Source organism: Malania oleifera, chromosome 11 (assembly GCF_029873635.1).
Source record: "Malania oleifera isolate guangnan ecotype guangnan chromosome 11, ASM2987363v1, whole genome shotgun sequence".
NCBI classification, from domain to species: Eukaryota; Viridiplantae; Streptophyta; class Magnoliopsida; order Santalales; family Ximeniaceae; genus Malania; species Malania oleifera.
In genome coordinates, this window is record NC_080427.1 from 67,608,139 (window position 1) to 67,680,227 (window position 72,089).

Sequence of the window (72,089 nt, forward strand, 5' to 3'; positions counted from 1 at the left end):
ACTTCAACATGAAATTCTTGCAGTGTTTAACATATTATTCTTAAAACCATAGTTCTTGTACTATTTTTATGGTTTTTCCTGAAAACTACTATAATATACTTATCTTGAAAAAATCATAATATTTTAATATAACATAATTTTCATGGAATATTATACTCATGCCACACAAATGTAAGTAGCCTTCTAAACTCATAATTTGTTCTGAAATCATATTTTCTTATAAAAAGTGTTAAAATCATTTCCCTATTCAATAGTAGTATTCCCAAATATAGTTCTACAACATACATATTTTCCTGAAAATAAATGCTTTATAATAATAAATAATTCCATAAAAAATGTTGACTTAATTTATCCCTTTACCTAACTTACTGAGAAGCTTATAAAATTAACCAAACCTACTCCTGTGGTGTTCCTAGTTCAACACCCTGAAATTACATTTTTCCCAACAAGACTTCAGTCTTATTTTATCTAAAACATTTTTCTTAATCCAAAAATATCAAATACCTTATAAAACTTAAAATAACCAACTTACCCAGATTTTGGAATGGTGCCCAAGTTGGACTAACTAACGAACTACTCCAGCAGACTTGAAGAGATTCTTCCCAAGAGTAGTGTGGCGGCTTCCTATCGTCCAAACGAGAAGAATCGAAATCGAAAATCTATAGAGAAAGAGAGACGAGGTTCAGAGAGAGAGACAGAGAGAGAGAGTGCTTTACATGAAAAATTCACGCTAAAATCCCGAGGTTAGTGTATTTATAAAATGCGGATTTGTCGATGAGACACGTCACCTCGTCGAAGAGTCCATGAAGGGAGTTCGTTGCCGAACTCATAACTTTTTTCGATGAACTTCAGGTTTTGCTAAACCCCTCTCGGTAAGTTCTTGTCGACAAGACACGAGTCCACGTCGACAAGCCCAAGAAGGTTGCTCGTCGACAAGTGCCTTGCATTCGTCGACGAGACCCTGCTGAGTCCCTTTTGAAAAATCTTTTTCTTTCCTTTCTTTTATTACTTAATTACTATAATTCTTTGGATCTCTACATTCTCCCCTTCTTATAAAATTTTATCCTCGAAATTGCTATCTGAATTATACACCATTCCTCGAGGAAAATGGGCTACTTATTTCATTACTTACCCTCACTTGTGGCAGAGGAGTACTGTGGTTACATTTAGGGTTCTGGGAGATTACATAATATACATAAAAGAAAAAAAAATTCTCCCAAAACCAAAACACTACCTTCTAACAGAAAATTATTATATGTACTAACTAACCTACACAAAAGAAACTTAGCATACTTATCTTGCATTTTTCTGATTATTACTGGTCCCCACTAAATAAACGTGGGTACTTCTAATGTATTTCTTCTTCAAACTCTCAAGAAGTTTCTTCCACTGTGTGATTTCTCTACATGACTTTTACTAATGAAATTCTCTTACAGCGCAATTCTTGTTCCTTCCTGTCTAAGATCTGCACTAGTATCTCCTTATAATCTAGTGAATCTCTGAACTCTATCTCTGCATAACTAACCACGTGGGAGGGATCTGAGACGTATTTCCTCAGCATAGAAACATGAAATACGTCATGTATCATAGATAAAACTGGTGGTAAAGTTAGCTGGTAGGCAATTGACCCCATCCTCTTAAGTATCTCGAAAGGGCCAATAAACCTAGGGTTCGGCTTACCCTTCCTCCTAAACCTTGTAGTTCCTTTCAGTGGCACTATTTTTAGAAATATATGACCTCCCACTTCGAATTCCAACTTCCGGTGGCGATTATCTACATAGCTTTTCTGCCGACTCTGAGCTGCACTAATTCTTTCTCCAATAAACTGGACTTTATCGTATGCCTGCTGCACTATTTTTGGTCCTAAAACTTGCCCCTCACCTATCTTATCCCAGTATAGAAGAGAACGACATCTCCTACCATATAGCGCCTCGTAAGGTGTCATGTCGATGTTGGTTTGATAGCTGTTATTATATGCAAACACTACCAGCAGCATATACTGGGTCCAACTACCCCCAAAATCCAGCACACATACCTGTAGCATATCCTCTAATATTTGAATCATCTTCTCTGACTGCCCGTCCGTCTAAGGATAAAACGCCGTACTGAATGATAACTGAGACCCTAGAGCCTCCTACAGACTCCTCCAAAACCGTGATGTGAAATGTGGGACTCAGTCTGATACTATAGACACTGGCACACCATGCGATCGTACTATCTCTTGAATATATAATTCTGTAAAACTATCCATGGAGTAGTTGACTTTAATAGGAATAAAGTGAGCAGTCTTTGTCAGTCGATCTATGACCACCCAAATAGCATTCTTCCCATGTCACACCGACGGTAAACATGTCACAAAGTCCATAGAAATGTGATCCCATTTCCACTTGTAGCTGGCCCACCGACCTCTGGTGCTCAGCCTTTACCTGCTGGCACGTCAAACACAGCTGCACAAATTTGGCAATCTCTTTCTTTCATGCCCCTCCACCAAAAATACTCTCGCAGATCCCTATACATTTTAGTACTGTCTGAATGAACCATGTATAAGGATTTGTGAGCCTCCTCTAGGATCATCCTTTTGATATCCATATCTGTAGGAACGCACAGCCTAGCACGGAACCTCAGAGTTCCGTCATCAGAAATGTCGAACTCCTCCTCCTGTCCGTCTTGTACCTTCTCTATCAACTCCATCAATTGTGCGTCATTCTTCAGGGCTACTTTAATCTTTTCCTATAGGGTAGGTTGCACTACCAGATTGCAATAAATGTATGGTGATGACTTTCTACTAACTCCATGCCAAGCCTTTTCAAGTCCATCTAGATCGGATGCTGAATTTCTACTGCTGACAATGCTGCTATCATGGACTTTCGGTTCAGCGCATCAGCCACCACATTTGCTTTACCTAGATGGTAACTGATGGTGTAGTCATAATCCTTGATGAGTTCTAACCACCTGCTCTGCCGCATGTTCAACTCCTTCTACGTGAAGAAGTACTTTAAACTTTTATGGTCTGAAAATGTTTCACATTTCTCTCCGTACAGATAATGCCTCCAAATTTTTAGTGCATGAACCACTGTAGCCAATTCAAGATCATGGGTGGGATAAACATTTTCATATTCTTTCAATTTTCTAGAGGCATATGCTACTACTCTGCCATGCTACATAAATACACATCCGGGCCCCCTTGAAAATGTGTCACACTAGATCACATAACCATCACCTCCTAATGGAATGGTCAATACTGGTGTTGTGACGAGCCTCTGTATCAAATCCTAGAAGCTCTACTCGCAACTATCATCCCATTCAAACTTGACATTCTTTTTGGTTAGTCGTGTCAAAGGTCCTGATAACACTAAAAATCCTTCTACAAATCGACGGTAATAGCTCACCAGTCCCAAGAAAATCCTGATTTCCTGTACGTTCCTCGGCCTGGCCTAATTCACCACTGCCTTGTGCTGGGATCTACCGAAATTCCATCCCTTGATATAACATGCCCCAGAAATGCAACTATCTCTAACTAGAATTCACATTTTCTAAACTTAGCATACAATTTTTTTTCCCTGAGCATCTGAAGTACTAGCCTTAGGTGCGTCTCATGCTCCTCAAAACTCCTCGAGTAGACCAGTATGTCATAAATGAAAACAACAACAAACTGGTTTAAATACTGATGAAAGATTCTATTCATCAAATCCATGAATACAGTAGGAGCATTCATTAGACCAAGTGGCATAACTAGAAATTCATAATGCCCATACCTGGTCCTGAAAGCTGTCTTCGAGATGTCTTCTACTTTAACCTCCACCTGGTGATAATCTGACTTGAGGTCGATCTTAGAATAGACCCGTGTACCCTGAAACTGATCAAATAAGTCATCTATACGGGGTAGAGGATACATGTTCTTAATTATTACTTTGTTTATTTCCCTATAATCTATGCACATCTTCATAGACTCGTCCTTCTTTTTCACAAATAACACTAGAGCTCCCCAGGACGATACACTAGGTCTGATAAACCCTTTATTTAAAAAATTCTACAACTGATCCTTTAATTCTCCTTATTCTGTTGGATCCATTCGGTAAGGAGCTTTAGAGATCGATGCTATCCCTAGAAGTACGTCGATAGCAAAATCTATCTCATGGTTGGGAGGCAACCCAGGTAGTTCCCTTGGAAAAACATCTGGAAACCCCTTTACTACTGGTGTACTGACAAGTTTCAATTCATTTTCTGTCACCTTATTTACATAAGCCATAAACCCCTGAAATCCATCCAGAAGTTGTCTTCTCATTTGCATGGCTGACACTAACTGAGGCGGGGAATGCACCCGCGACCCCATAAATATGAATTCTTGCTTTCTCGGTGGTATGAATATTACCTCTTTCAGATGACAGTCAATACTAGCATGATTAGTAGCCTGCCAGTCCATACTCTATATTACCTTAAATCCATGTATATCTAGCATAATTAAGTGAGTTGGTAATACTCTTTCTTGAATTTCTACTAGATAGCCCCTGAGCACCCTATGACACCTCACCACTGCCCCTGTCGGTGTTGCTACTGACAATTCAACATCTAATAACTGTGTCTCAACACCAAACAATTTAACGTATTCTGTAGACATAAAAGAGTGGGTGGCACTTGATATGATAAAGTAGTAAGGGTACCTCTCACGACATCGTCTGTGGCCTCCGCATCTCTCAGCGTCAAAGCATATACCCTCGCTAGAGCTATATTCCTCTGCTGGTCTCCACGGGGCGCCTGATAACCTTCCTAGTAAGGTCTAAGAGCAGGAGCGGAACCAGGTGGTGTAGGACAATCTCACAGTAAATTCCCTAGTCTACCGCAACGATAGCAGATGCCTCTCCCTGCTTGACACTCTCCAAAGTGCCTCTTCCCACATGTCTAACATAAGGGGTAGGTTTGACGTATTCCGCAAACATAAAAGAGTGGGTGGCACTTGATATGATAAAGTAGTAAGGGTACCTCTCACGACATCATCTCTGGCCTTCGAATCTCTCAGAGTCAAAGCATATACCCTCGCTGGAGCTACATTCCTCTACTGGCCTCCACGGGGCGCCTGATAACCTCACAGGTAAGGTCTGAGAGCAGGAGTGGAACCAGGTGGTGTAGGACAATCTCACACTAAATTCCCTGGTCTACCACAACGATAGCAGATGCCTCTCCCTGCTTGACACTCTCCAAAGTGTCTCTTCCCACATGTCTAACATAAGGGGTAGGTCTGCACTTCCTGAACCTCACGGCCCCCAGTCTCCTGCCTCTGTCCTCTACCATAATTTCCTCTCCTCCACTGGCCTTGACTAGATCCTTGCTAAAATCCTGAAGGCGTGGACCTCTTCTTCTATCCCTACTTCTCTATACCCATTCGCTCACCGGCCTCAGCCACAGCTGCTCTGTCTACCAATTCAGAAGTCCTGCATTTTCAACACCGCTACCTGTTTATAAATTTCTCGCCTCATACCTCTTTCAAACTGCCTCGCCTTATTTGCCTCATCAGGTATGATGTACAGGGTGAAGCGAGACAACTCTATAAACCTCGCTGCATATTGCTGGACTGTTTGCTGTCCCTGCTTCAAATTCAAGAACTCCTCCATTTTGGCCTCCCTGATAGTGGCCGGAAAGTATCTATCGGAGAACAAATCTTTAAAACGGCACCAGGTCAGCTATAGGCACCTCACTCTGTTCCTCCAACAGTTTCACTACAGCCCACCATCTTTCAGTCTCTCTTATCAGTTTATAGGTGGCAAATAAGACTCTTTGCTCCTCCATGCACTGCAGTACTGCCAATACTTTTTTTCATTTCCTGCATCCAGTTTTCGACAACTGTAGGATCAGTTCCTTCTGAAAATTTTGAAGGATTCATCTTGGTGAATTTCTCTATCGTACACTTGTGGCCTGCAGATGGGCCTCCTTGCTCTCTAAAGCTCCATGTGATCTCAGCCATGACTTGCTAAGTTACGTACACTACGTAGTAGCACATTTGAATCAGCCTCACCCGCACCCGAGAGCCCTGCACCATTGCTACCGCTCGCATGAGCATTGCCACCACTAGGGTCCATCCTAAAAAGATAATAAACATGACTTAGGGATCCTATCCCTATAATTTATGTATCTAACCAAAATCTCATATTTTCTTTCTGTTTTGACATTCTTATCCTAATTTAAAATTTAATCCTACACTTCAGAAACACAACCTAGCAATAGTTTACTATGACTTTCCTGAAATCGTCACCCCAAGAAAGACACAAAAATCACCATAAAAATCCTGCCTCCAAACTATAGAACAAAACCTCAAATCATTTTCCTATACTCTGGTATTGTTTCTACTGCACTCTAGAGTCTGTAGAACCTAACAACTTAGTCTTTGATATCAAACTGTAACAACCTGCCTATTTTCCTATATATATATATATATATATATATTTTCACATAATAACATATAATAATTCTAATAACCTGCTAAACTACCAAAGCCATGATCAACCTGGACGCATGGGTACCAGGTATATACCTGTCATACATCTCTAATACCTAAGCAGCGGACAAGATAAATTGCATACATACCATCCAACACCAAACACAATACCAAAGTTTTACTAAATCTGCCATATATGTACAAACATCCCAAAAGGACTAAAAAGTCAACTTAGGATCATAACCCAAAAATAATCTGACCCTAGTTCATCTACTTACCCTTCAGATAGGGTAGTTCAGTCAATCTCTACTGCTACGGAGCTCGGTTCGCCTGCCTCTCTGGATTTCCTGAAATGTTTTGTAATGTTGGGGGTGAGACACCTCTCAGTAAAGGAGATAAACTAATATCAGTGTGTGGCAACATAAGTATTTTTTGTGATATACATATAAACAATACATAATTCATATCTGGTATAAACAGTTGTATCATATCTGAATAAAACATTATTTAACATAACATAGTTTAACATACTAAATTTCTGTACCAAATAATCGTCTTATATAACCATATCATACTGACTTATTACCCAGGATAGATAGCTAGTTGTTGTCATATCTTACCCCCCACATGACAGGGTTGTGCGGCTCGCAGGCGGGACCTAACAATGGTTGGCCGACCATGCTAAGTCAAACATAGGTGTGTAAGTACAATGGGCCTGTTCCACCTCTGCTGGACTACCAAGGGAATTACGACACTCCTATAAAGCCACATCGACTGCCATCTCCCACATTCTACATAAGATGTGTGGTAGTACTAACATAAACATAAACGTGAACATATAGCTACGGTACCGTGATTCGTGAAATTAAGCTATCTGGGTTCTGATAACATATATTACATTTCATGATATTGGAATATAGCAGTTTCATATTTCAGAGTAAAACATGACATGATAATAATTTCTTAAATCTTGACATAACATGCATAATTACGATATTTACGTTGTCATATCATAACGTAAAAATCATGACACTGGCGCCGGCATAACATAACATAACATACTTGAACATGAAATTCTTGCACTGTTTAACATATTATTCTTAAAACCATAGTTCCTGTACTGTTTTTATGGTTTTCTTGAAAACTGCTATAACATGCTTATCTTGAAAAAATCATAATATTTCAAAATAACATAATTTTCATGGAATATTATACTCATGCCACAAAAATGTAAGTAGCCTTCTAAATTCATAATTTGTTTTGAAATCATTCTTTCTAATAAAATGTGTTAAAATCATTTCCTTGTTCAACAACAATATTCCTAAATATAGTTCTATAACATACATATTTTCCTGAAAATAAATGTTGTATAATAATAAATAATTCCATGAAAAATGCTGACTTAATTTATCCCCTTACTTGACTTACTAAGAAACCTACAAAATTAACCAAACCTACTCCTGTGGTGTTCCCAGATCAACACCCCAGAAATTACATTTTTCCCAACAAGACTTCAATATTATTCTATCTACAGCATTTTCCTTAGTCCAGAAACACCAAATACCTTATAAAACTTAAAATAACCAACTTACCCAGATTTTGGGATGATACCCAAGTTGGCCTAACCAACGAACTATTCCAGCAGACTTGAAGAGAATCTTCCTAAGAGTAGTGTGGCGGCTTCCGATCGTTGAACCGGCAAGAATCGAAGCCGAATATATATATATATATATATATATATATATATATAGAGAGAGAGAGAGAGAGAGAGAGAGAGAGAGAGAGAGAGAGGGTTTTGCATGAAAATTCACACTAAAATCCCGAGGTTAGTGTATTTATAAAATGCAGATTCGTCGACGAGTCCATGAAGGTAGTTCATCGCCGAACTCGTAACCCTCATCGACGAACTTCAGGCTCTACTAAACCCCTCTCAGTAAGTTCTCGTCGATGAGACACAAGTCCACATCGACAAGCCCACGAAGGTTGCTTGTCGACGAGCATTTTGCGTTCGTTGACGAGACCTTACTGAGTCCCTTTTGAAAAATCTTTTTCTTTCCTTTATTTTATTATTTAATTAATATAATTCTTTGAGTTTCTACAAAAATAGTCCAGTATGATCAAAACAAAATACATAAATATAACTATCAACATGCAAGAGATATGATAGTCATGCATTGCACCACACAAACAAACTCACAAAGAATAAAGCAAAGATGGATTTAAACTTCTTAGAGTCGTAGATTTTTATAACAAGTAGCTCCCCCTAAGTTTGTGCACTCTATCAATTTTCTACGTGGCACACATAAAAACATAACCATATAGATCCTAAGGATTTAACAGTCACATACAAGATCATATGGCGAACACAAGGACTATGTGACAACCATGAAGATGTTTACATCAGATAAAGACAGTTCTGTAAGGGAGCAAATGCCACATTTAATTTCAATACACATCTAAGCTAAAAATATTTGGTGAGCATAACATGATAGGAATTTTATGTTTAGATACTCCCCCTTTCAATTTGAATGATAGCTTAGATGGAAAGATTCGCTTATACTAGTTAAGTATTAAATTCATTTACCGTGCCAAGTAGTATGATCAAATTATCTTAGCTCCTTTAAATATCTGATGATTATGTCAAGATGAAGTTTAAGTTTTATTCAAGTTTTCACTCATCCTTTCAAAAATATTTTAACTTGTAGTTTATCATAATCATCATTGTACTTATTTTTATTTCAGGAAAATTTTTCAAAATTTCGACAGCATGTCGTCTGTAATTTGGACATTTTCCCATAAAAACATGTACCTGAAAGGTTCAAACAAGCGGTTTATAACTCATTTTAAGCATGTGAGAACCTATAATCACTAATTCACAGAACTTAAATTTTTTTTTTTAATTTTTTTTTTAAAAAAGGAAGTATTAGTGATGGTTGTCAAATCCGTCACTAAAAATGGCCTAGTAGTGACGAACCTATAAATTCGTCACTAATACTTTGAACTTAACATTTTTTATTTTCTTAAAAAAATAGTACTGACGGTTATTTAATCGTCACTAATGTTTATCTTTTAGTGACGGATTTAATTCGTCACTAATACCCCATAAATCGTCACTAATATTTTCCCGGGTTATTTTATGAGCAAAAAATATTTTCGCGCAATATTTTCTGATTTTTAGTGATGAACATATTAGTGACGAATTCAATTTCATGACTAATATGTTCGTCACTAAAAACTAGTTTTTTTGTAGTGTAAACTAAGCATGCAACTAGGTAGCAGTCAACAATCCATGTAAATATGTCATCCATCAATGAACATACATGGTAAAGAACAAAGAATAGCATGTGGATATATATATCTGTGTGTGTGTGTGTGTGTGTGTGTGTAACATGATCATGGGCGCATTTTAATACACTAGTCAAGAATAACTAATGCTTCCCCTCAAGAAATAACTACTGATAAATTTTAATAACTGTGAATGACCCAACTATCAATTGAAATCAAAATGGATAGTGAGTGAGAGTGTAGTGTAGTTAGTGAAAGAAAAGCAAAATAGTGTACACTGTTTATAGTTATAGACCAGATAATAATAATACTAATAAAATCAGTTTGTGCAGGGTGCTCTCTCTATGTCTATGCCCCATCCCCATCATCAAAATCATCTCCACCATCGAGGTCAAAGCCCATCTGCTCCTGATCTCTAGCATCATTCAACTTATGAATATGGTCATTCAGCTCACTGAAATTAATAGCAATAACCCTCTCTAGCTCCCTATACCTGTGCTATGAAGAGATCAAAAACTCTCTGAACTCATCACGAAGAGCAGTGTACTGTGCATTAGATGACGAAGCCATATCCCTCAGCTCCCTGATATCTGTATGTATAGTCTAGGTCATCCGAGACTAGGAATCTCTATATTGAGCAAATGAATCAGTAAACCCTGTAATGGCTGCCATCAATTCAGCATTCGACGGCTGTGCAGGCTGTGGTGGCATCTCCTGTGGGACCTCTTCCTGATCTGGTTGTCTCCTACCACTCGTGGGCAACCACATGTTATCAACCAGCTCATACCCTATCAACCTCAGGGTAACCGAGGAGAACATATCTGATTTCCTCATTATTTTCAGCATAGCAAGGTTTGTTCGAGTAACTTCCATTCTCTTGAATAGTTTGTTCAAAATCCCCCATAAGGCATGACGACCCTACGCCCAATTGTCTTAGCTAGCATCCATCTCATCATAAAACTTGGCAGGTCAAGTTTCTTTTTACAAAACAAACACCACATGATAAAGCAATCTAAAAATGATACATGCACTCGAGACCCTGCCTTAGGCAGAATATTATATGTAATTAGATGGTGGATTACCTTGGCTTCTAAGGTGAAGGACCTATAGTTTGGAGGATGATTGGGGTTTGCAAGCAGGCCAGTCATAACTAAGTTTGCAAACGTCCCAATAGAAAACTCCTGTTCATTTATCCATGAGGTCATAGAATCAGGGCACTCAAAATCTCGTCACCCAATGTCAAAAACGTCAGACAAAAATTCTACATCAAATATGATGTCTATCTCCAGAACTCAGGAGTAACATCCATTTTCATCATTTCCCAAATTCGCATAAAATAGTCTAACAAAGGTGGGATAATGCCTGCCGGGCTAATATGTCATGAGTGACTCCCACCCCTGATATCTAAACATATCCATAACATTCTCGAAATGTTGCTGTATAAAAGGAAGATCAAGGACCTTACTGAGTATGACCTCTTTGGGGCAGAATTCCCTCATGTATCTGATTCTGGCCTGATCTGAGATAAACCAGCTGTCCCGTGTGAATGTAATAACCCCAAAAATGGTTATACAAGATTAGTGGGGTGGTTTTAAAAAAAAAAAATTAATTAATTAATTAATTAAATTAAATTAATAAAAAAATAATAATTAAAATGTATTTTTATTTTTATTTTTATTAATAAAATATATTATTATTATTATTATTATTATTTGTTAACCCTATGAGTCCAATCCAGTTTTGATAATGACAAATCACTTGGTATTTGATTTGTGTATTGAGTTTGTGAACAAGAACTATATTAAGCATGAACGAAAAGATAACGAGTCATGGAATCCTTAAAGTAAAACATACATATCTTGGCAAGATCCATGGAACTCAAAGAGTCAAGAATCAAGATGCAACCGACAAAGTTCAAGAACGTCTTAGGAATGGGTATTTAGAACTCATGTACTTACATTTTCATATGATTTAATTTGAAGCTCAACATAACCTAAAATGACTTTAGGATTCATGCATTTCATGTATATCATTAGGGGGCTTTCATGGACTTTGAAATACTTTTAAAATCATGGAAAATATGTTTTATAAAAGACCCAAGAAAGAGAGCAAAGCAAAATTTTAAATTAGAGAAGAAAAATTGAAAAAAAAAAGGGTACTTCGCTAGCCTGAACTCAACTTCAGTCGCCTGAAGAATTTCTTCAGTAGCCTGAAGATTAAGTTCAGTAGCTTGAAGAATTAATGGGAAAAATAGAATCTGGCCGAGGTACTTTAGTTGCCTGAACTAGAACTTTAGTTGCCTAAAGTCACTTTAGGAGCCTGAACTTCAACTTTAGTAGCCTGAAGTCGCGGGAAAGTTTAAAAATCGGATTTTTATTAATAGAACTCGCGAGCTTTTTCTTTGATCCAATGATTGAGATTAATTCTAAGGGTAAGACACTATAAATACTAAATATCTAAACCCTAGAACCAAACTAAGACACACAAGAAAAGAAGAACACATCTTATTGAAAGAATATTGAAAAACTTGCTCTTATTGATATACGATTGCCTACACTTCAACTTCTACTCATCGAGCTTGGGCAAATCAACTCAGAATCTCAAAGGGATCTCTCTTATACATCTTGATTGTCAACTTGGTATTGAGGTTTGATCATTCAAGTTAATATTTTCAAGAGTTTCTCATCCCATCACTTGTTATTAAATATCGTTAGAAAAGTTTGATCTTGAATGTGCACATACATATAAAAATTGCGTTTGACAAGATCATTACTTGAGAAAGTTTTTTTAGCTATTGGTTGTTGGTTTTTGATTCAAGAGTATATATATATATATTGTTCATAGAGCTTATTATTGAAAAATCTATTTTGATTAAGCATTAAGAGGTTGATCTTGAGTGTGCATATATATATATATATATATATATTAAATCACTTTGATAAGATTACCACTTGAAAAGAGCTTTAGCTATTGATTAAATATTTTAGGTCCAAGTGAGTTTTTTTTTTCCATTCAAATACTCGATACTTTTAATATTAAAAATCCACTTGATTAGATATCCTTGGAATTCTTAAATACATATATTGTTGAAGGATATTTTCTGAAATAGAACCCATTGGTTTTTGATCTTTGGAATACATATCTATATATATTTGCATATTGCAAAGGTTATGTTGTGATTGAAAATTTGAAAGAAAGCTTAGTGATTTTGATTGATTTAATATTCAAGACAAAGTTTTTATTAATAAGTTCACATCAAATATATTTGTGCATTTTTGCAACGTGAACTAAGAACCCTAAAATTCTCCAAAGCGTTTTAAATATATCATTACTTGGGAGTTTTGGTTAAAGAGAGAAATTGTTTACTGAAGCATTTCATTCATAAAATGATGTTATCGTTTCATTCATATTGAGCTTCAAGTCTTATCATATGATTATGTACTAGGACTTTGAATTGTACTCACTAACTTTGTTAGAAGCAACATTGAGTGTTTTGCAAATTAAATTGTATTCAAGGTTCGGTTTGTGAACCAGGGTTGAGGAGAGAGTTGTATATCTTGTAAGCAGCGGATTAGGAGGGAGTTGTACCTCTTGTAAGCAGCATATTAGGAGGGAGTTGTTCCTCTTGTAGGCAGCGGAGTGTAAGGGAAGCTCTGTCCCAATTTAAGGAGCAAGGATTATAATGGAATCCTTGAGTGGGTTGCTCAAGGCGAGGACGTAGGTCGGGTTGGCTGAACATCGTAAATCGTGGTTGCATTCTCTCTTCCCTTATCCTTTTTATTTTCCGCATCATATTTCAATTTCCAGCTTGTTTGTGTTTGTTGAATAACTTCACACGCACTTAATTGGGTAAAAAGGAATTCATTGATTTAGTAATTCAAATCAACATCAAATTCCAGCCATTAATTAGTTAAACATAGAAATAGGGATTGATTGGTAAATAAGTTTCAATTTTTTTTAAAAAAAATACCCAATTCACCCCCCATTTTGGGATTACACCTTAATCAACATTATTATTATTATTATTATTATTATTATTATTATTTGTTCATTCACCTGAAGCTTCAAAAGTTGGTACAGAGAAGAAGCCGCGTAGGTGCACCCCCCTGGATTCCTCCATTGCTCTTCATCTCTCTCTCCCTCTCTCCTCATTTTTCCCAACGAATACTCCCATAATTGGAAATCGGAAGATACCGCTGGACTCCGTTTCCATCGCCGTCATTTCTACAGGAGCGGATTGGTGGTAAAAGCGGCGTAGGCATATCTCTTGAAGTAAACTAAATTTATTCCTTTACCTCAATTTCTTGTAAATTTTAAGCCCAATTGACGATCGGAAACCGCCACGAAAATCTAGGGATAATTCTTTACAAGTCTAGTAGAGCGAATTTCTCGTGGGGTCATCATAGGTATAACCCCAAATTTGGGATAAGGGGGTTATTAAGGGCCTAATTGTTATTTAAATAGTGTTGATTTAGAAATGTTAGAATATTGAGCATCTGAGGTTGAAGTAGGATTTTCGAAATTTAGGATCCGAGTGAGCGCCGCGGGTGTAATTTTTGGGACCCGTAGGCATAGTTCAAAAAATTAAGTGAGGGTGTTAAATATTAGTTTAAATGTTAATTTGGGATATATATATATATATATATATATATATATGGAGCCTAGAGAAGGTTATATGGGTATTATTTTGGGGAAATGAGTTAATTAATCTAAGGAAAAATGCGAATTGCAGTATTTGAGTTTTGGGTACCAAGGGCATAAGATCTGGGTTTTAACGAGACTCTCAGTAAGTCAGGTAAGGGGAATAAATTATAATAGTATTTTTAGAACTATTATTTGAATTAATATGTGAAAATAAGCCTATGGTATTTTGTCTGGAAATTATTATGATATAAATATCAGATAAATTGTGTAGCATTTGAGTAATATTAAATTGTGATATATTGGAATATGAAATAATGATTATAGAAATATTGTCTATAATAAATGGGAAAATATGAGAATATGATTTGTATTATTGAAAAGTGTGGAAATTTACGAAATGGCTTATATATATATATATATATATATATATATATATATATATATTAATTTGAGATTGAAATGTGTATATTGAGATGGGGAATTCTGAAATTGTGAATATTGGAAATGTGAAAGTTGTATTGAGAATTCTGCAAGGTAAATACTGAAATGTGAAAATAGGAAATATGAATATTGTAATGTAATGCTGCAATATGAATAGTTGAAACATGAATATTGAAATAGGTATACTGAAATGTAAATATGACATTGTGAATATTGAGTTAAAATGTAATTATTGAATTGGGTATATTGACTGTGAATATTGGGAAAACGTGAACGTTGCGAATTGCAACTGCTGCAAAGGGATCATTGAAATATGATTGACGAAATGTCAATACCACATAATGATTGCAGGTATATTGTAGTGAACCCCGATGGATGGTTGTGGAAACTCTAATGATGGGTTGTGATATTGAGCACGATACCATTGCTAGTGGTGTAGTGCAACCACACAAACTCTTGGAGCGTGGGGCGTGACAGTCGACTAAGCTATTTAGTAGAGTTGTTGTGCCCCCTGAATTAGGATCAAGGCTATAGGCCGGCCAGTCGTACTATAGACGCGAGATATGTGATAAGATATTTTGATCTAACCAGATCGGCCAACCATGGTTAGATCCAGCCTTCGGACCGCACAACCTTGACCGTGGGAGGAAGCATGGCGTGAAAAGAAAGATCCTCTGGGTAGCCATGAGTTACAGATGCGATGTTGGTACTAGATACTAAGGATACTCATGAGCCGGATAGTGAAATGGAAACGGAAAGTGAAAGAATGATAAAATGGGCTACGGTGAGAAATGAAAGAAATAATGGAAATTGAAAAATAGAGAATGACAAAATTGAGAAATGGAGCAGTGTAAGTTAATAATATAAATAATTTAGGCGAAGTGAAACTTTTCGCCTGAGGGCTTACTGAGTAAGGTGAGTGCCCTAATAGGTATTAGATGTGGTCATACCAAGCTGCATAACGTGTTAGGGCAGAGGGAAGCAACTTGTATGGGCGGGTAGTCTTCCCTATTCTTAGGAACTTCGCAGGTAAATATGTGTTGGAAATAATTGAATTTAAGAAATGATTTTAAAGCTTATAAAAGCTTATGTTGTATGTCTATATAATTATGAGAATATGTTTATCAATGTATTTTTCTCAGATGGAATGTTGATTTGAAAAATAAAGTGTGTTATAAATGAACTCTTATGGCCACACACTATAATAATTTATTCCTTCTTACTGAGATGTGTCTCACCCAAATTATCTAAATTTTTTAGGGAACAGAGATAGGCCAGGCAATAGAGCTCCGAGACCATAAGGAGCTAAGACCCTGACACACAAGGTGATTTTTTGGACTAGGGGAGGTGTAATTCCCCTAAAGTTGAGTTGTTTTTGGGTATGTGATGGTAATGTGTGTGTGTGTGTGTGTGTATATGTTGATACTCTGGGTATTGTATTCTGGTTATTAAGTATGTACCATAGTCCGTTGTTAGGTTGTACAAATAAAATGACTTTTTACCCGATACCCAATGCGTGTTGGGTCATATGAATGGTAATAAGGTTGTTGACGTGGCCGATTTATGAATGTTGTTGATGACGAGTGAATATTTATTTATTTATTATTTTTATAAAAAAAAATTGTACAAAAATTGGGACGTTAAAGTTAAAATCGGGGTGTCACAGTTTGGTATCAGAGCTTAGGTTGCTAGGTTCTATAGACTTTAGTAGACAGCGGAATACAATGCTAGAGCATAGGAGTGGATTTTAAGGGAAATAGGAGATGGGTAGATTGAAATGTGAGTTAGCGATTGTTAGAGGATGCTGTGACAATTTAGGATTCTATCTTGCGGCCTAGAGACAGGAGTATTGGGGTTGTTTCTGTGTTTTTTCTAGGGGGGACGTTTTCAGAAAAACCATAGATACTATCGATGGGTCTTGTTTCTGAGTGGTAGGACTGAATCTTAAATAGGGATTAAGGATGTGAAGATATATGGTCGTAGAAGAGTAATTTATGAATTATAGCAATGTATTGGTTGTGTGATAGTAATTGTATGCTAAAATTAGTTGCTCCCTTTGCAGGATGGATCCGGGGAACAGTAACACGAGTGTGGGAGGTGATGGAGTAGAACCTTCCAGTATGGGTGGTGGAGACCCTAACGCAGTGTTGCGTAGCATCACTCAGCAGGTGATGGCTGAGATGGCTAGGAGCTCGGGGGAGCGGAGTTGCATGATCGAGTAGTTCACGTGTATGCGACCCTTGTCTTTTGCTGGAGGAGCGGACCCACTAATAGCAGAGAACTGGGTTCAGGGCATAGAGGACATACTGGCAGTTCTCTCATGTACAGATGAACAAAGGGTGTTATTTTCCACATTTAAATTGACTGGGGAAGCAAAGCGCTAGTGGAAGTCAGTGAGATTACTGGAGGAGCAAAGGCCTGACCCTGTAGCGATGACGTGGAGTCACTTTAGGGAGATTTTCTTCGAGTGGTACTTTCTCGCTACGGTCAGGAGTGTAAAGGCATCAAAGTTTTTGTATCTGACACAATGGCCTTTAACGGTGCAGCAGTACGCAGCGAGATTCATTGAGCTGTCCTGATTCGCCTCGTATCTGGTGCCAAATGAGGAGAGGAAGGTAAGAAGTTTGAGGAGGGCCTACGGCAAAACCTATATAAGCAGGTGGTAGGTTTTCAAGCTCAGGCCTTCTCAAAGTTAGTGGACAGGGCTGCAATAATTAAAAGCGGCCTAGAGAGAGGCGCAGCAGCACAGAGCCAGAGGAAGAGGCCCATGCCCTTTGATTTTTAGGCAGGGTCCAGTCAAGGGCCATGGAGGAGATATGATAGTAGAGGGGGACAATGATAGAGAGGAGGAGATCGAGTAGTACAGGACAGACAGATGCCCCCTCCTTGTCCCAGATGTTTAAGGAGGCATCCAGGAGAGTGTCGAGCGAAGGAGGTTATCTGCTATCAGTTCCACCAGCCTGGGCATATTGCGAGGAATTGTCAGGCATCGCCAGCGGTAGCGGCTGCTCCTTGACTATATAGAAGAGGTTATTAGGCACCTCGAAATAGACAGCAGAGGAATACTACTCCAACGCGAGTTTATGCACTGACGCCAGGAGATGCTGAGGTGGCAGGAGATATGGTGACAGGTTCTATTTCAATATTGTCATTTAAAGCTACTATCTTGTTTGTTTTAGGGGCGACTCATTCTTTTATTGCTCAGGAATATGTTAAATTGAATAGGTTTGAACCTCAGTAGTTAGATATTAGTTTTTTTGTTGCTACGCTGACTGGGGCTGTAGAGATATGCAGAAAGGTGCTCTGAGACTGTCCAGTGGGAATTCAGGGGAGGTCCTTGTCAACTAATCTGGTGGTTTTAGATATGCAGGGGTTTGAGGTAATTTTGGGAATGGACTGGCTAGCTGCCCACTCTGCCAGCATTGATTGCCATCAGAAAGAGCTAGTGTTCAGACCTCCAGAGGGACATGAGTACAAATTCTTGGGATCACGTGTGTGCACCCCACCTCAGTTACTATATACTATTTAGGCTTATAGATTGCTATCAGAAGGCGCTTCGGGATATTTAGCCTATGTGAAGGCAATATCAGAAGGGGAGCTGAGGGTGGAAGATATCCTAGTGGTGATGGATTTTCCTGATGTATTCGTTGAGGATTTACCAAGACTACCTTTTGATCGTGAGGTAGACTTTGTTATTGATATGGTTCTAGGGACAACACCGATTTCAAAGGCACCGTATAGAATGGCACTGGCAGAGCTGAAAGAATTGAAAGAACACTTGCAGGAACTGTTAGATAAGGGATTTATTCGGCCTAGTGTGTCACCCTGGGGAGCACTGATTTTTTTTGTGAAGAAGAAGGATGGGTCGATGAGGTTGCGCATTGACTATAGGAAAATAAATAAAGTAACTATCAAGAATAAATACCCACTCTCATGTATCGATGATTTGTTTGACCAGTTACATGGGACACAGATCTTTTCAAAGATAGATTTACGCTCTAGGTACCATCAGGTGAAGGTTAGGGCAGAAGATGTTCCGCATACGGCATTTAGAACATGGTATGGACACTATGAATTTCTAGTTATGCCGTTTGGTTTGATGAATGGTCTTGCAATGTTTATGGATTTGATGAACAGGGTCTTTCACTAGTATTTGGATCAGTTTGTGGTAGTATTTATTGATGATATACTAGTGTATTCGAAGAGCCCAGAGGAGCATGAGGAGCATCTGAGTATAGTGCTTCCGATGTTGCGAGAGAAGAAGCTATATGCGAAGCTCAAGAAGTGCAAGTTCTGGTTGGAACAAGTTACCTTCCTTGGACACGTTATATCCAGGGGTGGTATTTCTATTGATCTGAGTAAGATTGAGGCGGTAGTAGACTGAGTAAAACCAAATAATGTACACGAGATCAGGAGTTTCTTAGGATTGGTTGGGTACTACTGCAGGTTTGTTGAGGGCTTCTCTAAATTGTCAGGCCCATTGACCAGATTGACCAGGAAGGGAGTGAAGTTTGAGTGGTCTGATGAATGTGAATAGAGCTTCCAGGAATTGAAGCAGTCACTCATCCCTGCGCCTATGTTGATGATTCCTTCAAGAGAAGAGGGGTTCGTAATTTATAGTGATGTGTCCTATAAAGGGCTTAGATGCGTGTTGATGCAGCGAGGGAGAGTGATAGCCTATGCCTCATGATAGTTGAAAGAATAACACGTGGCGAGGGAGAGTGATAGCCTATGCCTCACGACAGTTGAAAGAATATGAGAAGAACTACCTTACCCATGATCTAAAATTGGCAGCGGTTGTTTACGTGCTGAAGATTTGGAGGCACTATCTATATGGGGGTAGGTGTGAGATATTTACTAATCATAAGAGTTTAAATTATTTCTTCACGCAGAAGGAATTAAATACGAGGTAGAGAAGATGGCTGGAGCTAATAAAGGATTACGACTGCACTATCAGTTACCACCCAGGAAAAGCTAATGTGGTCGCTGATGCTTTGAGCCGAAAATCAGTGGATTTATTTGTGTCTACAGTAGAGATTCAGCATCCGATCCAGATGGATCTAGAGAGGCTCGGTGTGGAGCTGGTAGAGGGCGATCACCAGGCATTTATAGCTAACTTAGTTTTGGAGCCAACTCTATAAGAGAGAAGCAGGAATGATGCAGAACTAGTAGAGCTTATGGGGAAGGTACAAGATGGTCAAGAAACAGAGTTTAGTATCTCAGATGATGGAGCCTTGAGGTTCTATACTAGGTTATGTGTTCCTACCAACCCTGCAATCAAGAAGGTTATTCTAGAGGAAGCACATCGGTCCTTGTATACTATACATCCAGGTAGCACTAAAATATACGGGGATCTTCGATAGTCCTTCTGATGGAGCAACATGAAAAGGGAGATAGCTCAGTATGTGGATTATTGTTTGACGTGCCAGCAAGTGAAAGCTGAGCATTAGTGACCAGCGGGATCATGACAACCACTCCACATCCCTGAGTGGAAGTGGGAGCATATAGCGATAGATTTCGTCACAGGATTATCGTCGGCGTTGCATGGACAGGATGCTATCTGGGTAGTGGTGGATCAACTGACAAAGACTACCCACTTTTTGCCAATCAAAGTTAGCTACTCCATGGACAGATTGGCTAAGTTATATATCCAGGAGATAGCTAGGCTCCATGGCATCTCAGTTTCCATAGTTTCAGAAAAAGACCCACGGTTCACATCTCATTTTGGGAAGAGTCTGCAAGGGGCCATGGGTTCTCAATTGTCGTTCAGCATAACTTTTCATCCTTAGACAGATGGGTAGATGGAGAGGACAATAGAGATTCTAGAGGATATGCTGCGAGCATGTATGCTGGACTTTGGAGGTCGTTGGATACAGTATTCGCCACTGGTCGAGTTTGCATATAACAACAGCTACCAAGCCAGCATTGGAATGACACCGTATGAGGCATTGTATGGCAGGAGGTGCCGATCCCCATTATATTGGGATAAGATTAGGGAGAGACGGATATTGGGACCAGAGCTGATACAACAGACTCAGGATAAAGTCAGATTCATCAGGGACTAGATCAGAACAGCACAGAGTTGGCAGAAGAGTTATGCAGATACTTGCCGGCAAGAACTAGAGTTTGACGAATGAGATCACGTATTCCTGAAGGTGGCACCGATGAAGGGAGTTATGAGGTTTGGGAGGAAGGGTAAGTTGAGCCCTAGGTATATTGTGCCGTTCGAGATTCTTGAAAGAGTGGGTCCAGTTGCCTATCGATTGACATTACCACCAGCCCTGTCTAGAATCCATGACATATTCCATGTTTCTATGCTGAGGAAATACGTCCCAGACCCCTCCCATGTGATCAATTATGAAACACTGGAGTTGGGTAATACTTTAGCTTATGAGAAAGTGCCAGTCCAGATTCTTGACTGGAAGGAATACGAGCTATGCACGAAGAAGATTTCAATGGTAAAAGTTTTGTGGCGCAATCATGCCATTGAGGAGGCTTCCTGGGAACAAGAGGATCAGATGCACTAAAGATATCCACACTTATTTAGTGGAGTTTAGAGTTGGGCCAATCAGAATAAAAGGAATAATATTGTGTATTTTTATTTGTATAGTGTAACATAGGATAGATAAAGTTTTTAGGTTTGGACCGTCTATGGTTTTGGGAGAATTTTGAATAGTTGTAATCTCCCAAAACCCTCTTTGTAACCACGGTGTTCCTCCGCCATAAGTGAGGGTAATTAATAAAATTGGAAGTGTTTTTTCTAAGGATAGGAAGCAGATGAATAGCAAATTTCAAGGACAAAATTCTTATAAGGATGAGAGAATCTAATAACCCCAAAAATAGTTATACAAGATTAGTGGGGTGGTTTCAAAAAATTAATTAATTAATTAAATTAAATTTATATAAATAATAATAATTAAAATTTTTTTTTATTAATAAAATATATTATTATTATTATTATTATTATTATTATTATTATACCTGAAGCTTCAAAAGAAGCTTCAGGAGTTGGTACAGAGAAGAAGCCGCGCAGGTGCCCCCCTAGATTCCACTGTTGCTCTTCGTCTCTCTCTCCCTCTCTCCTCATTTTTCCCGACGAATACTCACCTGATTGGAAATCGAAAGATACCGTTGGACTTCATTTTCCGTCGCCGTCATTTCTACAAGAATGGATTGGTGGTAGGAGCGCCGTAGGCATATCTCCTGGGGTAAGCTAAATTTCCACTTTTACTTCAATTTCTTGTAAATTTTAAGCCTAATTGACGATTGGACACCACCACGAGAATCTATGGATAATTCGCTACAAGTCTAGTGGAACAAATTTTTCGTGGGATTGTCGTAGGCATGACCCCAAATTTGGGATAAGAGGGTTATTAAGGGGCTAATTGTTATTTAAATAGTGTTGATTTAGAAATGCTAGAATATTGAGCATCTGAGGTTGAAGTAGGACTCTCCATATTTCTTTTCAAACTCAACCTAGATTTCCTGTGCACTCTTACATGCCACAATATCAACAAAAATATTAGAATCTAATGCAAGATATAACATGGTTATGGCATATGAATTCGCATGCATTAATCTAATGCCATTTTCATCCAAGTGTATACTAATTCCATTAACAATCACCCTGCAGGCCATCCAATATTGATTTTATAAATACACTCATTCTAATTTTTTAGGTGGTGTAATCGACACCACAAAACAATGGAGGACTAGTAGGTGTTTGTTCCTCTCCGAATGAGGATACACCAATGTGAGTCATCTCGATCTTTAGTAAAAACGTTTAAGTCAATGCCACGAGACTCTGATACCAATTGTTGGAATTGGTGTATTCGAATTGGGTATTTTAAATTTTCTTCCTAGGTCAATTCAAATTCCAACAGCAGTATTACACAAGCCTAGGGTCTTTCTATACAATCATAAACTTAATCAAGAATTAAACCCAAACATTTAAGTGCTGAAATTTAAATTGCAGAGATTAAAAGCAGGCACAAGAAATGATATCGGGGTTCGGCCAATACTGCTTACATCCCCTCCTCAAGCTCAAAAGTAAGAAGATTCCACTAAGGCTCACTTAACCGGTGGATCAACACCTAATACAACACCTTAACTGGATGGTGCACCTAACTTTCCTAACCGGGTCAAAGCCAATCCGGGACTTTTTATAGGGAAAGTCTCCATCTTCAAGCCCACACCTGAAATACAACAAATAATTAAATTTGTGTACAAACAAATATGCTTCTTACACTAAGCAGATATGTACCACTATTCTTAATCAATTTATGCACTCACATATGATAGGATATTAAGCTCACGTGAGATTTTGTTAACCAATGTGTTAACTCTCAACAATATGTATGTCAATGTGTGTACGTGAGAGTAAGACTTTTGATTTCAAGATAATGTGCTTGTAATGGGCATAATTAAAAGGTTTCTATAACCCTTAAACAAATATCACAATAATAATTTTCAAATGTAAAGTACAATAGATAATAGAGTTAAACTTGCTAAAAAATGTTTTTGTCAATGCACAAAGCAAACTTATAAATCTTGCAATGAGAATGCAAGATCTTAAGCCAAGTAAATTTTTTTCCCAATACAATATTTATGAGTGAAATATTATGAGAAAAACTTTAAGCAACTCTCTAAAATTCAATACACAATCAAATAAAATGAGGGAGAGTTAAAGCTTGTAAGGTGAATATGAAACACTAATCTCTCTTAAAATGAAAGGCTAGATGAGTATGTAGAAGAGATTTTGGCATTGAGTATGAAAAATATGAAAGTAGGAATGATTTTACTCAAAAGAGTTTTCAGAGAATTTTGGTTAATCTAAACACTAATCTCGTCTTAATTTTGCAAATGAGGAGGTATTTATATAGTTGGGAAAAATTATAGTCGTTGAGGACACGCTGAGTATTTTGGAAAAGGATTAGGTGAGTATAATTAAAAATAACCCAATTTAACCTCGGTAAAAATTGAGCAATCCGAGAGGTTCGGTCAACCAATTTTAAGGTTCGGTCGACCAGGGTGTTTTTGAACTGAGGAGTTGGTTGACCAAACTTGAGGCAATTGTTGAACCTCCAAGGTTTGGTCAACCAGGCTAAGTTCGATTGACCAAAATTGGATGTTCGGTCAATCGGGCCATTTTTCAACTTCAAGTTCGGTTGACCAGGGCGTTGGGATTTTCCCACGTGTCACTTCGGTCGACCAAGGCGTTGGTGTTCATTTTAAGCTTGGTCGACAAATAGTTAAACCTTTGACCCTAGGGAGGTTCGGTCGACCGAAGATCTATGTGTTTTCTGGTTCGGTCAACCAAACACATAGAGATTGTGCATTTTAGTCCTAATTTCATTTGAAGTCACTCCTATTCACATGATTATTACTTCTAAGATATATGGGGGATTTTTCATGCAATATATTTGGACCTAAGGTCAGTCTAAGGTCTTTGAGCTTATCAACCCTATCATGCATGCAATGCATTAATTATTACAGACCATTGATATTTAAATATTACAGACCCAAATAAAACTTAATTAAATTACAACAAATAAATGTTCAGGGTCTTTATCTTCTTCAAGTCCATGTGCGTGCGCCAAATGATACTTCCAATTTATCCTACACACAAACTCATCAACCATTAAATATCAAAGTATTTGTCATAATCAAAATGGGACATGACCTATAAGGTCAACAGAATACACTAGACGATATGATTTTTAAGTCTCTTCTGGCTTCCATTTTTCCTTTCCCTTATGTGTGTGCTGAATTATAATCATGTTCACATACTATATACACACATAAGATACAAGTGCTTTGTCGGCATCAAAACAGGGATTAGACTCAAAAAGTCAATAATCTCCCCCTTTTTGATGATGAAAAACACACGGGAGCAAAATGAGTTTAGACTAAAAAGGCTCCCCCCCCCCCCTAAGAATATGCATAATTTAAAATATAGACATTTTAGATCTGGAATATCAAGAAAGAAGACATTTCAAATTAATTATGCATTTCGTTTTAGCATTGCAGCATAGATACTTGATGCTTGTTGTTCAGATATTTAACCCCTTTTAAAAATATTTTACCCTATTAAAACTTAGAATGGAGTATAAAAATATTTGAAATTTTGCTAAAAAATCCTCTCCCCCTGTAACATCCCTCAATTTCTTAATATAAAATATCACATAATAAATGAAATGGTCAACCCGAACCCGTGGGTAGCGGGGACATCTATCAAACACAGTGGAAAACCTAGCAGCAGTAAACATAAATCTCAACATCCAATCATAAAACATAATACCAGAGCTTTCTATTAACATCAGTATACTGTTTATATGTACAATCTCTAAAAAGTCAAAAACATTACTAGGACCATACAACAAAAATCTCTTAATCCTAGTTCGATGCTTACCCTTCTAGTAGGGAAGCACCAATCACTCAACGGCTGCCCTGACCAGCTGGTCTCTCTGGGTTTCCTGAAAAGTTAATTAATGTTGGGGGTGAGACACTTCTCAATAATGGAAAATAAACTAAATACAGCTGTGTGGCAACATGAACATTTAAAGTGCTTATACATATACAGTACATTTCATAACTCTAAAAATAATCATAATATTATACTGGATGATCATGTACTTTCATATTTGTTAATGAATCATAACATACATAAGCATCTGTTATATCTATAATAACATACATAAAAACATCTGTTGTAACTATAATACTGAAAATATACCCAGGATGAATAGCTAGCTAATGTCATGTATTACCCCCCATGACGGGTTGTGCAGCCCGAAAGCGGGACCCGACAATGGCTGGCCGACCACTACCGAATCAAATATGTCTGTAAGTACGATAAGCCCGCCACACCCTGGTCCAGACTGCCAGGTGGACGTCCACACTTTATTGAAAGCCACATCGACTATCCATCTCCCATCCCCTCGTGGGACGGTTAGCACTAATCTGAAGTAGATATCTGATCTACACATATAGCTCCGGTACCGAGCCCTGAACTAAACTAAACTAACATCCTGGCTGTAATAACATATGATACATGAACATACATAATATCATCACGGCCTCGTGCCGAAAACATAGATACGGCCTCGTGCCGAAATAATACGTATGGCCTCGTGCCAACATCATAGTAAATACGGCCTCACGCCGATAACATAGTAAATACGGCCTCACGCCGATAACATAAATACATGGCCTTGCGCCAAAATCGTAAATACGGCCTTGTGCCGATAATATAAATATGGCCTCGCGCCAGATACGTTTCAGGTATTTACATTCTGAAAATAACTCATTTATCATATATTCGTCAAACTCAGTATAGCATAACTCGTCTTTCAAAATACTTGAAAATATGCTTTGATCGTAAAATCCTTCATATCATGATTCACTTCACATAAAAATAATGTTCATGCCACATATATGTCGTTTAAAGTCATGTTTCATATTCTAAAATCATCCTTTCTGGCATCTTATACATACATATACATTTTAATCATCATAACAGTATTTTCCAAATATACATTTCATCTATCATATACAACTATAACATTTGCTTTTCTGAAAATAAACTTACTCATAATTAATAATAAATTGTGTGGAAAATTACTGCTTTAGTTTATTCCTTTACCTGGCTACTGAGAAACCCCCTAAAATCCTAGCCTGACCCCCGTAAAATTTCCTACTCAATACCCTGAAACTCAAAACTCCCAGTATTAATCATCAATATTTTCATGCGTACATCAATTTCTATAACTACCTCAAAGTCTAATTTGGCTTAAAAAGCCTTACATCAACTCTGGGATGATTTCCAATTTCGTTTTCCCAACGATCCGCTCCGACAAACTCGCAGAGAACTTTGCCAGGAGCGTCGTGGTAGCCTCAAATCTTCGATCCGACGACTGGCGGAGCCAAAATCGAAGAGAGAGAGTGAGAGGACTGAAGAGGAGAGAGAGAGAGAGAGTGGAAAGGAAGCTTGCATATGAAATAAAAATCGGATTTTTCATATTTATAGGCAGTGAAATTTTTCAACGAGCCCGACCTTCGTCGACAAGTTCTTCACAAATTTCGTCGACGAAATCCACTCCTTGTGGACGAAATTCAGTCAGCTCTGAAACCCCTCTTAGAGTTTTCTCGTCGACGAAGCCCTGTGTTCATCGACGAAATCCTTTAAGACTTCGTCGACGAAACCCTGTGTTCATCGACGAAGCTTGGCAGCTTCCTTTTTTTTTTTTTATTTTGTTTCCATTCCCTTTTCTTTTCCTTCCAAAAATGCAATGTCGTCGACGAAGTCTACGACCTCCTTCTGTTTCTATTTCTATTTCTCTCTCTCTTATTACTCAAATTTCCATTTTAAATTTGGGTCGTTACACCCCCTTTTGGCATCAACAAAAGGGTTAAGTTAAGTGTAAAAAATTGAGCAATTAAAAAAAAAACTTAAAAAAGAACTCCCCCTATTTGATATAAAACTTGGCCATATAAAGGAAATCTTATTGTTGTTTTGAAATTTTTTGCAATTAAGCAAGCAACAATAGTGGAACTGCCCAAATGGGATTAATACTATATGATGAGCATGATAAACATGGTCAGACTAGAGATATCTACAAACCATTGCAATTTAAACATTTCATGAGACCTGTAAAAAAAAAATTGAGTTCAAAACATACGACATATGATAGCAAGTGTAGATTTGAGCATAAGATCGGTTTAACTAGTTCACATGCATTTCATATATATATATATATGATCAATGAACCAGGTATGCAATGCCCTTTTCAATAAAATCATAAAAAAAAAAAAACATTTAAAAATATTTAAACAAAAGATGAGAATTTTATATAAGAACATTTCTTGCCATAAGACATTTCATTTTGATAAAAATATTTCTCCCTTTAATATTTTCAAAAAGTATTGGGGACGGTGCTTGTTGAAAAAGAAACCTTAATACAAGGCTCAAGCAAGTAATATTTTTCTGGTGAGCATTTAAGCACACATCAAAATATAACGAGAGAAAAATCAACTATACAGATAAAAAAATATATCAAAAGATTAAAACAAGATCATATGGCAAGAGCAACACAAAAAATATACTGTGAGCAAGAAGAATTTATGTTTTAAACGAACATGGCACAGTAAACTCCTCATAAGAAATCTAAGATTAGATGTAGGGTGAGCATAAGAAATGGAATTTCACAACATCTCCCCCTTTAGATTTGAATACCAGCTTAGATAAAATAAAGTGCTTATACTAATCAAAGATTAATTTTCTTAAATATGCAAATTTGTATGGGCAATCATTTAAGAATCTTTGGAATAATTATACTGTGTATTGACTATTCATTTCTAACATAACTAGCATAATCATCCTATGGAATACAAATGCATCAGAAAATACATATTAAGGCATACTATAGTGCACATATACCTGAGAACAATCCATATCTATTCATAGAGTTTTAAGAGTCGTATATGATGTCCCAGGTTTTCAGAAGAGTCTCAATATTTAAAAAGCGAAATATGATGCATATGTGTCCTTTGTGCTCTTTCTCTAAGGATGGAGCTCAGCTCCCTTATATATGATCTCATGCATGCATTATTAATCAAGGATAAAGATCAATCTTCTTTTATCATTCACTTGTCCTTTCAAAAAAAAAAAAAAAATTAGCATGCACTTTGTCATAATCTTTTTAGCACATAGTTTATGAACTTTGATTATTTTGGGAAAATTTTTACAAAATTTAAATAGAATGCCATCTGTAAATGGAACATTTCCCAAATTTGCATATCATTAAACCATGCACCAAATAATCTTGTAGTTTCTACAACAAGCAATTCGCAAATCACTGCATCAGCCATGCAAGTGGCATTTAGTTTAATCAGCATGCACTCCTATTATCAACTACTAGCATGCATTTCACAATATTGCGTCAGCCATGCAGTTGGCGTTCCAGTTCAAGTATGCAATCCAGTAGCTCAAATAACTGTTCATACGAAATATAAACCATCCATCAAAGAAATTTAATTATTCAGCATATTATGGATAGTAATCTACAATGTTGTTCTCATAAAGGCATATGAGTAGAAAATATGATCATAAGAACTTTTAAAAGAGTCATGAAATTATAAAGAAAAAATGCCCCCCCCCCCCCCTTAGTTTTGCACTCTACTCATTATCATCTTATGCATTTATCTTCTTTTCATTTTTAAAGTTCTTTGCCAAGTACTCTAGATTTTCAATGATTTAAACTTGGCTTTGAATGCCTAGGCTTAGAGGACCAAAAAGTCACAAGCAATATTTCTCTAGGGTCATAAGCTTATTATGTCTCTTTTCTTATGAATCTTAACCCATGAAAGCTTAAGTTTGAATGACTTTTAATTGGTTGTGCATAGGTTTCTTTGAACTTTGAACTTTTCTTCTAGATTGAAACCTACAACGATCATCTTAGGCATTCAGCACATTCAAAAACACTTCTAAGGATATGAAGCTTTAAATGAAATGACTTAAAGTTTGAGAGCTTGTGAAGGGAATTTGAATATAAAGTTTGAGAGCTTGTGAAGGGAATTTGAATAAATACTCTTAAAGATTAAATTTCTATTAAGTTCAGAAGAGTATTCAAGAGAAGCTAGACATTATTCAAAATGTTTTCATGCTAGCTAATTTGTCCTAACATTTAGGCACATAGCATTTAGGATTATATGAATATCTGAACACTACTCTTTGGTTATTTCTGACTTTCCATTATTGGAAGGTATCCTTTAAAAATGATCACTATTTTGAGTAAGGATACGAACCAATGGATAGATGAATTTACCGGATGTGATCGTGGTTTGGTAAAGAGTTCCTATGGAGGAGATAGCTTATGCACGAATCAAAATTAGAGGATTTTTACATTTTAAGCACAAAGAGAATATTTTAATTTTACTAAGTGAAAAGCTTGAATCTCTTAGTGAATGCCTCAATTTGACTTTGAAAGGCTGTCTTTTAATAAACACTTAATAGATTTGGAATTTATGAAGATTAGTGCTTATGACTAGAGAGATGACTAAATTTTGATTTCTTTTTGAAAATGAGTTCTAGGGATACATAATATACAGCAAAGTGGATTCCCTAAAACTCAATTCTTGTGCAATGGACAAAAGATGCTTAACTTTGAGATATTAATATTTAAGCATGAATTAAACATTGAGGAATATTTACCAATAAAAGTACAGTTGTCCATTTTGAAGTGGATTTATTCATGCATGCTTCTGAGATATTATTCAAGATATGATGATTTATGTTTTCCATTTCAGAAATATAAGGTTCCAAGAATTTTAGCTAGTTGCGCCCTTAACCTTTACTTTGAACAAATTTGAGGAATGATATGAGATATGTGGAGACAAACATCTTACTCAAGCAAAGATAATATCATTCCTTTTTAGTTCAAATATTAGCATGCTATAGCCAATAATCTCATATTTTAACCAATCATTATGATGTATATGCATTAAGTTCATATTAGATAAATTACTTGAATTTTCGTATTTGCTTGAATCTCTAAGATTCTTAGTATACAGAATAGTGTATAGTGAATGCATATACTAAGTTTTAACTTTTTAGGAACAAACCACTTCCTAAGCCTTTAAGTTATCACTATCCCTAAACCTAAGAACTGAGAATCTTTGCTTTGATTCCAATTGGAATCCATTCTTCCTTTGATTTTAAGGGAGCCTGCTTTCCTAATTACCCATGTTAATTTCTTATTCTTGCCTCTAGCACCTGTTATATTGAATGTGCCTTTTCATTTTACAATATAAGCACATTTTGTTTATTCGTGAAAGACTGTACTTACTAATCCTATGTTTGCTTGATGAGGCATGACACTGGGATTTATGAGATGATCTTGAACCCTTTTTGAAAGAATTATTTCTTTTAGCTCCTAAGGGTTTATTGGTGTTATCCTTTTTACTTGTGGATTTCAAAATCATTACAAGATAATCTTCAATTTTTCTCTCTAAGCAAATGATTTTCAAGACCTTCACAATTTTCTTCTTTTCCAAGGTAGCATGATATTCTTTTAGAATTTTTAATTGTATAGTCAACCTTTTATTTTCATTTTTTAGGGTTGTTTTCTGCTTAGACACCCTAACTAGAAACTTATGCATTTTAAATAAAGCTTTATCTAGTTTGTAGACATGCTTTCACCATTAAGTTCAACACATGATTCGTCACAAGAATTGTCACAATATTTATCATCAGAATCATTACATGCATCATCATCAACAGAAGTATTACTAAATTTATCAAATGATTCCTCACATAATATATCACAAAGTTCATCACATGAATCATCCAAAAAAGGAGATTTTGATACGAATACCTCTTCATTGATCGAATCAATTTGTTCACAATTTGCCACCGCTTTATCTTTTGAGATTGGAGCTTCCTGAGTGGTGGTCTCCTTCTTTTCGGTTCCTCCGTATCTCTTTTCTAGCTCTTCCCAAATTTCCCTCGCACATTTACATGCCATGATTTCAAGAAAAATATTAGAATCTAAAGCATGATATAACATATCCATGACATTTGAATTTGCATGCATTAAACTAATATCATTTTCATTCATTTGCATACAAGTTCTTTTAACTTTGTCAAGCCCTCTAGTCCATTGATTTTATAAATATGATCATCCTTTGTTTCCAACTGGTGTAATTTGCATCACAGAATACTAGAGGTTTGATACATGATTTTCCCTCACCGAATGGGGATACACCAAATTGAGCCATTGCGATTTTTGACACAAGCGGTTAAGATTTTTTGCAAAGAGGCTTTGATACTAATTGATAGGAATGGTGTATTCCCAAGAGCGGGGTGAATTAGGTATTAAAAAAAAATCTTAGGTCAAGTATGTCCTATTTTAACTCCACAATCAGTATATCGCAACCTAGGGTCGTTCTATGCAATCTCAATTCCAACAAATATTCCAATATGAAAATAATTTAAACCATATACGATGATCACAATAAATCAAATTAAAACACACAAGTGCTAGAAATTGAAGCACGGAAATAAACAAGCATAGTGAAAGAGAAATAAGACAAAATATTTGTTATTAAGGTTCCAATCCTGCCTATGTCCCCACCTTGGGCAAACCACTCAAGGATTCCACTACCTTGCTCACTTAATCGGGTGGAGCAATGTCGTTTACAAACTCTCCTTACAGAGCAGAGTCTCCTAAACTCACTTACCAGGTTGAGCCAAACAGGTTCTCCTTACAGGGTGGAGTCTCTCTAACTCACTTACTAGGCAAAGCCAAACGGGTTCTCCTTATAGAGTGGAGTCTCCCTAGCTCACTTACTAGGCGAAGCCAAACCAATACAAAAATATAAAATAAAGTTTGCATACAAATAAGTGCTTCTGAAATAAGTAAAGATATACAAATTGAAGCTTTACATGCACCCTCTAATGATATGAAATTAAGCTCAGTAGAGTATGGGTATTTTTCTCAATATTGCTTTTGAAATCTTTGAACAAGATATATATGATAAATACTTCAGAGATTCAATCCCAATAAATATTTCTCAAAAAATATTTTTCAATAAAAATGTAGGAGAACCTAGGGATTTGTTTTCAAATGATATTTGCAAAATAAGATGTGTCTATGAAAGCACAAATGCAAAGAGGCTTTTCAAGTACAATAAATATGAATGTAAATATGTGCTCAAGACCTTTTGAATAACTCTCAAAATTTCTCCAAAAATAATTTGTGAGATGAAAGAGAGAGGAGAAATTTGATGTATAACACAAAATCTTTCAAGCAATGTATATGAGTTAATATATGCTCAAGATTTTGTAAAAGTAATCTCAAAACAATTTTCTCCCAAGAAGATTTTTCAAAATGAAAGAGTGGGAGATTTGAAAGTGCAAGCACAATAAATATTTCAAGAACAATAAAAGAATTCTCCAACAATGATCTTCAAAAAGGAGTGTAGGAGAAACTAGATGATCTCTCTCAAATGTTTTATAAAAATAAAAAGACTAGGAGAGAGTATGAAATTTTCCCCAAAAAGATTTTTGCAATAAGATGAATGTGGGAAAACTTTAAAATGAATGCCCAAAAATATTTGAGAGGATTTTCAATATAATCATTAGTTAAAAAAATGAGTTATGAAGGGGTATTTATAGACTTCTTTTGAAATATGACCATTAGGGAGACGTTGGTCATTTTTAAAATTGTTTAACTAAATTTTAATGACCATTTTGTGCTTAAATTTAGTCAAACTTGAGAGGTTCGGTCAATTGGGGAAGGTCTCAGTCGGCTAGCACTTTGGCGATTTTCAAATCCTCGAGAAACAGCATGTCGAGTCAAAGTCCAGTCGGCCGTACTTTAAGGGTCGATCGACTGGGGCATTTTAAAGGCTAAATGGCTGGTCGACTAGGCTTTTGTTTTTGGCCAAAATAATGTGGTCCGATTAGCTGGGGTTTTCATAGGTAATATGGACCGATTGGCTAGGGATTTGTAAAGATGGCCAAAAGATAGGTCGGTCGGCTAGGCCTTAAAGCCTTAAGATGGCTGGTTGGCTGGAGCCTTTGAATCTCGACCTATGAACAGGGTCGGTTTGGTGGGCTATTAAGCCTGCATGGGTTTGGTCGAATGGACCCTTTAAAATCTTGAGTTTAAACCCTTTTTTTTTTTATCTTAAAAACAATTTTAAAACCTTTGTATGATTTTGGCAATTTTTGAGAGGTTTTTTTATGAAAGGTTGGGTGCCCTAAGGTCTGTCTATGGTCATGTTTGAGCTTAGCATCATATCATGCAAATCATGCTTTATTATAAACCAATATATCTAAATGCATTACAAATAGAAAATATATGTTTTCATTCCTTTGCTCTTCTGTCTTCCATGGAATACGCTAGACGATATGATCTTTAAGTCTCTCCTAGCTTCCATTTTTCCTTTCCCTTATGTGTGTGCTGAATTATAAACTTGTTCACATACTAAATACATACATAAGATACAAGTACTTTGTCAGCATCAAAATAGGGATCAGATTCAAAAAGTCAACAAAGGTTGTTGCTACAATACGATTGTGTTTGGCCGATGAAGTGCTTTATCACGTCATGAAGGAAGATTCTCTTGCGACTGTTTGGCAAAAGCTTGAAAGTTGGTACATGTCCAAATCCCTTACTAACAAGCTTTTTCTTAAGCAACGTATTTATTGGCTTAAGATGGTGGATGGTTCAAACTTGAACTAACACATCAACACATTTAATCAAATCATAAGTGATTTAATGTGGGTTGATGTGAAATTCAAAGAGGATGATAGGGCGTTAATTCCTTACTAGTGACTCACACGTATGAGAACTTGATTACCACTCTTACATGTGGGAAAGAGACCCTAAATTTGGAATAGGTGACAAGTGCGCTGTTGAGGTTTCATCAAGGGATGAAAGTTTGCGATGAAAATTCACACAGAGAAAGACTTATGGTGAAAGGTAACCATGATCGTGGGAGATGAAAATTCAGAAATGGATCGAGTCAAAAATTCCAAACTCAATCCAAGAAGAAAAAGGATATCTAACATTATAAGTGTGGTAAAAAAGGGCACATTAAACTGAAGTGTCCGGATTAGAAGAAAGGAAACATTGAAAAGCATGAAGGGACTTTAAAATCAACAAATGTAGTTTAAGAAAAAAATTTATTTTGCAGTGATGGTGATGCACTTTCAGCTTCTTTGGGGCCGGATCGCCTCACGAATTTATGGATCCTAAACTCGGTATGTTCTTACCATATGACTCCAAATAAGGAGTGGTTCCGCGCTTACAAGTTGGTAAATTCAAGTTCAATTCTTATGGGTAATGATGTCTCTTGTAAAATCATTGACATAGGAAGTGTTAGAATTAAAATGTTTGATGGTGCTGTAAGAACCTTGAGTAATGTAAGACACATATCGGACCTACGAAAGAGTCTTATTTCACGTGGCACTTTGGATTGTAATGAATTCAATTACAAGTCCAAAAGTGGGATTATGAAGGTGTGCAAAGGTAATTTGATAGTGATGAAAGGGCAAAAGTTAGATGAAAATATTTATACACTGCAGGAACTACTGTTGTAGGTGGAGCTGCAGTCGTATATTCTGAATTTGATGAAACCATTTTGTGGCATATGCGAGTTAGGTATATGGGTGAACATGGTATGAAAGAACTTCACAAGAGGAAACTCTTGAAAGGTATGAACACATGTAAGTTGGACTTTTGCAAGTTTTGTGTTCTTGGGAAACAAAATAGGGCACAATTCAAATCAACTATTCACAAGATGGAAAGTATTCATGATTATATACATATGATGTTTGGGGGTCTGTTAGAGTAGCATCAAGAGGAGGACATGTTTATTTTGTGAGTTTTTTTTACGACTACTCACGAAAAGTTGGGTATACTTCATGTGACACAAGTTTGATACGTTTCCTAAGTTTAAGTTGTGGAAAACTAAATTGGAAAACCAAACTAGGAGGAAAATAAAATGCCTTAGGTCAGACAATGGGACCGAGTACGCTGATTCTAGGTTTATAAAGCTTTGTAAGCAGCAAGGCATTAAAATACATTTCACTGTTCTTCGGACACCTCAGAAAAGTGGTATGGCTGAAAGGATGAATCGAACTATAACTGAAAGAGCTCGGTGTCTCAAGTTTAATGCAGGGCTACCGAAGAACTTCTGGGCTGAGGCAGTTAGTATGACTTGTTTCTTGGTAAATTGATCACCAAGGACATCACTAGAGGGGAAAGTGGCAGAGGATGTTTAGATAGGAAATGCGGTAGAATATTCCATATTGAAGGTATTTGGTTGTCCAGCCTATGTTCACATGTCTAGTATAGAGAGATTGAAGCTTGACGCAAAGTCTAGACGTTGCATATTTTTGGGATATCAAAAGGGTGTGAAGGGAATCAAGCTGTGGGATCCAATGGCAAACAACGTGGTGATCACTAGGGATGTAGTTTTTGATGAGAAAGCTATAGTGAAGCATACTTAAGTTGATGAAGAAGAGAAATAGGAGCCAAAAAATTAGAGCAGAGACAAACATGTTGGGCAGGTAGAGTTAGTAACTCAGGGCAATGATAATGATCTTGGTCCCCTGGTTGCAAGGGGTTCTAACTCAGGAAACCAGCAAATCGACAATATTCCTATACAGAGATCCAAATGCACTATTAGACCACTGCTAAGGTATGAGTTTTAAGAATTAGTATCTTATGCTTTCATTACCAATTGCAATGATCCAACTACTTTTTAAGAGGCAGTGCACGGTTAGGAGAAAAGTAGGTGAATGGGTGCTATGATTGAGGAGATTGAATTGGTGCATAAGAATCAAACTTGGGAGTTGGTAAAGCTTCCAAATGGGAAGAGGGCGATAGGTTACAAATGGGTATATGGGAAAAAGGAAGCAATTTCAGAAAAGGAATGAGAAAAATTCAAGATACGGTTAGTGGCAAAGGGGTACTCACAGAAAAAGGGAATAGATTATGATGAAATCTTTTCACCTGTGGTTCGACACACTTCCATCAGGATAGTGTTGGGGTTAGTAGCTCATTATGATTTGCATTTATAACCAATGGATGTGAAGACGAAATTTCTCCATGGTGACTTGGAGAAATAGATTTATATGGTACAGCCGGAGGGATTCAGTGAACTAGGGCAAGAACACTTAGTTTGCAAGTTGAAGAAGTCTCTTTATGGGCTGAAACAATCTCCAAGGCAATGGTACAAAAGACTTGATTCCTATATGATTAGGATAGGCTAAAGAAGATGTGAGTATGACTGCTGCATGCATGTAAAGAAGCTTGGTGATGGTTCTTATTTTCTTATTGTTGTATGTTGATGACATGTTAATAGCCGTGAAGAATTTAATTGAGGTAAATCAGTTAAAGGATCTATTGCATAAAGAGTTTGACATAAAGGATCTTAGTCCAACCAAGAAGATACTTGGGATGGAGATTCGCCGGGACAAAACTGCAGGGAGGTTTTGGTTATCTCAAAGCGGTTAACAGAGAAGGTGTTGGAAAGGATCAACATGGCTAATGCTAAACTAGTATGTACACCTCTAGCGAGTCACTTTAATTTGTCTACTACTAAATGTCCAAGTACAAATGATGATATCCAAGATATGTCAAAGGTTCCCTATGCTAGCGTCTTGGGGAGTTTAATGTATGCCATGGTGTGTACAAGACTAGACTTGGCATATGCAGTGAGTGTGGTGAGTAAGTTTCTCTCTAATCTAGGTAGGCAACACTAAGAAGTCGTCAAATGGATTTTCAAATACTTATGAGATACTTTTAGTTATGCATTATGTTCGTCAAGCAACAGGATAGTCCATCAGTTGTGAGGTTTGTTGATGCTGATTACGCAGGGGTTATGGATGACAGAGGGTCTACAACGGGTTATGTATACAACCTTGTCGGAGGACCTATATGTTGGAGGTCCATGGTACAATCCTTGGTGGCATTGTCTACAACTGAATATGAATATATGGCAGTTGCCGAAGCTACAAAGGAAGCCTTATGGCTTACCAGTTTGGTCAAAGAGTTGGGTATATAATAAGGTGAAGTTGTGTTGCATTGTGATAGTCAGAAAATCATCTACTTGGCGAATAATTAAGTGTACGATGCTAGAGCCAAGCATATTAATTAAGGTTCCACAGGTTCTAGGAATTGATTACTTCAGGTGAACTTGTACTGGAGAAGGTTCACATATATGAAAACGCAGCGGGCATTTTGACAAAACCAGTTACAACTGAAAAGTTCAAGCATTGCTTGGACTTACTACATGTTTACAAGTGTTAGAAGGGAGATAGACCCAACCTAACATTCCAAGGTCAAGGTGGAGCATCGGGCTCTGTTTTTCAATTTCTTCTAAGAGGCAGAATTTCACTAAGGTAGAGATTGTTGTGTTTGGTGGCGTATTTCTTGAGTAGGTGACATACAAAAGGAGAGAAACATAGTTAGAATATCAGCAATCAGGGGGAAACCGCCGACGATTTCTCTATATCATCGACAGTTTGGCTGAATCCCCAATTTCCTACTCTTAGTATCTTTCCGTCGAACTAACCATTGACGGTTATTTGAATGTTGTTGAGAAGATTCTACTCTCAGTATCTCAAACCGTCAACAGTTTGCTAAAACCGTCAACAGTTTCATTCTGGGCAACGAGACTGAATTCAAAATTTGAATACAAACGTTAAGTTGGTTGGAATTTAGGGGGAAACCTCCTAAGGGAACTTTATTTATACATTGACTTGAGTGTATTTTTAGGAGAAGATCATTGTAAGAAGTATTGTATTGTGTTCTTTGACACTTTTATAGTGAAACTTTGCCAATTGCTCCCATGGATATAGGCATTGCCGAACCACGCAATTCTTTGCGTTGTTGTTCTTACTTTCATATATACTGCATGTGTGTGTTCCATATTTGTTCTTCATTGGTTGTTACGTTTAATTTTCGTTGTGCAAATCCGAGTTCATTCACAACAAAAACACTTATGAAGATGCAAAGGAGGTATGGACATAGCAAAACATTCATAGCATGATATGTCATTCCATAAACATAACATATAAAAGAAAACACATGTAAGCACACTTAACAAAAAAAAAACACACAAACATACATAAGAGACGACACGACCCTCAAGTGTCCTCAAATGAATCATCAAAGTTATAGACACCAACTTTAAAGTTGTTGACTTGGACAATCCAAAGTAAGTAAAATAACCATTCTAAGGATCTCTTACTTGCCCATTTTATTTAAAATGGAGCTGTCACTCTATTTTGAATTATTTAAAGGTAAAGTTTTTCAAAAGATTTGGTTCAGGAGTACCATTGTGAATAGAAAGGTAGTTTTTAACACTCCTCATTTAGAGACTTAAAAGACCTAACACCCTAAAGCACCCATTTGAAGAATGGTTGTAGCATTTATCTTATTTGAGTGCGCGTGTTTCACCTTAAATTAAAAATATTTACGAAAAAAGTTGAGAAATAGAAAAAAAAATATGTTTACAGAATTAGGCAATCAACTGCTTTCATAGGCTGGTCAATTGCTTCTTGCTAGTTTTGCTTTTTCAATTTGTTGTAATTTTTGAAAATCCTTTCCTTTACCCAATTGGAAAAGGCTTTCATGGAATTCATATAGAGGCATAAGCCCCATAGGAATTGAAAACACTCGAAATCTTATTGAAAAATCATTTATTCTTAATTAAAATATTGAATTATCAATGAAAACTTTGTAGTAAAGATTGAAATCAGGTTAAAACATTTAAGAATTCATTCTTTTTCACCCTCAAGTTAATTTATAAGTGTTTACTTTGAATAAAATTAGTTTTTCATTGTTTAAACTTGAATAGGTTGTGGATTTTTGGTGAGAGGAGCACAAACCTATAATGAAATCAATGTTTAAAAACTTAGAGAATATCCAAAAGTTGCATCATGGATGTATGACTCTAAGAAAGTTTGAAAACTTTGACAAAAACTCAATTGGAATTTTTTTTTTTGTAGAAAAAATTTTGGTTATTTTTAATGGAAAAAGCTTAAAAACCTTTATCTAAATAGCAAACAAACTTGATTAATTACACTTGAATGATTGTAGGGACTCAAAAACACCAAGAATCCCTATGAAAAAGTATGAAAAAAGATGCACTCTCAGGATTTGACCGTCGAGCAATTGCAGAGGGGCGGTTGACTGCCTGGTAGCCCAATGACTACTTCTTGAAAAGATGGAGGCTGGTCGACCACCTGAATGACCTGATTAACCACTTGCAAAGCAAAATTGCAAGCTAATGCATTTTTTTTTTCTTTTTATTTTCATTATATTTTTCCTTGTGAAATTGAAACAAAGACATCCTAACACCACTAACATGCAATTGACAACATGAAATGAAGCTAGAAACATAACAAATCTAATTACAAATACGCGAAACCTTTATGCATCATACATTCAACAATCTACGAAAATGAATGAAAATTAAGAAAGAGAAGGGCTAGACAGTGATCTTAAAGAAGAATTTTACTTTGTAGATCAAGTGGAGGAGCCCTCTCTCTCTCTCTCTCTCTCTCTCTCTTGCTCCTAAATCACTCTCCAAATGCTCTAAGAAAATTGGTAGGAAATGAATTTCTCTCTTTCTTCTTCAAGTAAATCCCCAATATAAACCACCTTATCATACCTTACAAAATCTCTCCTTGTCCCCACTTGGACGTGCCTATTTCTCTCCCCTATATGATCCTTTTTATAGACCTTTAATGGAAGAGATGAGAACTCCTAAATTTGAATTTTCAAAATTCAAATTCAAAAATAACTACCATTGATTACCAACCATTAAATGTCAAATCATTATTTGACATGTTGCCTTAATGAGACACATGACATGCCCAAATTCCTTAACTAATCGCAAGAAGACAATTCAAAATTTGAATTTTGTTGGGGCTATTCAGATGCCTGAATGAGCCGATTGACTACTTATTAGGGCACCAGATAAATTTGGTGGAAAGGGGGGCAGTTGACTGCCAAAAGTGGTTGGTCCATTGCCTCAACTGATTTTCTTCCTTTTTGCATTTTTGCCTAAACTTTTTTATATGTTCAACTTGATCATTATCTTGTAGGATAAAAATTGACTCTAGGCATACACAAATACTTTAATTGAAATTATGAAATATATTAAATTTTAATACTTAATTACAATGTCTAAATTATTTCTTGCTTCCTAAAATCTTAATATTGTTATTTTTTATTTATTTAATGATCAATCAATTAGTTTTTAAAATAGTAAACAAATTTAAAATTTATTATTTAAAGGGTACATCTAGATTTATCATTTCATTTTTAAAATTTATCAATTTGAGAATATATTATTATTTATTTAAATGATATTAGACACTTTATAATAATTCTAGAAGACATCAAATGAATTTACCTATTCTATTTTGGGGTATACATTTTATTTAGCATTCATAACACCATTGCATTTATTTTATTTTTATGAATTAAATGAATTTTTTAGATCCAAATTTTTATATATTCAAAATAAAATTTTTAATTGCAGATTTATCTAATGTTGTTGTATTTATTTATTTATTTATTTTTAAAATACATGTCTTACTTTTAAAAGATAATAATAATTTTATCTACAAAATTATATACAACATTATTTGTACTATTATATATATTGCCTTTTTTTTTTTTTTTTTTTGTGGCTAAATTTATATTTTTTTTAGGTTTAACATTTCTAAAGCATATTTTCCATTCGGGATTCGGCCATTCCTAAATCCCATTTCCCATTTTCCTCTTCCCTCTTCCCTTCCCAAGTTCGCAGTTCGCAAGTTGCAACTTCGCCGGCAGCTGGCACTCCCTGACTGCCAGTCCCAGTTCCCTTCAGCTTTACCTTCCCTTCCCACTTCGCAGTTCGCACACAATCGGCGACGGCGAGTTCGATCCTCCTGTTCCAGATCGGCAGATTTAGTCTTCCCCTTCGGACTTCGGCTTCCACCTTCCCAACTTCGCAGCTCGCACTCTCGCAGACTCGCAGTACTCCTTCGGACCTTCCGTCCTTCAGGTTTTTCGTCTTTCCGTTGTGTTCAAAACTCAAAAGTCTTTGCTGTTTGATGTTTATTGAAATTTTACAATACCCTAAGATGAGCACAATGTGTTTGATTAAATGTATGAGAGAATATTTCCTCCAAATTATTATATTCATGTTGATCAGTCTGCCTCTTTAAAATGGGTGTCTTTGTGTTCTTTGTTCATATTTGTTTGAACGTTCATTGAATTTGAGTTTTGTTCCTTTTTAATTTTTTTTTAATATTTTTGTTTTCTTACTTTTGTTGTAGCCAAAGCCCAGTGCCCCGTTCTCTTCTTCTTCTTCGGTTCTTCCCTGCTCTTACCAATAACCCGGATGAAATTTTTCCTTATTTTCATGTTCGCAAGCTTTGCCTACTATCAGTACACCATGCATTACCTGGCTACCTGTTCCCGATTTTGACATTTTTTCTCATAATTAATTTTATTTTTATTCGGTTAAATTTGATTAACCAATTTCCCCGACAATTCAGTTTGGGTATGGTTCAGTTAAATAGATCAATTCAGTCGGTTCGGTATTCAGTTAATTCGATTAATTGGCCGAAACGATTGCATACCCATGGGTTAGATGAGTGAGTTTTATTTTAATTTTAAAAATGCATATTTTTTAATTTTTTATGTTAAAACAGTAAAAAGTTAAGGGCCAAAGGCCCAAAGTGTAAAGTACTAAATATAGTTTTTTTTTTTAATTGAAAAAAAAAACATGAACCCTAATCCTCCATTCTTCCCACTTCCAGTCTCACAGAGCAGCTCTCTTCTCCAGTGCATCCTCGGCAGACGCCAACTCGGTCCTGCGCTTCCTCACGCGGCCAGCAGCGCCTCCTTCACTGCACATCGTCCCCTTGCGGCAGCCTGCCACGGCCAGTGAAGGCTTCTTTTGCAGCAGCCTCCCACACCAGAAGGTACAGAACTGTTATTGTAAACTCTCTCTCTCTCTCTCTTATGTGCTTATTACCATAAAAATTTCAATATGGATGATGGATCAGTAACATTAATCCTCGATAACAGCATTTGTTGCTTTTGTTCTGATTGTTTTATGACTCTGTCTTGGCACTTGGCAGTCTTGTAATTGTCTTTCCCCTTCCCAATTCTGTAATTTTAATGAGTATGGCATGACTATGAACTGTTAAATATTTCATGGAATCTCTTGGTTTTGTTTTGCTGTGGTTTTTAATTATGAATCGAAAAAATAACCAGAGCTCTATGAATTTGTAATAATCTGTTTCATATTATATAATTAATGTGAATTGAATTTGGAGCATATTACTCATCTCCAAAAGCTTCCTCTTCAAACAAAAGCACTAAATAAATTCCTTTACATTGCTTTGTTCACAGGCATTAACACTTGATGCGCAAATTTTAGTTTAAGTTATTTAACTGTCTTTTAAGTGTACATTTTAACTGGGTATATTAGTTACATTGGTTGGTTCAAATTAATATTTGATTGAAATTATACACAGGTAATTGGTTTTATGCTACATTGCTTGGTTTAAATTAATATTTGATTGAAATTATACACAGGGTAAATGGTTTTACGCTTTAATTATATATATGTATATGTATATGTATAATTGTATATGTATATGTAAATATGACTATCGTTTTACACAATTCATAGAAGTAATATCAATTACATGCACAGATCCTACACTAGACTTGAAATTTGAAACTTGAAACAAAGCGGAATGCAGGACCTTGTTTCGCCCCTTATCCCCTCACTCCCCAACCAAACTCCACGAGACTGAATCTACCCTATGATCCTATCTCTCTTCTCTTATGATTTTTGTTACTTTCTTTAGAAAAAATGATTTTCTTCCCACTTTGGTCAAGGCGCCCACATTTGATACTCATCTGAAAGTCCCACTAGCCAATTACGTTATGACCATTGAACAAACTTGGTTGACGAACATGGTTTATGCGTTGCTAATGTAGTGGCTTGTCGAGTGTTTGACAAACTCACACCATCCATTTCAAATGGGATTTGTCTTGTGGACAGAAGAGCAATCCAACCACCCGCAGGTTTTCCTTTTCCTCTTCCAAAACCTTGACCCACCTAACCAACCCAGTGATTTTACCGGGTTGGCCACCAGTTTTGTTTTCAAAACCATGCCCTAAATGGCTAAGTCCTCTTCGCTCCTCTATTCTCCACGCACAGCCAGGCACATCCCTCTGGTTTCAAAACCATGCCCTAAATGGCTAAACCCTCTCCTTTCTTCTTCTTCTTCTTCTTCTTCTAGATGCTATGGATATGACTTGAACATATATATATGCTTTGTCATTGTCCAGATGTTTATGTTCTGTTATATATATATTTGAAAATCTTTGGTTTGTGTTGGCAACTCTGCACTTGCTCTCTATTGTCTGTTCTCTCCCCTTCTTCCTCCCTGTTTTTGCATATGTCTGGGTCTTGGCAATGCCAAAAACTTCCTCTCTTCCTCCCTGTATGTAAGTTTATGTTGCTATGCATGTCTTAATAGTTGTGTAAATACACTGATGTGCTGCAAGTTCAGAAATATGAATTAAAAAAGCATGCATAAGTTTGGATCACCATTTAATAATATTTGTCGGAATGTTCTCTAGAATTACCATCTAAAATAATTGAGGCTGGATGGATGGCTTGGACTTTTTAATACTTAGATCACTTGGTAGGACTGGTAAATTTTTTCTTTATTAGTCTTCTGCTTGAGGCTAGGGAGCACTGAAACTGACATGAGACACAGATATGACATGATAATGACACGACGATACAAAAATTTAAAAAAAATGAGGATACAACTCCGCAGGGATAGGTTAAATAATTAATTAATAAATATACATATTTAGGCCTGTTTTTCCTTTTAGATGACAAATCTTGTGGTAATTTTGATTTAAAATGAAACATAAGCACAATTATGCAAAATTATCAATTACATATTTTACAAACTACACTTATAGAATCATCAACTATATCCATATTATAGAGTATGGGTCAAACAACAAAAACAAAAAAAACTCAAGGGCATGCGTGATGGCGTGCAATGGCATGGCTCATCAAGAAATTTTTTTTTAAAAAAAAAGAAAAAAAAAGAAAAAGATTAATGAAGAGTGGTAAAATGGTGATGGCTGTAGAAAAGAGGGCGGAAATTCTAGGGGACTAGGAGGTTTGGGAGTGCTCTACAAGGCTGGCGCAGTTGCACTAGAGCTCCAACATCCAACCATCCCATGTCAAAAAATCTATTGAATTTCAGTTTCTCAATCCATGCTCAAAAATATTTTTTCCGGGGGATTTTGTTAAGGGAATTGAAGGGGGGCAACCAAACTCTGCGTTTTGGTGCAAGAAGTGTCCTCTAGATTCCCTTGCCATGTTAGGAAGTGTCGTGAAATGTCTCAGATGTGTCCAAGAATAAAATAAATTAATTAGTTTCCAAAATGTGTCGGATATGCGTTAAGAGTGTAGGGCAAGTGTTGGCTTCTGACACATGTCGAATATGGAACTTCAAGCTTTCAGAAGTGTCTGTGTTTCGTAGGCTTGAAGTCAATAATTGGAATGACTGAAGCTATAGTTTTATTGGACTTGTATCTTTGGTAGACTGGTAGATTGATTGTTGGTCCTTTGCTTGCAAGTCATAGGAATGAAATGACTGAAACAGATTGATTTTTATTGGTCCCAACTTTCAGAATATGATTTTGTAAGAATTTTTTGTGTGAACAAATTCCCAAAGCCTCTGATATCTTTAAAATTTAAGTGACAATAGTTGACATTAGAAATTAAGCAAATCTTCAGCATAAAAACTCAAGTTCAACATGTTCAAAGGCATGTTTAGACACATTGACTAGCTTATCAGTTTGAAAATATACATTTTTCTAGCATCTTATCCTTGTTGTTTGGGTCTTGATCCTATCATTTCAATTCATTAGTTGATCCTATATTGTTCTTTGGCAAATTGTTATAGTGAAGGGGAGTCTAGGCGCAATGATGAAGTTGTCGTCGTGTGACTTGGAGGTCATGGGTTCGAGACACGGAAATAACCTCTTGCAAAAATGTAAGGAGTCATGCTATGTGTCATGGACTTGTGAGACACGAGCCCACATGGCAGGGGCTCATTGGGTACAACATTGTGGGCCCAGTACTCCATTGAGGCCTCGCCACATGCTTGTGACACTGAGCACTTTCCCAATGTAAGGTAAGGCTGCATACCATAGGCTCATAGTGATCTACCCCTTCCCTGGACCTCGCATGGGTAGGAGCTTTGTGAATCGGAGTGTTTTCTTTTTAGCAGAAGACACTCGCCTCCCCTGAGGTTTGACAAAAAGGCAACAAAAAGGCAAAGTCCTCCCTTGAACTTTCAAAAATGCCATAGACCTCCCTTAAGGTTCAAAAATGTCAGAGACCTTCCGTGAGTTTTGCGAAAAAGACAAACCTCCCCTTGAACAAATTGTCTTTTTCCAAAATACAAGGGAGGTTTGTGTCTTTTTGACAAACCTCAGGGGAGACCTTGGGAATTCTTGAAACCGCAAGAGTCGTCCCTGGAATTTTTTAGACTTCAAGGGACGTCATTGTCTTTTTGCTAAACTTCAGGGGAGGTTAATGTATTTTGCCTTTTTTTTTTTAAAGCAATTGTTCTGGTATTCCTGCATAATTGATATCATAGGTTAACTAATTGTAGCTTCTATAGAGGGCTTATCCTTAGAGACTATCAAAGGGAATTTATACTGATATACACCCTTTCTAATTGTAGTTTTTTCTTTTTTTAACTAAATGTTTTGCATTTCAGATTGATAATATTTTTATATTTCAAGTAACATCAATGGCGTTAAAAATTTGTTTTTGTTTTGAGAATTCTGTGTGTGTGTGTGTGTGTGTGTATGTATTGTCCAATTAATTTATTTGCGTGTGTCTACACACACACACACACACACACACACACACATATTCCCACTGTGAGGCCAATGCATCTTTCTCATGTGTTTGTTCTTCACGAAGAGTGCATTGAGATGAGTCCAAGTGGTCTCAAAACCACCATGCGCCCAAAAAACCTTAATAGAGAAACTTTCCAAGTGAATGAGATGATGGACATTCAAATAATATTTGAAGAATAACAACCTTCATAAAGTAATTGAAAATTTTGTTAAAATTTTAGTAACAACTAACAACCCATGAAATATTCCACAAGTAGTATTTCATATTCCAAATTCTCATATTAGTATACAAAGAATTTGCCCTTGGGCTGGGCTATAAGTTGTAGAAAGCCTGACATATCTCTCATATTCAGCTCATATCTGGAGTCCAAGCTCAACTCAGTCCAAAAGAGAATCGGAGGTTGACCAGAGTGCCTTCCGGTTCAATCTCGACAATTCAATGACCCTGCAACTGTAACACAGCTATTGGAAGTGGCCTAGGGTTTGGAAGATCAATCGGTGGAGAGCAAAGAACACGGAGAACCAACACCATCATACATGGCCATCGCCCTATCAAGAAACGCAGGCCTCCGCTTCATGTTTGTCCATCACTGTCGCTGTCTTTGTTCTTCCACTCTCAACCAGTGGAGGGCCACCATTGCTGCCAATCCATCATTTGGCCTCTTTCATGCCCTTTCTCAACCTTTCAATCGTCGATCCGTTCGTGTTCTCCATCTTCATCTCTGAAATGTGAATCCCAAATTGCAATAGCAGTACCTGATTTCCACCTCTCTTGTTCTGTCTGATGTTGTGCAGGTGATTCCTCTGGGTGGTGAATTCAGATTTTTAGCTATATATCACAAATATTTCAATCATAGATATTTCAGCAGTAGTAACACTAATGATGCTGCTGCTATAAATCCTGAAATGACTGCATCAAAAAGTTCTGCAGAAGAGAATTCTGGGGAAGGTGAAAATTCCCAGCAATCGCAGCAGAGTGGTGATGCTGGCAAGCCTGTTCGTGGCGGGGTAATGCTACTCCCCTTTCTAATTTATGTACTTTAGAACTCTATGTGGTTATCTTTTATAACCATTATGTGTATTTTGATAAATGTAGGTATTGTCTGCCACATTTCTTGTTGCATGTTAAGCTAATAAGCTTCATGAAATTTAAGGTTGCAAGAATAATTAGTTTAATGTGGATTGAATTAAGAGGTTTGGTTTTGCAGCCTGTTTCGTGGTTGAGCTTTCTTCTGCTGGCTGCAACGGGAGCAGGGCTGATATATTACTATGACAAGGAAAAGAAACAACATATTGAAGGTAGATTACTTTGGCGAGTAGGATAAAGTTAGTTTGTGGCTAAATTGGTTTCGCATAACATTGTTGTTTAACACAGTCATTTCAATTAGCTTTATGAAATTATGCTCATCTGCTAAGTTGAAGAGACTCTTCTTCAACTTGTTTTTTCAAGGTAACCAGAAATTGAGGCGCAATACATCCATGTGACTTCAGAAAAGCTGTAATGGTATATATAGTGGTGGTCATGGGCTAATACACACTGGTCTCAGATTTCCTCACATGACAACCTAAAAAATTAAATGAGCCCATCTTGGTCTGGTTGTTGGTAGTTATTATGCTTTCATTGTTTTGAATAAAATTTATATTCCATTCAGCTTTTGGACAATACTTGTTATGGTTTATCCCTATCAAAATTTAGAGGGCCTTTTGTTTAATCTGAATAGTCTCTGAAATCTGAATATTACTATTTCGCTTAATGGGCTTAAAATTATGAGGCTGGTGGGAAGAGCTTGAAGTAACATCTGGCCACCTCATCTTTGGTCAGAGACTTTCTTCACATGCTGACCATTTCAGAGAGTTTATTTTTATTTTTTATGGGCAGTTGCGGTTGTATTTGAGGCTTGGATCCATTGTTTGATTGCTGGGAAAATGTTGTAAATGATGGGGATTTTCTATGAAAATTTCTCCTCTCTCTCTCTCTGTAGTTGCATTCTGTGTTTGATTACTGAGAAAATGAAAAGGAAAAAGAATATAAAGAATTGGTTTGTAATTTGTTAGACAGGATTAAAATGGAAAAAATGCACATTCTGATGTTTAAACACTTCAGCTATCAAGCAAATATAAATGATTTATTGTTCAGATTTAGATATTGGTTTAGAACTGATTATTAGTGTAGAAGTTGATTTGATGTTCAAGATTGGATGCCTAACTTTATCAGAAGGTGCCTTATACTGAACATAAAATTGGATACTGAAATTCCTTAAAGAGACTATGGCTCAGAGTAACTTGTAATTGACATTAATTGAAGCAGATATTGTAGTGTTGGGAGGCTTGAAGCCCAAAGCAGCTCTTATCTTTTGGCAGTAACAGACTTAAAGATTGCAGCTTGGGCTAGTTTATTGGAACTGACGTTATGGCAAACCATTCATGATAGAACAATTCTACTTGTGTTTTTTTATCTGTTGGATCTAATTTAAATGTTTATTATTCTTTTTGTTTGTGCCTAATTTTATGGTTTTTCTTGCATTTCACTTTCAGAAAGTATGTTCTGTAAAGAGACGAAAGAAGTTAGACCAGCTCATAATTCTTCACAGATTATTTTTGCGTTTGAGTGTTAAACAAGTCATGGGCAACCTGTCTAATGGATTGCCACTTCATTCAGAATCTTTTTATTGAATCTTCTCGTCCATTTTTCTTGTGGTCTTGTCCTGATTGAAAGTTCTAATTTGCAGAAATAAATAATGCCTCAAATGCTGTCAAACAAGGGCCATCTGTGGGAAAAGCTGCCATTGGGGGCCCATTTAACCTTATAAATCATGATGGGAAAAACGTAAGTGATGAAGACTTCTTGGGGAGATGGACATTGATATATTTTGGCTTCACCCACTGCCCTGATATCTGTCCGGATGAGCTACAAAAACTAGCTGCTGCAGTCGATAAGATAAGTAAGTTGCTAATGTTTTGGTGACTTGACTTTACGGATTTAAATCTGTAGGTGGAAAAAAATGCAGTCTGATGGAGCGGACTCTGATTGTAAATGAGGCCTTGGGTGCTTTATCTACTTTGGTGGTCATAGAGATTATGAAACTAATGCAGTCAAATATCTTTGTATACTTAGAGTGATATCAATTATAAATGGGCAAGATTAAATTCCTTGTCTGTTGCTAATAACATGTCCAATTTATGGGTTGGTGTCTTATTGCATAACACAATGGTTAAAGGTCCAGACATTATGCAAGGAAGGATTAATTTCATTGTAGCATCTGTATTGAAATCTGTATTTTCAGAGTGGAGGTTAACTGGAGGGCTTAATGTGCTTTTAAGTTATTGGCCAGTTATCAAAATAATTTATCTTGGTAGAACTGCCTTTCTAACCTTCTGAATGATGTGAGTTTGTTAGAATTAGAAGCAATTTGTTTCTGGTTCTTGATGGGTTAATGGAAGTGGAGGTATGTTGTTTATGTTGCTGCATTAGATTATGGTCCAGATTGCGCATTATGTGTTTGATGACAGTCTACTAACCAAAAATTTGTCCTGTGCTATCACTGAGTGCCTGAAATTTAATATTTAAACATTCCATTTTGTGAGCTATTATTAGATGGATAATTTACCAGTTATGAAGTTTCTTAATCACCACATTTGCAGAGGAAAGAGCAGGGATTGAAATTGTACCTGTGTTCATTTCTGTTGATCCTGAGAGAGATACTGTCGAGCAAGTGCACGAATACGTCAAAGGTGCTTCTTCAACTTGTGCCAGAGTGCTAAATATATTATTTAAAGTTGGTTGCATTTGGTGTTTATGTTGGTTTTGTTATTCTTTTATTTCCCCCCCCTTTTTTTGCTGTTCAGAGTTCCACCCAAATTTAGTCGGGTTAACTGGTAGTCCGGATGAAATACGGAAAGTTGCTCGTGCATATAGAGTTTATTACATGAAGACAACAGAGGAAGGATCAGACTATCTTGTTGACCACTCTATAATCATGTGTGTATTACGGAGCATGCCTATTTATTCTCATCTGTATTACTGTCTACTGAACTCTGTTAGCGTTGCTATGTTCATGCCCATTTTAATAAGTGAAGAATGCCCACGTGTGCTGATTTTTTAATTACTATCTTTTGCTTTTTTGCCAAGTTCTTTTTTTTTTTAATAATAATTTTCTTTTGGAAAATGAAGCGACATGCATCGGAGGTGTGAAAACATAAAAGAGTCTTTTTTGTCTCTGTAATCGTGGGGTTTTTTTTTTGTCTGTTTCCAGGCATGATATATCCTGCGTTGTCATGTTGGATTTGTGCTGTTCTTCATTTAATTTTTAGTGAATGAAGTTAAAGATAAGTAACACCTCTTTCAATGTTTGTTCAATTCTTTTTCAGGTACTTGATGGGACCCAATATGGACTTTGTGAAGTTCTTTGGGAAGAATAATGATGTTGATGCTCTTGCCAACGGCATAATTGGAGAAGTAAAGAAATATAGAAAGTAAATTTGTTATTCCATTCTTGCTTTCATACAATGCCTGCTGTATCTGGAAGTCTGAAGCGTGTCTTCTCATCGAGTCGCTCGGTAGTTTTGATCTTTAACTGTCATCGTTCCTTCTTACTTAAAAGGGAACTGCTGATTTTATGACTAGATTGATGTCTGAAGGGTCTATTTTTTTTCAATCGATGTTGGGAAATTTTTGTTTCCATGTATTGTAATTGACTCTTACGATACCGTTGAATCAGACGAGCTCCTTGCTGCAATACCAATAACCATCCGTGGCATAACTATTGTTGGACAAAGTATGCTTTGTGCTTGCGTTGTAATTCTTTTTCTACCTATGTTTTCTTATCCTCTATGGCCTAGGACTTGCAGTTTAGTTTTGCAGCCAATTTTACTGAAATAAGAAGCCAACTTATCATTGAATTCGAGATGCATGTGACCTGGAATTTATTATCTTAAACAATGAATTTGTTTGATTTAAGGATTCTGTTTGGTAAAAAAATAATAATAATAATAAGGAAATTCAGTTTCCATCGTTCTTATATATCAAATATTATTAAAAATAAAAAATATTTAATATGATTAAAAATTAAGAAAAATCAAATATATATAGTTAATTTTTTGTTCATTTTGATATGTATGTATTTTTTTTAAAAAAAATTTTTTATAACCAATGTGAATAACTAAATTGTTTCGGTTTTTTTTTTTTTAATGTTCCATTTGGAACTTGAAAAATTTTAGGGAAATGAAATGAAAATATGAAGAAATTTATTTTTTCATGTTTGGTTATTGAAGAAAGTGAGAAAGTGAGCAAAAATACATCAAATTAATGGAAAAATGCTTTATTTTACAAATAATTAATATTTTAATTTTATTAATTTCTAATCATATTAAAACAAATTTTTTATTTTTAGTAATATTTGATATAGACAAATAATATAATACAAAATAAAATTTTGCGTCATTTTCCTTTTTTTGACCAACATACGAAATCCAAATAGACCCTCAATGTTTTTCAATCTACAAATGGAGCCTTAAGAATTTTTAAAATTGAAAAGTTAAGAAGAGGACAAAAATAGACGTTTAAAATGGGCAAGGTAATTGTTGTAGGTTATTGGAACCGACACATTGGAGTGTTGACTTCGGTTGTGGATCTCTCATATAAATTTTCTAGCTTGTGGATCTTTCACATGAATTTTCTTGCATAATATGATGAATACTCTTTACATGATGCTTCGCTAAATGGCATGTCTCCTTTATGACTGTTAACTATTCTCACTAGCATGTGTATACCTATGCAGTAGAATTCTAAAACAAGTAAGGACAAAATGCATGTAATGAAAGGTTAGCATGCCCCTAAGGATTATGTCTACGGCTCTATGTGTCCTAATATCTCGTTCATCTCCAAAGACTGGGTAAGGCTCTATCTTAGGGGTATAGGATAAAGTTCTTTAGTGCATGGTTAGGCTCTATTCAACACACAACATCTAAAGGCTCCCATATTACCTTTGAGGATAACAAACCAAGTGAGTGAATTTTCATGAGACCTATACCGAGGACAAAGCCCTATAAAGGTCCAACTACTTCTTTTCAAATAAATACCGCAGTAGATCATGGCAAATAAAGTATAACTACACCTTGATTCTAGGAGTCCCCAATTACGGAGATAAATACTGCAGCAAATCATGACAAATCAAGTGTAACTGCACCTTAATTCCAGGAGTCCCAATGGTTATAAAATTAATTGCTTTCCATGTATATCCCATTTCCTTGTTGTTGGCTTTTTGAGTCAAATCCCTATTTTGATTCTGACCAACTACAGCATCTTATGAACGTGCTTAGTGAATGAACAGGTAAAAACTCATATAGCACATGTGATGATGAAGTGTGGAAGCCAAGACATAACTTAAAGATCACATTAACTTGGGTACTCCTTGGACATACCGCGAGCAAGGAACGAAGACTTTACCATATTTTTAATTGTAATAGTACTCAAATTTTGATTTGTAATAATTGCATATCATGCATGGTGTGGGTAAATGCTCAAATAGAGACCACAGATTGACCCTAGGGAATCAAAGCTTTCATGAAAAATCTTGTTGGTGAATTATAAGGACAAAACAAGCCAAAAACACAAGTTTATTTCATGCTCAATCGACCGACAAGACCTTTGGTCAGAAAATAATTTTTTTTATATAGCTTAGTTGACCAACCATTTTTTCAACTTAACATTCCTCAGCCAACGGACCACCTTGAAATTTGAGTTCACTTTTTGGCCAGTTGACCGGCACTTTGCTCGGTCGACCCAAGTTCATAATTTGGCCTTATATAAGTGCTCAGCTGATTGAGCTACCAACAATTGGAAATTGCCCTTACTCAACCGACCGAGCACCATTGCTTAGTCGACTGAGGCTCTCGGGTTGACTTATTTTTCAGCACTAATCATCATTAATTTTGCAATTAAACATTTCTAAAAATGATGAACGTATCTCTAGTGGTCACATTTTGTGGGAGCTCTATATATAGCCCATCTTAAAGCACAATTAGCAACTTTTGATTAGCTTGATTTTCTCTCAAAATTTATTGTGCGATTGTTGCGTATATTCACACAAGCATTCACTTATACTCTTTCATCTATTCCTTTGCAAAATGATCTTAGAAAGAGTACATATATTCATTCTCTTCATTTTGCACATTTATTGCAACTAGAAGATTGAGTGAATACATTCTTGTGAGCATTTTATATTCCCTTCAAAGCTGATACTCTCTCATACTCCTTATATTTTTGAAAATTGTTTTTAGAGAGTTAGCTTGAGTTTTTCTCTGATTATTTTCCTTGATAAATATTACTTGGGAAAAATCTCTACAGCTTGTGAATCTTTGTATCTTCGTTGCAAGATTCAAAAGCTTGCTTTTGTGCTTATTACAAATATTTTGTTAAAAAGCTAAACTTCATTATCTCCTTATTGTATTGCTAAAAAATATCTTGTGAAGATAAGATTATATGAAGTATAGATCTTTAAAATACACTTATATATTTGATTCAAAGATCACTTTAGACATCATCTCTCATATCATTTGATAAATACATTTTTGAGAGATAAAGTCTGTTTACTCTACTGAGCATAAACTCACACCATACAAGAGTGCATTTGAGCTTAACTTTTTACATCATCTGCTTATTGTAGAAGAAAATTTATTTGTACAAAAAACATTTGATATTGTTGTATTCCAGGCGTGGCCTAAAGAGGGTGTACTCTGCCTTGTGAAGGAGTAGTTGTATAGGTTGGGCTCAGCCTTGTGAATGTGAGCTAAGGTTTCCCTTACCTAGTAAGGAGAGGGTGTTGTAAACGGTGACGCTCCACCCGTAAGTGAGCATTAGTGGAATCCTCCGACTGGTTTGCTAGAGGTGAGGATGTAGGCATAGTTGTCGAACCTCGATAACATATCCTATGTCTCTTTAACTCTTTACTATTTAGTTTTCCTGCACATGTATGCTTCTATTTGATATATTGTGAATGTTGTGCATGATTTAAATTATTATTGTATATCGTTATTGGATTGGTAATTGTTTTAGAGAGACCTTAGGTTGAGTTCTACTGATTGCAGATCTTAATATAAAGACAAATTGACCTAGGAAGTTCTTAAATTTCCAATTCATCCCCCTCTTAGGAATACACCAATTACATCAATTGGTATAAGAGTTTTGTTGCACTTGAATTAACCGTTTTTGTAAAAGATCATGATGGCTCGGGTTGGTGTACCTATGCTTTGTGGTGAAAATTTTACTGTTTAGAAATTAAGAATAAGCATTTTTATAAATTCTATTGATTGGAGGGCTTGGAAAGTGATTGAGCAAGGAAACTATATCCCAATGAAAACTGATCAAAGTGTAGAGTCTCATAAGAGCTTAAATGAAATAAATGAGCATGACTTAAATTTATTGCAAATAAATTCTAGTGCCATGAATATGCTTTATTGTGCTTTAAATTATAACATATTTGAAGAAATCATGGCATGTCGAAGTACTAAGGCTATATGGGAAGAACTTGAGAAAAGGTATAGAGAGACCAAGAAGGAAGAAGAGATCATCACTCCAGAGGATTTATGCTCAAAAGATTATGAAGTTGAAAATTCATGCTTTATAACTTTAACCAACGAGGAGGTAACAATGCTGTGAAGCTTTATCTTCTCTCCTATCTGGGGCTCCTGAAATGTTCATATAATTTGGGGTGAAACACCTCTCAGTAAGGGAAATAAACTAATACCAGTGTGTGGCAACATGAGTATTTCCATGTTATACATAAAATCATACATAAACATATTCAGTGAAACTGTCTGTATCATATCTGGAAAAACATATATAATCATAGTATAGAAGAACATACTGGATTTCCATAAGTATAATTCATCTTATATAATAATAATAATACAAAAACATCCCTGGAAGGTTAGCTAGTTGGTGTCATGTCTTACCCCCACATGACTGGGTTGTGTGGCTCGAAGGCGGGACTTGACAATGGCTGGCCGACCACTGCCAAGTCAGAAGCAAAAGTCTGTAAGTACGATGGGTCTGCTAGACTTGGTCCGTACACCAGGGGCGCCGACACTACCATAAACCACATCGATTATCCATCCTCACGCTGCCTCATATGATAGCGATAACACTAACATCATAATGATCATGATCACATAGCTGCGGTGTAAAGACCTAAACTCGAGTGAGTTCCTACATATAAATTTTTCAGCGGATGCAAATAAATCTAAATTATTTTTATTACCAGAACATTAATTAGCTTTATTACAAATATATATATCTCAACTATTAAAATGCAAATTTCTAAAATTCTAAAATATACAAATATATTCTAAATTGTACTATGCTAATTTTTTTATTCTACTCAGCTCTTTCTATTCCTGCCCATGCACTTGTTATGCCAAATTTCTAGCACACTATTCAAAATGATCTGAAATGTAAAATAATGATTGGGATGAGACGACACTCAGTAAGTAAATAAGATTATTCTTAGTGTGTGGCCAAAATGAGCTTTCATAATTTTGTAAAATAATATTTAATACTATAACTTCAAAAATGCTTTTAAAATAAAAAAAAATTAAAAAATTTCTACATAAAAACTTTTTTCATCAACTACAACAGTAAAAATTTATAATCATATAGTATAACTGTTAAATTAAACTTTTAACTTTAAAAACTGTAATTATAATTTTTAATAATATACATATATATACTTTTCCTTATACGTTTTCTTTAGATCATCATTTAGGCACAATAATGGTCATGTTTATATAAACTTATATTTTACCTTCAAATCATCAATAACTTTGTACACGTAATTAAATATGTATATACATATACTATAAAAATCACTCTTAGGCCTGTTAATCATAAGTCATGTTTACCCCCATGACTGGATTGTGCAGTCCGAAGACTGGACTTAGCTAACTGGCCGGTCAAACTAAATCAATGTACATCATCATTAAGTGAAATTTTTCCTATTAAACTCTGATTCGACCCAGGTGTACACTCAGGAGAAATCCACTACCATATAAAATCACTCTGTAAATAGTGTCAAGGCACTTTGATCCGTTTAAACTTTAAGTTGCGGTACCGAACATTTGTAACTTTGAACTTTGCTATAAGGGGTTTTAAAACATCTTATTATAATTTATGCAATTTAAAATAATCTTGTGAAAATCTCATTTTTACTCATATTTTCATAAAACATGCAACGTAAAAATAAACTCACGCCACACAATTTTTGTGTTAAAAAAAAATATTTTTTGAATAGAAAGAAATGCTGAAAATTACCCAAGTGGATTAGAATATTTTTTAACCCAAAAATAAATGCAAGTATATTAAAAATAAAACTGGTATAATTAGATATGCGTCAAAAATAAATTTAGGGGAATTTTATGAAAGTAACTAACATAATCGAAATTTACTTACAAAAAAAAAATTTAGGTATAAATTTTAAATAAAAATCTAACATAATCAAATTTACTTACCTCTTCTTTTACCTTATGCAACGAACACAATGACTATCTCTAAGAAATGAGATCGAAAAGAGTGGGTGAGTGAAAATTTACTCAAAAATTCTCTCTCCACCGCTAATTTTTTCACTCACTAATCCTTCTCTTCCTTTGAAATTTTTTATGAAAAATGAAGGTTGAGAGCTTCCTATTTATAGGAAAATTTTGAGGAAGAAAATAGAATTTGTAAAAGTGTGAGGGGTGAAATTATAATTTTTTTTTTTTTAAATTAAAGAATGGGCATGGGATGAGTTAGGTATGGGATAGGGATGGGAGTCATGTGAGAGTGCTTGCCACCACTCTCTTTTAATTAATTTTTAATTAATTAATTTTTTATACTTTTTAAAAATCATTGTTACTATTGTCATTATTATTATTTTTAAAGTATGTTTTAGTATATTTTTTAAAAAAAGAATTAAGTTCGAATTTCGAAACTCATGTGGGCCCCACATGGTCTTGTGGGTCTCACACAATCTCGAGACCCAAGTGGGTCTTACGTAACTCCAATAGTTCTCACACGGTTTTACGAGCCCTACATAGTTTTGGGATTCTTGTGGACTCCACACGACTTCGGAACTCATGTGGGCCCCACACAATCTTGTGGGTCCCACATAGGATACCTATATTATTATTATTATTATTATTATTATTATTATTATTATTATTATTATTATTATTATTATTATTATTATTTATTTTTACAAATTATGTCTGTCAAAATACTATTTTATGTATATGTACTTATTTACGTGTACAAATAGTGTCTATCATATTTATCCTATGAAATTCCATTTTAATCAGGTCGACCTCCAGAGAGCGATTGAGCCGCAATGGTCTTTGAGCACTTGCTAAGACAAGGTATTTTTTAGGCATCAAACATGAAATCAAGGACCCTACAGAAAAACACTTGTGTATTGATATTAACTTAATGACCATTATTATTATTATTATTATTATTATTATTATTATTATTATTATTATACTTTAATCATATATATGTATTTTTGGGTCATCACATACGGTACCGTGCTCATGTAAGTCTAAACCAAGCCAACCATGTTCTGATAACATATAATATATTTCAAATTGTGATACATTACTATTCCATAATAATAATTGTAAAATCAATATTATCATATCACATTTGAGAGCATAATATGGAAATCTTTGGCCCTTACGCCGGCATTTCATATTTTATTAATCACGACCCATACGCCATATCACATATCAAATAAAAGGCTCAGCTTGTACGTCGGCATATCATATAAAAGGCTCGGCCCGTACGTCGGCATATCATGTGAGAACATCCTCGGTCCGTACGCCGGTATATCATATAAAAACTTTCGGCCCGTACACCGGTATATCATAGTAAAATTTTGTATCATTTAACATTTTCTCAGAAAACAATAATTCATAATAAATTCTACTCATGCCACAAAAAATGGATATTACACATATTTAAAACATATTATCATTTACAATAGTATTTCCCCAAACATAAAGCTAATATATATTTATTTTCCTGAATTAAATGCTGTAAGATTATACATATATTTTCATAAAACAACGAGCTTACTTTATCTCCTTACCTGACTTTTGAAAAGCCCCTATGACAACCAGTCCTGCACCCGCAGGGTTTCCCGTTCAACACCCTGAAAACAACATCTCTCAGAACAAAATTTCAGTATTTTCTTGACTACTACAATTTCTACAACTGTAGGAATGTCAAATACTGAATAGAAAACCTTACTCCGAATCTGGGATGGAATTCAAGTTAGCCCTACCAACGATCCACTCCAACAAATTTGAAGAGAACTCTTACAGGAGTGTCGTGGTGGCCTCAGATCGTCGAATCGCTGAGAATCCGACCTAGAAACTTAGAGAGAACGGGTGGGGACGAAAATGTAGTGAGAGAAAGTGAAATTTGCAAGTGAAATTTGCAAGTTTTTGCGTTGAAATCGAGTTTAGGGTTATTTATATACTGATCTTCGTCGACAAGCCACGTCACCTCATCGACGAGGTCACGAAGTATGTTCGTCAACGAACGTTTGTTTCTTGTCGACAAAATTCAGAGATGGGCAAATAGTCTTTCGGTATCTTCTCGTCAACGAGACACGTTCCCGTCGACGAGCCCCCCATGTGTACTCATCAACAAACTCCCTGTGTTCATCGATGAGGCCTTGTTTAAGTATTTCAAATACAATTTCCTTTTCTCCTTCTTCCATTATTTAAATACCATAATTTCCTAAGTCATTACAATTGGTAGGCCTGATGAGGTTGTTCTACTGATATACTACGGGTAGGTCATGGGAATTGGTATTGGTGGTTAGTGGTGCCTGTGTGGGCCACAATATATATATTTTTGTGAAGATGTTAGTCTTGTATGGACCGTGTATTTTTCTGAAGATGTTAGTCTTGTGTGGGCCGTGTATTTTTGTAAAGATGTTAGTCCTATGTAGACCAGTCTTGTGTGGATCGTGCAATCTATGTGATGTTAGTCTTGTGTGGATCAGTCCTGTGTGGACCATGTATTATGTGAGAGTGTGAGTCATGTGTGGACCGTGTGTTTTATATGAATAAGAGTCCTATGTGGACAGTATTCTCCTATGTGGATAGTTTGTGTGAAATGTGATAATATAAGATAAATGGTACGCTAATTTAATTATATTTAATTATATATATATATATATATATATGTACGATAAGGTAAAACTTTCTGTCAAGATCTTGTTGAAAAAGGCAAGTGCACTGGTATTTTCAGTTTGATACCAGAGCAGAGGGAAACTACTTGTATGGGCGGGTAGCCTTTCCTATTCTTGAAGACTTTGCCTATATACATAACCCGAGAGCTTACTGAGTAAGATGAGTGCCCTAATATTAGTATTAGAGTAGAGAGAACCTACTTGCATGGGCGGGTAATCTTCCCTATTCTTGGATATTATCATTAAAAATAATTATGAATGTTAGTATGAAATTAGAGGTCAATGTTGATGTTAATGATGCATTTTCTCAGCTACTGTTGACAGTGAAATACAAATGAATATATGTTCTGTATTATTTAAATTCTCTGCCACACACTACTGTGATTTATTCTTCCTTACTGAAATGTGTCTCACCCTAATAGATGATTATATTTTCAGGTCCATCAGAAGATCGAGCTTAGCGCTCCAGTAGGGTAGCGTTATGGTAATTTTGGGGAGTTTGTAAAAGCAACTTATGTATAATTTATGTTTTTGAAATACTGATATGTAATATAAACAAATGGTGGTAATGGTTTATGGGGTATATATATAGATAGGCTCTGGTATTTAATTTAAGGTTGTTTATCTTATTTCCGTTGCATGATTGTTGTGTTTGGTATCAGAAATAGGTGATTGATACACATAACCTTCAGGCCCCACTTGTCGGGTTCAGGGCGTTACACAACAACTTATATTTCTCACTTATTTAGGTTCAAGTGCTAGCATATCATCTTGCGCTTGATAGGGTCTAAACTTTAAGTAAAGGAACTGTTTTTCACAAATACTTTTTTAGAGAAAGACTTGTAAATGATGGTTCTGTCAAATAGGATTTGATATTCATCAATTAGAGGAAGTCATGTTAGTATTTGGACACTTGCAAGTAAAAGCTATATATATATATATATATATATATATATATATATTATCATGGATCATTTTAGTGGGTTCTATGATTAATATAACATCTTGTGATCTCGTGGGTTACAAATCTTACATGAAGGGATTGTCCTATTTATCTATTTTTTTAATAGTGGCTCAAGCTTTATCCTATAAGAATGACTTGTAAACAACCATTTATCCACCTAATTGTGTAATCCACTAACTGTTGTAAATATTGTATTAACACTTAAAAGCATATAAATATGAGGGATATTTTAGTGTTGAAAAGGAAGGTGCATTTCTAAGAGGGGGGTGAATTGAATTTTTAAAAGTTTCTTTTAAATATATTTACAAATTCCCAACCTTTTGTAAACTTAACAAACAAACAAGAATGATTTTGATTTTTAATGCTTTAATTAATTCAAGCACAATCCACACTTAATATAAATACTTTCAACAATGACAATCCAATTAACCAATCAATCAAATACAAGATATTTAATCAACACAAAAGTTGCAGCAACACTTCCTTGAATATATCAGTGTTTGCAAAACTCAGCGTAGAGTTTAATTATAACCCTGTATTTATGGATCTTATGCGCTTCCTTTTAACCAAAGTTTCTGCAAACGATTGATCAACGTACTCCCTTTGAAGTTTCCGCAAAAGATCAATCAATGTACTTCCTTAAATTAAAAGTTTTTTTCAATCTCAATTGTCTTAGCTACCTACACTTAGATACACAATCATACAATTTATAAATGCAGAAAAATTAAAGAGTAAAGGTTGAGTGTGAGACCGAGTTTTTATAAGGTTTGACTTATACCTAGCCTACATCCTCGCCTTAGGCAGGACCACCTAAGGATTCTACTATAACATTCCTTTACAGGCGAAACAAACCGTTACACACTCCTTTGACGGGCAGGAGTAGCCTTTACAATCTCTCTTTCAATAGACTAGAGTACACCTTTCCAAACAATACACCGCGCTTGGTACGATGATTCAATGACCCTAAATCGTCGAAAAAAACAAGGAAACAAGAAAAGATTCTTGTGTACAAGAGATGCTCTCAGATAGAGCTGGTTTGTACAAATATAGCTCAGCTAATACTTCAAATTAAATATCAAAGAGAAACTGAATTGAAGCTTAAAGAAGTATTTCACCGAGTTTCTTCTTTTGATTTGTATCAAATCTCAGAAGATTAGCTTTCACATCATTGATCGGAGACTCGATTTATCTTTGGAAATTCTCAGCAAAAGTATGAGCGCAAGAGAGCTTTGAGAGAGAGTGAGCAAAGTAGCTTTGAAAACTGATTTTCAATTTCTTGGTATTGATTTGATTTGAGAAATCATATATTTATAAGCTCAAAAAGTGTTAAATTCATGTTGTCCAAGTTACTTGGAGTGTTTCCCATGTTTATACGAAATTTGTGGCACAAGCAACTCGAATTTGAATTTTGAAAAGCTGTTTAAAAACTAACTGTTCGAGGGTCAGTCGCCTAAGTCTTTTGAATGCTGCAAAATTTTTAGTTTAAAATAGGGTCAGGTGCCTGAGGATTTAGGGGTTAGGTGCCTGAGCATTCAGGGGTCAGTCGCGTGAACTTTTATTGCCTGTTCAAAAATAGTTCAGAAAAATCTTTAGTCGCCTGAGGTCTAAAGTTCAGTCGCCTGAACAGTTAAACAAATAGTTTTTGAGATTTTTTTCCAAAATCCTTAGATATCTTGCTTTTATACATTTCAAAAGTATTTTCTGAGGTTTTCAAAGTAAGGTCTCTAAATCCATATCAACCCCTAATGAGTTTCAAAGTATTTGAAAATGATATTTATAATGAAGTACTTACATAAGACATCCTAAGACATAAAAACATTCTAAACTTTAAGTTTTCATATATATATATTTGCTTTGAATCCTTTTAGACTTAAGTTTCAATATTCTGTAAGCTTTCACATGTTTTGAATATCTTGATCCTCTTGAGGTTTCTTTTGATCACTTTGTTGATGGAGTATACTTTATGGTACTTGTGATCTTGAAGTTTCATTTCTTTGATCATTTTGAGCTTTGTCATACAAGATTTCCTGAAATGTCATTACTTAAACAATAACTTGTTAAATTAACTTTTATTTGTTATCATCAAAATAAGATTCGAAAGTCATGTTAGGCCAACAAGTGTAGATCATGTAGTGGGTTTTGACATTTTAAATGCAGCATTTGGAATTGGTGGACTCAAAATCTTACATGGAGAAATAATTTCTTACAAGTCTTTCTCTGGGTCAAAGGGGTGATGACTCTAATAGTATCACTCCGTTGGTTAAGGCCATTGATTCTGGATGAACAAATTCTTTCTTTGAAGAGCAAAATATACTTTACAAAAAGGCGTAGACACACGAATGGCAAAATTCAACTGATCACTTGGAGCGATCGAACCAAAAAGCTATTTATAATTGATTTCATCTCGCATCCAACAGTCAACCACAAGATAATCACAAGCAATTGATTCTCATTGACTAACTTTGTACTATAAATGCGCAAAAAACAGCTGATTCCAGGAATCGGGGACACCGGGGAGGCACCAATGAATGCAATCTGCATGGTGCAGAGGGTCAGCTTTCTGCTCATCGGTTAGTAATTTGCCTTGCGTTTCAGTGTAAATGGAGGCGTGGCCGTCGATTCTGTACTCAGACATCTGCGTTATGTTGATGACAGTAGCTGGGACTTTCATTTTCTGCACTATGCTGGCCACCACGCCCATCATCTTCTTGTCTGACCCAGTCCCCCAGTGCTTCCTCTTCGTCACTGGCTTTGTTTCGTTGTAGCATTTTAACCCGTCCTTCCTATTCCAGTCTTCACTTCTGTTGACAGCGCAGAAAGTCCAAAGTAAGCTCAATGTGTGCGTGTGTCTGTGTGCGTGCGTGCGTGCGTGAGAGAGAGAGAGAGAGAGAGAGAGAGAGAGAGAGAGAGAGAGAGAGAGAGAGAGAGAGAGAACTGGGTCACCTGGTGTGTGTAGGGGACATAGTGGTGAAGAAGACGCGAGTCTTGTTGGGATCGACAGTTGAGTCGACCCAGTTGGCCCATGTTTTTAAGGCAATCCTGTAAGCGACATGGGTGTCCAGCTCTTCAAATCCTTCTTCCCCGTTTAGGAACGAACCCCATCTGTGTCTTGCTCAAATTAGTTAAAAGACATTCATTTGATGAGATTGTAAGATAAACCGAAGTACGTACGTACATTCTTTAGTTCATTCATTCATATCAGATGCATTGGAGAGAACGATGGAACAATTACTCACAGTGTTTTGATCTTCGTACTGCTCATCCACCAAACGTAGGTGTTGAACACGAGGATATCTTTTCCAATCCAGTTCTTCGCGTGTTTGGAAACAGAGTCCACTTTGATTATTCTCTTCTTTGGGTCTCCTATGATTTTGAGGTCCGAATTGGACTCCACAAGAAATGGAGCCCAGTAGAACTCAATTGTAGCATTGTACTCCTGAAAGATTGATCAATTAATAATCTAATTAGTCCAGAACTGTAGAATGGGAGAAAGGGTGATGTACGTTCAATGTGATAGCTTTAATAAAAAAAATGGAGAAATGAGATATAATTTGGAGAAATGAGATATAATTGCTCTGATAAATTAACTCCATGGAAGAATGTTTATGGTGTATAGACGAAGTGAGACTGTGGTGGAAGGACGAAAGGAGAGAGGTTAATGTTTTTTTTGCCCAAAATTAAAATATAAGATAATACTTTTATAACTATTTTAAAAACTAAAAATAGAAAAAACTTGTTTCATACAATTAAATGGACCCCAAAAAATTCTGTATCTATTTATTTATTTGATTCAAAATAGACCCACCAACTTCCAAATAGAAGACAAAAATAAGCTCACCAACTTAAAAATTAAAAAAAAAAAAAAGGCTCATGTTCTACAATTTTTTTATATGCATACATTCACACGCATAACATACCATAGCATATGCCCTATCTTTATTAATATACAAGAGGAAAAATACATGCAATGGAGCTTTCCTAAACTAGAACATATACATGAAACTTCTATGATATACAGGGCACATGTTGAGTTTTATAAGAAATCATTTTTCACACAAGTGATTAACCTAAGCACACCAATATTAAAGTAGTAAAATACCTTGGCCTTGAAAACTGAATGAGAGCCGCCCCTTCGCATGGACTTTCGGTTTTCTGGTATAATGGATTCAACCATACACACAAATGACTGCCATTGACTCCTTTGTAAGGAATCGCCCACAAACATTAGCTTTTTTCCTTGAAGCTTCTGAAGCGCAATTCTAGGATTAAACCTGCACGAATAAATATGACGAAGCCAAATTTAATTTAATTAAACATGGATGATCAAGAAAAATTCCATCACATAGAAAAGAGCAAAGGAATTAGATAAGATGTATAATACTACACTAATCCTTCCCTATTACGAGGATACATCCCACGTCTATCCGGGAGGATGTGGGGTACAACCCAACGCATTGATAATACAATTGGGATAGAACTCCCAAAAATCCCAATAAAACACTTTCAAAAATGGTTACACAACATAAAATGATTGTGCGGGCCCGCGGAGATAAGCATGCATGTTAAGAAGAAGAGAAATTAAGAATGTCAAACCTTGGCAACATACAGTCATCTGGCTGCCATTCCCAGTGACGATAGTCAGAATCTAGTCGTCCATTCTTAACGCAAGTAAATTGCCTATCAAGGTATGGGCAGGTCCTGTCTGAATACAGGGGTTTGATTGAGGTGTTAAACACCCATTTTCCATGCACCACACTGCACTCATTTGGATCAAACTCAAACCTATCATCCACTTCTATGCTCCCCATGAAATTGCTATTTTCTGCGTGCAATTCAATTATCATCTGTTAAACCATTAAAACAGCATATAATATATTTATATGGATATATATTATATGAAAATTCAATAGGAAATTAATTAACTAATTAGGGGTTTATGTAGTTATTGAAACTAGTTTTTCTTTTCCATTTTTGTCAAAATAATTACAAAAAGTTATCTTTTTCTTTGAGTTTCTTTTTAAAAAAAAAAAAAAAATTGTATTGGAAAATTAGAATATAAGATAGTGTTCACATAGCTCTTGAAAAATTAGAACCAGCTTGCAACTATATTTCTTATATGATTTTTAAGGGAATGGAAGTGTTAGTCAAGCCTTTTCAGGGGTGATATTTTATTTTGAAAGCATTCTGGTAAGAGACATATTAAATGTGAGGCCCCAACCAACAATGATGCCTTCCAGGAAATATACCACTCCTGAAGGTTAGATTTTTTAATAAAACATAAAAATAAAAAATATATTTTACAACTAAAATATAGCTCTAGTGCCGAGAGAGAAACAGTGGGAGTGCACCTTTTGTAGACTTGCGTTTGGCAGCGGGGGCGCCTCGTCTAGAACAAGGTTTGAGCTTGAAGATGGCGGAGGTACTGGAAGAGAGAGATGTGATTCTTTCTGTGTACAAGAGAGCAATGAAAGCAAAAGCACAGACAACAACGGTAATGATGGAGAGAGGGGGCCTTCCTCGATGTGTCGTCGTCATTGTGCCCATAGGAGGAGGAGATAGAAAATCTGTGTCAAGGTACGCTAGCTAGCTTCAAGGGATGGATAGATCGGAGGAAGGAGAAGGAAGTTTACTGCTGCGTGGTTGGATAGAAAGGATGCTAGAAGAAATTAAGAGATGAAAGAGGGTATGGGTAGTGGTGCAAGCACGCAAAGATCGATCGAAATGAATGAGCAATATTGAGGGAACGGAGGTTTTAGTGGGAGATCAGTTTTATTTTCTCTATTATGGATTTGGAGTAGGAGTGAAGCTAAAGTCATCTATGGTTGGGGTTTTCTTCTTTTAAGGTACATAATGGAGGAGGTTAGGAAGAAGCATAGGTTGGAAGGCTAACGTCTTGTTGGCCTGCCTCCCTCTTCCCTCCTGTACCTGTTTTATTTTTTCTATTATAGATCTTGTGTTCAATTCTCTCTCTCTCCCCCTCTCTCTCATGACAACGATGGTGTCTAAACTCTTTTAGGAATTAAAACAACTACTGTTCTACACTCTCAACTTCTTAATTTTTACCTCGACTGGGTAATGGGATCAGGTTTTGAAAACCTTAATTAGCAAAAGATGCTATTGTACACAGGTTGCAATCATAGACTCATGGCAGTAATAGTAGACTGAGTGAAATAGGTAGGTCCAACTTTGCTTCACCCAGACAATTATGGCCATGTAGCTTGTGATGACATGGGTATGTGATGCTATATCAATGTTGCTTTTGAGAACCAGATATTGAATATTGAATTTGAATTTGAGCCAATTTAATTCTTGGAAAAAATATTAAATTTGTATTTATATTAGATTTGAATAAGATGTGATACAAAATTGTATTGAAATTTGTTCAAATCTACTTGTATCTAAATCTAAGGTTGGAAATTTATACTCTCAAATATAGTATAAAATTTTTTAAATATATTTTTATATTATCTCTTATCCAAATTTGAGTATAAGCATTTTTCAAAGTTTAATAGATTATATTGAGAAAATGTATTTGCATTTAGAGGAATGAAAAAGAAAAAGAAAAAAAAAACAGGAAAAAAATGAGTAGGCTCTCTCTCTCTCTCTCTCTCTCTCTCTCTCTCTCTCTCTCGTGACTTCAAATTATAGTCACCATTGCACTTGGACAGATCTTGAAATATAAGATCGAGTACATTTCCATGACAAAGATTGTAGATACAAACTCATCATATCCTCCTAATGACTGAAATTAATGTTAAGGATGCATCATTTCCGCAGTACTGGAGATCCCAGATGGGTGGAACCCATTCGCATCAATGGGAATGCATTGGCCTGAATTTTACGGATAGATCGAATACTTGTGACCTTTGGATCCGCTGACCTTTTCACAATGACATTGACTCTTTTTTTTGTTTTTTCCATTTTTTAAATTGATTAGGCAATTCAAAATATTGAAGCTGATCAAAGTCGCACTGTCCTGGTAATAATGATGCATAAGCAGGCCGTCCACATTGAAAATCAAATTAATTACATCGGGTGATTATCATGTGATCCATCCCAGCTTCTTGCAGGTTACCTGTTTGATGAAATGTCAGAACGAAGAAAACGAAGACTTGAACATTAAGCTTTTTGCCAAAAAGCCAAAAAGTTGGATTGGGGCCTAGCCCTTCTATGACATCTATCAATTAATAGCAACACTGTCCGGTGATGCTTTGTTAGCAATACTTGCCCAACTATCACGCATGCAGTAGTGCCAACAAATGCTTTTCTATTTCAATATTAAACGCCATTAGGTTTAGGCAACATTATAAAAGTAACACTTTCCGTCCCGTATATGTTCATATCACTTTCAGTCAGTGATGGATCCATAAATAATAAAATTATAAATATACATATGCTATATAATTTCATAGAAGTAATTAAAATGGAAATAGATTGACAAATAATAGCAATAATTATTTCAAATAATACTCATTTATCAAAAAAAACAAAAAGCCAAAGAAATTTTACTATCGTATAATTACAATTTATTTGTCCTATTTTATTTTTTTTTTCTTGCACTTGAAAATCCTAAGTCTTGCATTCTAGTGTTGCGAGAGTAGGGGTAAAGTAGTAATTTTAGTGAAGATAATGCTTTAATTAACCAAAAACTCCTTTTTAATTCTAAATTTTCCATTATTTTTAAAATTTTAGTGAGGACTAGTGCCCCATTGAGTTCTATGTAGGTCCGCCACTGCTTTTAGGATTTAAATTTTATACGGATCTTTGATGTATGTAACATTTTAAATTTTAATTATTAAACTATTTTTAATAAAAGACAAATATATATATATATTGATATGTCCAAAATAAACCAGCCAATAAGAGCGAATCAACACCTAGCCCACACCCCCTAAGTCAAATCTTCTGACGAGAGCAATCAACTCCAATCCAATAAAGAGGAGGAGAGATCCACGCCAGCGGCTTAAATAGTCGAGTGATGCGCGCAGACACTTTATGACCCGGGAGCGATTCACGCCCCCGCGCAATAAAGACGGATCAACCAAGGGTCAGCTCTAGCCCCTATAAGAAGGGATGTGGGGAAGAGGTCGAGATAAGTCATTCAACTCATTCTATTGTTGCATCCAGCTTTTCTAGAGCATTCCTCTTACTTAGGCATCGGAGTGATCCCTCGGAGTACACCTCGGGTCCTCCAAGTCTTTCTGTTTCTATCCTTTTTAGGTCACCGGAGATCTGGGAGCAGTCTTATTGGTTATCACCGATTTTATCCCGCAAAAGTTGGCGCCGTCTGTGGGAACCACTCCAGAGAGGCACTCATCCTGCTCCTTCTCCGGTGTTTAAAAAATGTCAACCTCACACAGCTCTAGCTCTTGCCTTACTGGAAAAGAGTCACCCCAGTCAATCCACCCTACATCCGCAGAACCTTCAAGAGTCACCAGGAAAGAGTTCCTTACCTTCCAGAAGAAAATGGAGGACATGCTCAACCTACTCTTACACCAAAAGAGTCAAAAAGGGTAAGCCCCACTTCAACAACAGGTGAGTCCCGATCCACCCAAGAAAATAGATAAACCAAAAGAGAGCAAGAAGAAAACTTTCCCTACCAAGAAGGTAGAAGACGTGAATAGCATGGATATCAACCAACAAAGATCCTCAGATCTGGAGGAAAGGATCAAGAAAATAGAGCAGATAGAAAAAAAGGAGGAAGAAGGCAAAACCAACCTCCTCTATGGGGAAGCGTCCCTAAGGTCTTTGGAGCCGCCCTTCACAAGAGAAGTGATGGAGGTCTCACTGCTGAACAAATTCAAGACGCCCACCTTTGAAAGGTATGAGCTCTCCGATCCAATTGATCACTTGGATACCTTTAGGGTGTTGATGCAGCTGCAAGGCACTCCTGATGCCATTATGTGCCGAGATTTTGCAGCAACCCTTAAGGCTAGTGCCAGAGATTGGTACCGGACCCTGCGACCTGGATCAATTGGCTCCTTCTTGGAGATGGAATAATTGTTCACCGACCACTTCCTCAGTAGTCGGAGGATTGTCAAACCTAATGAGCATGGTCTAGGGAGAGAGGGAAACGCTAAATAAATTCATGCATCGCTTCAACGCCGTGACCCTGGAGATTCGTAACCTAGACATGGGGGTAGCATTGGCAGCCCTGACCACGGCCCTTCAACCCGAAAGCTTCCTGTACTCTTTGGGGAAAAAGCCACCGGTTGATATGGGAGAGTTGATGGCCTGAGCGCAGAAGTACATCAACTTAGAAGAGATGATGGACACTAGGGGAAGTCTCATTGAGCTGAAGATGAAAAGGAATAGCCAAGAGATGGGCGAATCCTCTAGATCCACAAAGAGACAGGAGACTACTACGCTGCTCACTAGCCCTAAGATTAGAGGGCAGTCCAGTAAGTTCTCCACCTATACACCCCTAAATGTATCGCATTCTGAAGTACTAATGCAAATAAGGAAGAAGGACTATGTCTCGTGGCTTGAACCCATGCGAACCCCTTTACATAAATGAAACATGTCCAAGTTTTGCCAATTCCACAAGGATCACGGGCATGACACAGAGGAATGCATTCATCTGAGAAACGAGATTGAAGCCCTGATAAAAAGGGGATACCTACCAAGGTTTATTGAGAAAGAAGATCCACAAATGGAACCACGCGACCAAAGGAGACCCAACGCAAACGAGAAGGAAGAACAAGTCATAAGGGAAACTGCGGTGATCTTCGGAGTTTGCTAGTGGAGGAGATAGCGGAGGCGCTCATAAAAGGTACGCTAAACAAGTGCTCTCAACAGAGAAAGAAGAACCAAATAACAAAAGAAACAAACAAGGTGATGATATCATATCCGATAGCAAAGACGAAGAAGGGGTACAACAACCACATGACGATGCGCTGGTACTCTCCCTGTTGTTGGCGAACTACAAAGTTAGGTATGTATTAATAGATAATGGGAGCTCGGCAAACATTATGTTCTGGTTAGTACTCGAAGGAATGAAGATTGGAAAGGAACGACTCAAACCAATCTCAACCCCTCTAGTAGGGTTTAGTGGAGATATGGTTCATCCCATAGGGACAATCACACTACCTGTGACAATGGGGACGACCCCACAGCAAGTTTCTTCGCTGACAGAGTTCCTGGTGGTTGACCGGCCTTCGGTATACAATATCATATTGGGCCGCCCTTTACTTAATGCAATTCGGGCTATAACATTGACGTACCACCTTAAGATGAAATTCCCTACACCGTACGGGATAGGGGTGGTCAAGGGAGATCAAGCAGCAGCTCAAAACTGCTACGTTATGGCCCTAAAAGGAAAAATGGAAGCGAGATAAACCTTAACTATGGAAGATCTAGAAGTAAGAGGGAATATCCCCAAATCAGAATGGTAGATGAAGACATCGCTCGCGTACCTCTAAACAACCATCAGGAGAGATGTGTGCAGATCGGGAGTCACCTGCCTGAAACCCTGAGAGCAGAGCTAAGCAAGCTACTAAACGAATTCTTGGATGTGTTCGCTTGGTCTGCCAAAGATATGCTGGGCATTGATCCTGCCATCATAGAACATAGGCTGCAGGTTGACGCCAACCACCGACCTGCGAAGCAGAAGAAAAAGAGTTTCGCGATAGAGTGGATCAAGGTAATTGATGAGGAGGTAACAAAGCTGAAGCAAGCCAACTTCGTCAGGGAGGTGAACTACCCAGAATGGCTAAGCATTGTGGTTCTAGTAAGGAAGCCGAATGGAAAATGGCACACCTGCATACACTTCACAAATCTAAATAAGGCATGTCCGAAAGATAGCTTGCCTCTCCCCCGAATCGATCAGTTGGTAGATTCGACTTCCAGGCAAAAAATTCTCAGCTTTATGGACGCCTACTCGGGATACAATCAAATCTCGATGCATCGAGCTGATGAAGAGAAAACATCTTTTATCACCGAAAAGGGGCTATACTGTTACCGAGTGATGTCCTTCGGGTTAAAAAATGTAGGAGCCACGTACCAGAGGTTGGTGAATAGGATATTTAAAGATCAGATCGAAAAAACTATGGAGGCATACGTAGACGACATGCTGGTAAAAAGCTAAAAAACAGAGAAGCACTGCGAAGACCTGAGAGAGACGTTTGAACTTTTGCGCAGGTACCACATGAAACTAAACCCATCAAAGTGCATGTTCGGTGTTTCATCAGGAAAGTTCCTTGGTTTTAAGGTGACGCACCGAGGTATAGAGGCCAACCCAGACAAAATAAGAGTACTGCTAGAAATGGAGGCTCCGCGGACGAAAAAGGAGATCCAAGTCCTAACAGGAAGGATAGCCTCCCTCAGCAGGTTTGTGTAATGATCCAAAGAATAATGGTATTTAAATAAAAATTAATCAACCCGGACAAAATAAGAGCACTGCTAGAAATGGAGGCTCCGCGGATGAAAAAGGAGATCTAAGTCCTAATAGGAAGGATAGCCTCCTCAACAGGTTTGTGTAATGACCCGAAGAATAATGGTATTTAAATAAAAATTAAGAGAGTGGAAAAATGGAAACAGGGAAAAGGGGGCACAGCAAGCTTCGTTGACAAACGCGAAGCGTTCGTCGATGATGTTGC

General features: G+C 36.4%; 2 protein-coding genes across 7 annotated transcripts; one reads left to right on the top strand and one right to left on the bottom strand.

Moving 5' to 3' along the window:
* Positions 1-40,987: 40,987 nt before the first annotated feature.
* LOC131143485 (protein SCO1 homolog 1, mitochondrial) lies at positions 40,988-51,074 on the top strand. 6 transcript variants are annotated; one of them, XM_058091820.1, is made up of 10 exons: positions 41,057-41,377; positions 42,138-42,302; positions 45,333-45,563; positions 46,653-46,998; positions 47,095-47,307; positions 47,508-47,598; positions 49,029-49,241; positions 49,942-50,031; positions 50,146-50,278; positions 50,668-51,074. In XM_058091820.1, the coding sequence occupies exons 4-10, from the start codon at positions 46,837-46,839 to the stop codon at positions 50,774-50,776; spliced, it is 1,011 nt and encodes a 336-aa protein (XP_057947803.1). In that variant the 5' UTR covers positions 41,057-41,377; positions 42,138-42,302; positions 45,333-45,563; positions 46,653-46,836; the 3' UTR covers positions 50,777-51,074. The 6 variants fall into 6 exon arrangements, with proteins under 6 accessions (XP_057947802.1, XP_057947804.1, XP_057947799.1 ...); XM_058091819.1 differs by lacking the exon at positions 45,333-45,563 and having other exon boundaries at positions 40,988-41,377; XM_058091822.1 differs by lacking the exon at positions 50,146-50,278.
* An 11,758-nt stretch (positions 51,075-62,832) lies between these two features.
* On the bottom strand, positions 62,833-66,404 carry LOC131168030 (protein trichome birefringence-like 3). Its single transcript, XM_058127191.1, has 6 exons — positions 65,841-66,404; positions 65,086-65,314; positions 64,592-64,763; positions 63,729-63,928; positions 63,436-63,594; positions 62,833-63,293 (listed from the first exon to the last, which is right to left on the bottom strand). The coding sequence occupies exons 1-6, from the start codon at positions 66,034-66,036 to the stop codon at positions 62,960-62,962; spliced, it is 1,290 nt and encodes a 429-aa protein (XP_057983174.1). The 5' UTR covers positions 66,037-66,404; the 3' UTR covers positions 62,833-62,959.
* Positions 66,405-72,089: the final 5,685 nt, after the last annotated feature.

Coding starts and splice junctions, on each gene's coding strand:
- LOC131168030 (XM_058127191.1), bottom strand. CDS start 66,036: ATGGGCACAATGACGACGACACATCGAGGAAGGCCCCCTCTCTCCATC. Junction 64,764..65,085: donor GATGACTGTATGTTGCCAAG/GTTTGACATTCT, acceptor TTATTCGTGCAG/GTTTAATCCTAGAATTGCGC. Junction 63,294..63,435: donor ATGTCCCCTACACACACCAG/GTGACCCAGTTC, acceptor CGCTGTCAACAG/AAGTGAAGACTGGAATAGGA.
- LOC131143485 (XM_058091816.1), top strand. CDS start 46,837: ATGGCCATCGCCCTATCAAGAAACGCAGGCCTCCGCTTCATGTTTGTC. Junction 46,999..47,094: donor AACCTTTCAATCGTCGATCC/GTTCGTGTTCTC, acceptor GATGTTGTGCAG/GTGATTCCTCTGGGTGGTGA. Junction 49,242..49,941: donor TGCTGCAGTCGATAAGATAA/GTAAGTTGCTAA, acceptor CCACATTTGCAG/AGGAAAGAGCAGGGATTGAA.